Source organism: Tiliqua scincoides, chromosome 1, assembly GCF_035046505.1.
Source record: "Tiliqua scincoides isolate rTilSci1 chromosome 1, rTilSci1.hap2, whole genome shotgun sequence".
NCBI lineage: Eukaryota > Metazoa > Chordata > Lepidosauria > Squamata > Scincidae > Tiliqua > Tiliqua scincoides.
In genome coordinates, this window is record NC_089821.1 from 87,746,095 (window position 1) to 87,818,183 (window position 72,089).

At 43.5% G+C, this 72,089-nt stretch overlaps 1 protein-coding gene across 1 annotated transcript; it reads left to right on the forward strand.

Moving 5' to 3' along the window:
- Positions 1–14,873: 14,873 nt before the first annotated feature.
- Positions 14,874–42,239, forward strand: LOC136658178 (histamine N-methyltransferase-like). The gene is made up of 7 exons (XM_066634720.1): positions 14,874–14,923; positions 17,630–17,775; positions 20,166–20,218; positions 26,797–26,904; positions 32,214–32,344; positions 34,116–34,209; positions 41,823–42,239. Exons 1-7 carry the CDS (start codon positions 14,885–14,887, stop codon positions 42,167–42,169), a joined length of 918 nt encoding a protein of 305 aa, XP_066490817.1. The 5' UTR covers positions 14,874–14,884; the 3' UTR covers positions 42,170–42,239.
- Positions 42,240–72,089: the final 29,850 nt, after the last annotated feature.

Sequence of the window (72,089 nt, forward strand, 5' to 3'; positions counted from 1 at the left end):
GCAAAGGCCACATCAGACACATGAGGGAAGCATTTCAATTTTGCAGAAGAAGACTATGCAAGTGTGTGGCAGTGGGTGCCTTGTGGCTCTCTGCTGTGCCAAGGTCAGGAAAAAGCACTGCCAATCAGCTGGGAGGCAGTGCGCTGGGCTATGACATCACCAGCAATCACTCGCTCCCAGTTGCAGCTAGGGATAGCTGACGATGGTCAGCTGGAAGAAGGGAGGCATAAGGGCAAGCCTCTGACAGAGCTGGGGAGAGAGAGTGAAAGGACAGAGAAGAGAGGAAAGAGAGGTGAATGAGGAGGGAAAGGAGGAAGAATCAAGTGGTAAAAGAAAGGTGGGAAAAGGAGAGAAAGAGGAGGAAGAAATAAGAGGAAAGGATAGAGTGGGAAGAAAGAGAAAGAGGAAGTCAGAGAGCAGCTGGGCACATCTGATAGTAGGCCAGAAGGAGTGGAAGAAGCAAGGGGAAAAAAAGAAGGGGAACAGTGTGTTAAATGGCCAGAAAAATGTTGATGACAAGACTAGCGCAAGGAGGAGATGCACTGAGGAAGAGGTGAGACTTGACCAGTGGTCTTACCCTAGAAGCCCCTCAACTCCCTGCTGAACTGGCTCCAGAAGGGTTGTGGGAAACTGCCGAGTTGCTCCCCAATCATGGATAGGCCAGGTTGAAACACCCCTGGAGCAGTCCTGAAAGTGTTTTCAGCTCTGCCCAGCCATTGATCTCAAAGAGACAATAAGACCGCAATCCTAACTGCTTATGTCAGTACTTTCCAGCACTGACATAAGAGCAATGCAGCTCTGAGGTAAGGGAACAAACATTCCCTTCCTTTGAGAAGGCCTCCGTGAGTGACACCCAACTGCAGGATGTAGCACATGTCCCAATGGCACCACTATGCCAGTGCTGGAAAGCACTGACATAAGGGGTTAGAATTGCATCCTAAGTCAACAAGCATCCTTGGTGTTGTGATAGCCTATATGGCCTATCCCAGGAAGGAATCCTGGCAGAACGCATCCACCTGATTCAAGCCCACCAAAATGTCAACAAGAGAGTGAAGTAACTCAGCAGAGAGGCCCCTACTTTTCTTTGTTAACCCATTTTAAGAATAAAATTCTTAAACTCAAGAAGAAACCTACCTTTCTTCTCCTGCATGTGACACCCCATAACCTTCCAGAACCCCTTGGATGTGTCCCCTTGAGAGGAGGATGGAGAGATGACAGTGAATGAGCTTGTATGATCTCCTCTGGGCACTGAATGAGTCCTATGCTCAGATGGACTTGAAATTACAGACAGGTTACTGGTGAGTCATAAGAACATAAGAACATAAGAACAGCCCCACTGGATCAGGCCATAGGCCCATCTAGTCCAGCTACCTGTATCTCACAGCGGCCCACCAAATGCCCCAGGGAGCACACCAGATAACAAGAGACCTCATCCTGGTGCCCTCCCCTACATCTGGCATTCTGACTTAACCCATTCCTAAAATCAGGAGGTTGCGCATACACATCATGGCTTATACCCCATAATGGATTTTTCCTCCAGAAACTCGTCCAATCCCCTTTTAAAGGCGTCTAGGCTAGACGCCAGCACCACATCCTGTGGCAAGGAGTTCCACAGACCGACCACGCGCTGAGTAAAGAAATATTTTATTTTGTCTGTCCTAACCCGCCCAACACTCAATTTTAATGGATGTCCCCTGGTTCTGGTATTATGTGAGAGTGTAAAGAGCATCTCCCTATCCACTCTGTCCATTCCCTGCATAATTTTGTATGTCTCAATCATGTCCCCCCTCAAGCGTCTCTTTTCTAGGCTGAAGAGGCCCAAACGCCGTAGCCTTTCCTCATAAGGAAGGTGCCCCAGCTACGTAATCATCTTAGTCGCTCTCTTTTGCACCTTTTCCATTTCCACTATGTCTTTTTTGAGATGCGGCGACCAGAACTGGACACAATACTCCAGGTGTGGCCTTACCATAGATTTGTACAACGGCATTATAATACTAACCGTTTTGTTCTCAATACCCTTCCTAATGATCCCAAGCATAGAATTGGCCTTCTTCACTGCCGCCGCACATTGGGTCGACACTTTCATCGACCTGTCCACCACCACCCCAAGATCTCTCTCCTGATCTGTCACAGACAGCTCAGAACCCATCAGCCTATATGTGAAGTTTTGATTTTTTGCCCCAATGGGCATGACTTTACACTTACTGACATTGAAGCGCATCTGCCATTTTGCTGCCCATTCTGCCAGTCTGGAGAGATCCTTCTGGAGCTCCTCACAATCACTTCTGGTCTTTACCACTCGGAAAAGTTTGGTGTCGTCTGCAAACTTAGCCACTTCACTGCTCAACCCTGTCTCCAGGTCATTTATGAAGAGGTTGAAAAGCACCGGTCCCAGGACAGATCCTTGGGGCACACCGCTTTTCACCTCTCTCCATTGTGAAAATTGCCCATTGACACCCACTCTCTGCTTCCTGGCCTCCAACCAGTTCTCAATCCACAAGAGGACCTGTCCTCTAATTCCCTGACTGTGGAGTTTTTTCAGTAGCCTTTGGTGAGGGACCGTGTCAAACGCCTTCTGAAAGTCCAGATATATAATGTCCACGGGTTCTCCCGCATCCACATGCCTGTTGACCTTTTCAAAGAATTCTATAAGGTTCGTGAGGCAAGACTTACCCTTACAGAAGCCATGCTGACTCTCCCTCAGCAAGGCCTGTTCGTCTATGTGTTTTGAGATCCTATCTTTGATGAGGCATTCCACCATCTTACCCGGTATGGATGTTAGGCTGACCGGCCTATAGTTTCCCGGGTCCCCCCTCTTTCCCTTTTTAAAAATAGGCGTGACATTTGCTATCCTCCAATCTTCTGGTACCGTGGCCGTTTTGAGGGACAAGTTGCATACCTTAGTCAAGAGATCTGCAACTTCATTCTTCAATTCCTTAATAACCCTTGGGTGGCCCGGTGACTTATCAGGGCCCATCAGGGCCCGGTGACTTATTGATCTTTAATTTATCAATGAGGTCTGAAACATCTTCTCTTTTAACCTCTATCTGACTTAACTCCTCGGTTAGGAGGGGCCGTTCGGGCAGCGGTATCTGCCCGAGGTCTTCTGCCGTGAAGACAGATGCAAAGAACTCATTTAATTTAATTTCTCTGCCATCTCTAAGTCTCCTTTTATCTCCCCTTTCCCTCCCTCACCATCCAGAGGGCCAACCGCTTCTCTGGCGGGTTTCCTGCTTCTAACATATTTGAAGAAGCTTTTATTATTCCCCTTAATGTTGCTGGCCATGCCTTCCTCATAGTCTCGCTTGGCCTCCCCTATCACCTTCTTACATTTCTTTTGCCACAGTTTATGTTCCTTTTTATTCTCTTCATTAGGGCAAGACTTCCATTTACGGAAGGAAGCTTCCTTGCCCTTCACAGCCTCTCTAACTTGGCTGGTTAGCCATGCGGGCACCCTCCTGGATTTAGTGGAACCCTTCTTTCTTTGCGGTATACACCTCTGCTGGGCCTCTATTACTGTTGTTTTAAGCAGCCTCCATGCACTCTGGAGAGACAGGACTCTTTTTACCTTCCCTTTCAACCTCCTTCTAACCAGCCTCCTCATTTGAGGGAAGTCCGCCCGTCGGAAGTCAAGGGTTTTTGTTAGAGATTTGCCTGGTATTCTTCCCCCAGCGTGCACGTCAAAACGGATCGCAGCATGATCACTGTTCCCCAATGGCTCAGTAACGTTTACATCTCTAACCAGGTCCTGCATACCGCACAAAATTAAATCCAGAGTCACCTGTCCTCTGGTGGGCTCCGTGACTAGCTGATCTAAGCCACAGTCATTTAGCACGTCAAGAAATCCGGTTTCCTTATCGTGACCAGAACACAAATTGACCCAGTCAATATGAGGATAATTGAAGTCCCCCATGATTACAACCCTGTCCCTCCTTGTCACCTCCCTGATCTGTTTCCTCATTTCAAGGTCCCCATCAGATTTCTGGTCTGGAGGATGATAGCACGCCCCCAGTATTACATCGCTGCACAAGCCTGGTAATTTAACCCACAGAGATTCTACGGTGGAGTCGGACCCACCTTCAATCTCTACTTTGCTGGATTCTATCCCTTCCTTAACATAAAGGGCCACCCCACCTCCAACACGCCCCTGCCTGTCCCTCCTGTAGAGTTTATAGCCCGGGATTGCGGTATCCCACTGATTCTCCGCATTCCACCAGGTTTCCGTTATGCCCACTATGTCAATATTTTCCCTTGTCACCAGACATTCCAGTTCTCCCACCTTTGCTCGTAGACTTCGGGCATTCGCATAAAAGCATTTATACACGGAATGCCCCAGGATGGGCTGCTTATTCGCTCCTTTGTCCCCGCATCCTCTCATTGTGCCAAACCGTCTATCACATCCCATCACCCTACCTTTCCCAATTTCTTCTCCTACCCTGCCTTTGTCTTGTTGTTCTCTAACCTCCCCATCCTCATCCCATAGGGATGAGGAGTCCTGAACCGGATGCCCCTCGGCTCCTGTCGGCCTTCCCCCAGGGATCAGTTTAAAAGCTGCTCTGCCACCTTTTTAATGTTATGCGCCAGCAGTCTGGTTCCATTCTGGTTCAAATGGAGCCCGTCCCTCTTGTACAGGCCCTGCTTGTCCCAAAACGTTCCCCAGTGCCTAATGAATCTAAACCCCTCCTCCCTACACCACCGTCTCATCCACGCATTGAGACCCCTGATCTCCGCCTGCCTAGCTGGCCCTGCGCGTGGAACAGGTAGCACTTCAGAGAACGCTACCTTTGAGGTCCTGGCTTTCAGCTTCCTGCCTAAAAGCCTAAATTTGGCCTCCAGGACCTCCCAGCTACACTTGCCCACGTCGTTGGTGCCGACATGCACCACAGCCGCTACCTCTCCCCCAGCACTGTCTACTAGCCTGTCTAGACTAGACTGTCTAGAGTCTTTTTGGTAATGTAAGTTTTACGCATTGGATTTTCCCAGAGAGTTGCTGGCAACATGTAGTTGAGTTAGAAGAAGTCTGTTGATAGCAGAGATCTCACATATCTTATACCAGGAGTGTCCAAACTTTTTGGCAGGAGGGCCACATCCTCTCTCTAACACTGTGTTGGGGGCCAGGAAAAAAGGAGTTAATTTACATTTCAAATTTGCATAAATTTACATAAATGAATGCATTAGAGATGGAACTTATAGGAATGAATGAAGGTCTTGCAATAGCTCATGGCCTATAAAAGTCCTTGTAGAAAGCAAGGTCGGCCTTTTCTTTGCTGCCACTGCTGCTTCACAGACATGAAACAGCAAGCAGTGGAGGCAGCCCTGGTCCCACAGCTCACACGAGAGATCAAACAGTTGGCCGTCATGCTGAGAGCAGTTGCATTGGGCCAGTGTGAGCTCCAGCAAATCTCTGGAGGGCCAGAGCTCATTAGAGACTGGGGGCTCCCAGCAGGCTGGATTGGGAGTCCTCGAGGGCTGCAAGTGGCCCCAGGGCCAGGGTTTGGGCACCCCTGTCTTATACTCTTCTTCAAATGGAATGGCTTACTCTATGCTCAGGAGTAGACCTACTTAGCGATTCCTATAAATCTTTGTTTCTTTGGCCTTGCTGTTTCCAAGCTAAATTTAAACATTATAATCTGGCCTGTAAGCAAATATGCATTTTTTTCTACTCCTGGCTGAGGAATCAAACACATATCTTAGTGCAACCAGTACCTCCTTGTTCAGATAGGATTTTTCCAAGGAATTGAAATGGACTGCTGAACTCCCAGAATGACACATTAAAATGGTGATGTCTGTTCATCAAGGAACACTGGTGAAAGATTTTCATATAAAAGAATATGCCATCACCTATGAAGCACAACATTTGTTTGCAAGCCACAAGCAAGTATGGCAACAATAAGCTTCATGCTTATATTATCCACCTGCTAACCATGGCCAAAAATAAGCTTACACAAATGGTGCACACTGCTCCAAATTTGTGCAGAATGCACTAGAAAAGGATGAAGGCTAAGTCTGCAATCCTATACACAAGCATCTGGGAGTAAGGCTCATTGAGCTCAGTGGGGCTTACTTCTGTGTAGAGATTCATAGGATTGCATTGTAAATCCATTTATGGGTACCAGTCATTATGGAACCTCCATCTCCAGAGGCAGTCTATCTTTGACTGCCTGACACTGCAGTGATGAAAAGGGGGTGACGATCTGGAGTTTCCCAGTGCATCTGGTTAGGCTCTGCGGGAGACAGAGTGCTGGCTGAATGTTGCAAAGCATTTCTGAAGTTCATAATTTGCAATGCTGTTAAACAGATGAAGATGAGGAACCAAGCTCTCAGTGATTATTTTCTTTCCAAGTCATTTTAGAATTCCCTCCAAATTCATGACTGCAGGTGTTTAGCACACCTTTAAAACAGGCACGAGTGCAACAGATGGAGACATTTGTTTCCAGCAAAGAATAAAATATCATTGACAACAGGTAATACATTATAGAGTGAATTAGAGAGCAGAGGAACCTAATGAGACATCTGAATCCTTCTACTTTGGATCAAATCAAGGAATGAATGCAATCAAAATTCTAAAGACATTTAAAAAGCATTCCCTAAAATTCTGTATTTTTATGGAATTCTTTCCTATTCTTACTCACCTGAAACTGAATAAGAAAACATAGTGTTTGCCATCTCTGGAATTGAATCATAGAGCAGTGTTTTCTATGATCCCTGATCCTTTCCTTTCTCCATAGATAATGATACATGTTTTCAATAAGTATTTAAATAAGTGATAATTTCTGCTTGTTTTAAAAAAGACTAGGAAAACTTCTAACACAATACTTTCTTTGTGGCCTTCAAGTAACTACCCTGTTAAAGACAAGCACAAAAATATTTCAGTTGTAATATAAACGGGTAGTTGCCAAGGGCCCATCTAGCTTAGAGAGGGTAAAGGCTTCAGCATGTGACTGCCTATGAGCATATCTCACAATGCCTTCAGCTGAGCAGTTTCTTTCTTTCTTTCTTTCTTTCTTTCTTTCTTTCTTTCTTTCTTTCTTTCTTTCTTTCTTTCTTTCTTTCTTTCTTTCTTTCTTTCTCTGCTCCTCGTACAGTATGAACTTAGCAGGCAGTTCACTGCTGCAAGTTGGTCACCACTGCAAACAGTTCACTGGTGCTGTCAACCAGCTAGGGTACTAGTCAAGGGCCATGCCTATCAGGGGGCCAACCCTTGACCTCTCAGTACCAGTGGCAGAAAGAGTGCCCAATGCACCATCGAGGGCAAGTGGAAGTCCACTGCAGGGCTCTGCCTGGGTTCCCTCAGCATCCTGGGGCCAGCAATGACTGCTTCTTTTTAGCTTTAGGGCCAAATCCTATCCAACTTTCCAGTGCTAGTGTAACCAGCACAATGGGGCATGTGCTGCATCCTATGGTAGGGGGGCAATCACAGAGGCCTCCTTCAGGTCAGGGGATGTTCCCTTTCCTTGGGACTGCATTGCTGCAGCACTGGCACTGGAAAGTTGGATAGGATTGGGTCCTCAGTCCATTGTTCTTACTTTGTCTCTTTGCCTTTAGTTTGGGAAGTTTTTCATATAGTGAACATTTTCTGTTCTTTTTCTCAGTCTTTCAATGACTGGTTGTTTAAAATGCAACTATTTGACTGTGATAGGCTAGAGGAGCAGCCATTTTTAACTCCTTTTTTATTTCAAAGAAATTCTTGCTTCACAGAAGACGGAGGGGAAAAAAACCTGTTGGAAAACCCTGGGCAGTTTGGTATCTGCTTGATCCCATCAGCCTTGAATAGTCCAGTAACAGGGTTTTGAAAGAGGTAGTTCATTTCCATAATGTGCCACTGTCAAACAAACTTTACCAAAATGTGAGTAATACATTTGTAGAGGGGTGAAGAAATGAATGGCAACCTTTAATCTGATGGAAAGCAGAAGCACAAGAAATTGAAGAATGAGACTGTGCCAATGGAACTCACAGCACAAGCCTACACTGTCTACTCAAAAGTTAATCTTATAGAGTTCAATGGTACTTACTTCTTCTAGATAAGCATGTAGAGGACTATGACCATAGTCAGGATACCAAATTAAGAGTGCAGGCTTGAAGCCTCAGACCCTCTCTTATGGGAATGAGGGTTGGCTGATTTTGAATATTGTATCCAGTGCCAAAGGCACTCAGTGGCTGCTTGGGAAGCACCTGCAACTGCGCACTGCTTCTAGTACGGTTTGGTCTCCGACCAGGCCTGGTCCGTTGTTTATTTAGAAAGGAAGGAATAGCTGGGATTTAAAAAAGAAAAAAAGTGAAAAAACCACTTTGATTCCAAGCCTGCCCAAAGGAGTGCTTGAAGAGGATGAGATACTTCAGGCAGTTTCCTAGGGAAAGATATGGTGCTTGAAAGAAGTAATGGTGCATGAAGACTGCCTGCTGTGGAACACAGGAAGACTGAACAGAGAACCAGACGGGGTGTGAGAAAATCCCTATGATGACCCCTTGTAGACTTCGACAGCAGAATAGCAAGGTAGAGTGTGAGACCTTCGTAGAGGTAAGAGATTCCCCAGAAAGGGACAGTGTACAAACATTGAAGAGTGCTGATTAGACACATTTTTGCAAAAATAAGGGCTCAGCTTGACATGATGAGATTTCCATGGTGGACCGTCCTACCCATTTGTTTGTTTCTCAAAAAGCAGCTGCAGTGGTGCTGGGAAGGTCATTTGGTTTGTGGTCCTGGCCTAGGGCAGGGAATTCTAACTCTCTCCTTGTCATGTGCAGCACTGATCCAAATTGGGTTTTATTAGTGTCAGAAGGAGAAACTTAACAGACAGGGCGCAATCCTAACCCCTTATGTCAGTGCTTTCCAGCACTGACATAGGGCAATGCAGCTCTGAGGTCAGGGAACAAACATTCCCTTACTTGGAGGAGGCCTTCCTGAGTGACACCCAACTGCAGGATGCAGCACATGTCCCATTGGCACCGCTATGCCAGTGCTGGAAAGCAGTGACATAAGGGGTTAGGACTGCACCCACAAAAATGAGCCTGTTAAGTGTTCTCCTCCATGACTAGCAGGAGTTTTGTAGGACAAATTTAAGCTAGGCGACTTGCTCAGGGCAAAAAGTTAAACCCTCTCACCCCATACATCAGCCCCAATCCAACTTTGGGGTCTCCTGAGGCTACCTCATGAGAGAGAGAGAGAGAGAGAGAGAGCCCTATACGCATGTTACTTTAAGCACACATACAGCTTGTGAACAATATACACATGATTGTTGATCTGTATTTACCTTCAGTTACCATGTAGTCCGCTGCCCAGGTGGTGCCGGCATCCCTGCTTTTCCCTTCCTGGACAGTAGCCAGCAGGGACTGGTCAGTCCACTGGCTCTCCTTGGAACCCCTCAAGACAGGCAGCACCAGTTTTGCTGGTTGTAATTTGCATTCCTTTTCCTTTGCCTGGCAAGCTGCCTGTAAATTGCATTCCAGCTCTGACTGACTCAGACTGGACCATTGAGTTTTAAACTGGCTCCCACCTGGAAATAGACAAAATATACTCAGAAGTACAGATAAAATATAGACATTTTATGACGCATGATCTTTGCCACCCCTCTCTTCTGCTTTTTGTTCTCTCGGAGCTCCTTCCAATTTCACAAAGGAACTGTAAAAGAAGCATGTGACTTGGATATCTGGTTTTTTCCCCCCGTTTCTACAGTAACATCTGAAGTGGAACTCACAGAGCTCACTTCAGTTTTCCAAGGAAGGAAAGCAAGCTTTCCTGTTTCATTGGAACTGCTTTGAGGACATACATACAGTACCTTCAGTGTGTGGCTGAAAACAGAAGCAACATGTTTGTTTAACTCTTTTCCACAACACCTAGTAGGATTTATCAATTTCCATGAAAATGCAGGAAGCCAGGACATCACAAGATGAGGTAAGTTCTGCTTGATGCGATAGAGGCCAAGGGAAGGTGAACATGTGGTTACTGTGTTTAGCTACTGCCACATATTTTAGTTTCAACACAGATGTGATTGTTAACTCATTTCCCTGCTTACTCGGCAGACAAATTCCTAGGCACTCTGTTCCCTAGGAAAGCCTCACTGTTCACCTCAGGTGTGTTTTGGGTACTCTTCAGAACTAAAACCTGATACTCATGAGGTCTTGTTATCACTGAGGTGGTGAACTCACCATTGAGGTGTCTTGGCTGTACTGCTTCCCACTACCACTGGAGGATCATGTTCAATATTCCTCTATATCCCAGCAATTTTAAAACTTTTTCTTCTCCTGGCATACTGACAAGGCACTGAAATTGTCAAGGTGCACACCTGCAGTTTTTTAAGGATATATTTTGTCATTTAAAAAATGATTATTAAGATACAGAAATGACAAACAAAATGCATTAGCATGAGGTTACATAGAAAAATACAGCCAATCAAAAAGCTGATTAAAGAATGTCACTGGTTCTGCCCTCCCTGAAAACTCCTCAGATGGCCCTACTAATAAATGATCTTTCCCATAACTCCTGTGGCACACCTATGGACTATTCACGGTACAACAATGCACAGTGGTTGAAAATTGCTGCTCTAGACAAACAAAACTCACCATACAGAAAGCTTGGTGACAGGAAGAATGGTTCTAGACTAGTCTTCTTGCTAATATACTATTTTTCTACCTGCGGAGTGCGGGGGGCTGAATGGATAGGTGAGGTTCCACCTGCAGTGGCATGGACAGAGGTTTACTAGACAGAGGTTTACTACCTAGACAGAGATTTACTACTTTAGTGAAAATTGCATCCTGGTGGCATAGTAATCATGGAGACATCAAACAACATGAAGCAAAATTGCAGAAGAAGCAACTCATCTGAAGCAGTTTCCAAATGGGTCAGGGTGATTTTAACCATGCTAGAGAACAGCTCCCCACCCCAATGACTGATGAATTTACTCAAGTCATGTGAAGTCACAGTTGTGAGGTGTCAGTAGCCTGCCATTCTGTTAACGGCAGTGATGAGGAGAAAACATTGTGAATGGTCTAAGAAACCTTCTTGGATGTGCTCATTACTTGCGGGCTGAGCTCTGTTGCTTAATACAACTTCTGCAACAGACCATCTTGGTTAAAATAAAACCTTAAAATGGAACAGCTCATTCAGGCTCCTCACAGGTGTTGGAAATTTAAACGGTTTATTCCACAGGGTTATATACTGCTCCCTGGCAAGTCTCTTAATGAGTTAATGGGGCCTGCAGTGGGGATTCTCTTGATTCAAAGGAGGGCTGGGCTGAAGTGAAGGGAACAGTGTCCGGTTTCTCTCATATTATGCCTTAATACAACACAAGTGGCTTAGCACTTTTGAGAACATTTGCATTTCAGCTGCAAATAAATGTGATCGATGGAGAAACACATTCATATAAAACATACCAACAGATTTTGCAAATAAAGTGGGGGTTTTAAAATCCTCATTTTGAGCTTTCTTTTTTGCAGTACGCAGAAGAAAATAGGTGTGAGCAAGTTATCCACATGTAAACTCTAAGGGAGGCCACAGCATGTGACCATCCACTGAGCTTTGGGAATGGGTTCCAAAGCAGCTGGGAGACAAAGAAAATGAAGGACATGGTCCCATAATGCTGACCAGTCTGAACACGAACATATGCTACCTATGCAAAACAGTCAAACAAAATATACCCATATAGGTACACTAGCATTTTGGAGAAGGATTGAAATGAAACATTAGATAAGTATGCATTAATATTAATGCGTTCATACAAAAGAACATCTCTGGCTGTGCTCAACACTTATATATTGTTGTGCCTGTGTACTGTATTTGTATACTGTATTGTTCTGGCAGCCTTATATGTTCTTTTTTTTTAAAAAAAATATAAATATAGACCCTCTTTTAGATGTACTTTCAAAGCTGAGGGGTTTGTGTGTGTGTGATATGTGCATGCATAAGAACATAAGAACAGCCCCACTGGATCAAGCCATAGGCCCATCTAGTCCAGCTTCCTGTATCTCACAGCGGCCCACCAAATGCCCCAGGGAGCACACCAGATAACAAGAGACCTGCATCCTGGTGCCCTCCCTTGCATCTGACATAGCCCATTTCTAAAATCAGGAGGTTGCACATACACATCATGGCTTGTAACCCGTAATGGATTTTTCCTCCAGAAACTTGTCCAATCCCCTTTTAAAGGCATCCAGGCCAGATGCCGTCACCACACCTTATGGCAAGGAGTTCCACAGACCAACCATACACATGTATTTGCTAATATAGTAGCAAAAGAATATTTACATACTGTTTTAACAAAAAAAACTCACCAAGTGATTTGTGTTGCAACTTAAAAATATATATGTTGCCTGGGGGAAAATGCTACCTGCTTTCAGACACTGTTGTTTCAGCTGCCTTGCAAAATATGATTCTATTGAACAAATACAAACAACTCAGTAAAAAAAAAATAATCTTAAATTTTCCTACTATTGGTATTTGATCATCAATATCCCATTCTCAAAAACATCCACCAAAACTGGCTAATTCAGCCATTTAGGGAAAAGGCAAAATTATCTTAACTTTTAATTATAATTAAACTGTTATTACAGGTGGGCCCTCGGCATTTGATGGGGATCCACGATCATTGCCCCCTTAAGCCCACCAGGGGCTCCCCAGGGACTCAGAATGCCTTAAAAGGCATCAAAACGTCACTTCTGTTTTTGTAATTATTTGGAAATTGTAAGTAGCATTTTTTTGGTTCTAAAAGTCATTCTCAAGCCCGCAGAGGCACTGGGTGGACACACACTGCCTCTCCGGGCTTCAGAAAGTCCTCTGGACGGGACTGGAGCATAGCTCAGATGGAGCCGATTCTGGATGAACTCAGGTCCAGTGGACCTGCGTTGAGGCAGATTCATGAATGTAAAATCCATTGATAAACAGGCTCTCTCTCTCTCTCTCTCTCTCTCTCTCTCTCTCTCTCTCTCTCTCTCTCTCTCTCTGTGTGTGTGTATCTGTGTATATATTTATTTATATTCCTAAAGATGTAATTGTTGTGTAGATTTTATTTGGATTCTTTAAATCATTAGACCAGCGTTTCTCAAAGTGTGGGTTAGGACACACTAGGTGGGTTGTGAGCCAATTTCAGGTGGGTCTCATAGTACCTAGTTCGGCTACCATTGAAAGTACAGAGTTGAAAATACAGGGTACAGAGCTGCTGGGCAGGGTGGGCTCCTGGTGGGAGAAGGGCATGGTGCTTTGCCCTGAACAGGTGGGAAGATGGGACGCTGGAAAGGGGGGGGGGGCTGTGTGGTTGGAGAAGTCTGAATTCTGCTTTGACCAATGAACTGGAATGTTTTAATTCCAAGCTATGCAAAAGAACAGCTTGAGCTCACTGTGTGGTGAGAAATTTGGCTGACTGCATCTTAGGTTTGAAGCCTAAATTGATGATGTCACTTCTGGCCATGACATCACCTCCAGGTTAATGACATCACTCCCAGTGGGTTCCAACAGATTGTCATTCTAAAAAGTGGGTCACGGTGAAAAAATTTTTTGAGAGCTACTGTGTTAGACCATTACATTTCTGCAGTTTTGTGTTTTTAAACACTGCATCTGTAATGTAGAAAGAGAGGTGTCTGCACATAAGTAGCCTTTCACATATCTTCTCAGTGCAGGTGTAGAACTGGATTCATATCCCCATTCACAGTTTGGTGCTCATCTGAGCCCTTTTGATGTGAATGGGAAGGCACGCTTGCATCTGGGGTCATTGTTTGTTTATACTGTATGGGACTAGTTGCTGTGAAGACAGCTGAATTGGTGCTTACTGTAACTGCATTATGTTTGCTAAAGAAAAGCAGAACAGTACTTTAATTTACAGTAAAGTACAGTACAGTAATTTTAGAGGATTCAATAATAAAAAGAGTCCTTGCTTAAGAAGGAAGAAACCTGGCAGCCTGTTTCCAAGTGTTATGTTGGAAATAACCCCTAGTGCAAACTCAAATAATTCAGCTTCTGGGGTAACTACTGGCAAGGAACTTTGCTAAATATAAATAAAGGTTTTTATAGCACGATCCTTAGAGATTTCACTTCTATAGCTGTTTAAAAATTCCAATGTACTCAAAAATTTCTGCCTGTACAGTGGAATTTTACAAGGAGAACAAAATATCATATTCTATAATGAAAGTAAGCACATATTGTCTTAACATTAAATGCCTGCAGCTGAATTCTGTCTCTGTAGTAGTAGAAAACGGGAGTGTCAGATTGACAGCAGTGAAAATGAAGGCAAAATATTGCTCTGAGTTTTCAATCCCATTCAAGCTTCTGTCTGTAGGGACTGCTTCTTCCTTCTTCAAGCAGGAATGCACTGTTTGCAAAGATCTTGGTTTTGGGGGTGGAGATAAAGTCAGCCTATTAAATGTACTTGATGTGGCAACAGAGTCCATTTTCTGCAAACTGTTTCAACACTCACAGTTCCTTAAGGCGGAGATTTTTACATGTAAGTATTGGCAGCTTAAATCTGTCCTTTAAAGGGAAAACTGAAAGCATCTGTGTTTTGCTATATCAAGACAACAGGAAATGACAAACTGTGTAAAGTTGCTTAATCAGAGTTTGTTTTTACAACTGGGTTTTATCCACATGATAAAATTTTTTTTGCCATATGATCAACTGAAGATCTAGTTCAGTTATGGAGAAACTGAAGCAGTTCCATTTTATTTTGGGTAATGCAGAACCAGCTTAAGTAAACAACTGTTACTACAGTGGTCAGTGTGCTTACCGACTGTTACTGCAGTGGTCAGTGTGCACACTGACTATGTACTACATAGTCAGTGTGCTTAGGATTGGGCCCTCAGAGTGCATACTGATTATTTCACTGTTTGAAATCAGGCAAGATGTAACAACCCAGTACTATCCTGGGTCAGCACACAGTGTTCATGGTACAGCCTCTGCTGCATGCTGTGGCCCAACTGGGGACCAGGCAGTGAAAGAGAGGTAAGTGAAAAACATACCTACTCCACCAGGGCCTTGTTGCCAGTGAATCTACTCAGATCTGCACCAGCTCTTTGGATGGCATAAATTCAAGTGAATTCAAGGGGGCATGTTGAGTCCAGGCCAGGGGCATAGGACGTCAGCACTGCTGCTGTTGGTATCTTCCCCTGGCTGGTCCCAATCCATGCCCCAATCATATTCCCCTCTGTTGACTTACCTGCTCTGGTGGGAGCTCCGGAGTTCATTGCCGTGTGGCCACAGCCACCAGTCAATTGCACTGGCAGCCCCAGCTCCTGCCATTGCAGCAGTTGCCACACCACCAGCCCAGGCCTTGAATTAATGGAATGCAAATTCCAGCAGCGGAAGGCCCAAATAGGGTTGGATCATAAGTCTGCAATCTTATATACCACTGGTTCCCAAACTTACCTGCGCCGTGACACCCTTCCTCCAACTGTGCTAGTTGTGGAATTCAGAAGTAAGTGCTGATAATGTGCAACATGATGATGTCATTCGTACTTTTATCCAGGTTGCATCTGGGAGAAAAGGCTTGAAAATTGTTGTAGAAAAGGTAAGGGAGGGTGGGCACAAAAACGTCACTTAGCTTTCAGCTAATAGAGCAAAGCCTCTGCTCTTTGACCTGTCATGCTCAAACTGCCAAGTGGCCCAGTGTGTGACCCACAACACCCCTGGAGACTCATCATGATAAACTTTTTGACAACATCTGCTATACACTTTTAACTGAAAGTATATCAACTGAATTCAATGAGACTTATGTTTGAGTAGACACGCCTATAGGGTTGTGCTGTAAAACTCTTGTATGTGGAAAAAAGACTACAGAATGGAAAGCATTTCAAATGTGAATTGATCTGAATCTCCCCTGTTTTCTCTTAATGACAGAAGAGACTACTTAGCAAAAGAATGTGTGACCCTGGGCAGTACCATTCTCAATGCAGGGTGGTATGACCCATTCACGTTCAGAAGTTTTACTGTGTTTTGTGCTTTGTTCATAGTATGATGGTAAAACATACTATTCTCTTGGGTTCTATTGGGTTGGGTTCTATTTTCTTTTTTATTATCTCTGCTTGTATCTTAGCTTTCCTGTGCGGTTAATCTAGCAGACAAACATCGAACTTCAGGGAGTTATCCATACCACTTCACCATACTTTCTGCTGCTAATCTGTGCTCCGTGTATCATTCTGGAGGAAGGCATATGCATGCTGAAGGACAGTTCTGCACAACTTATGATCAGCAAGCTAAATGCAGCCCAGCAGTCACAACCAACTGCTTTAAACCAGCTAGTTTCTGCCGCCAGCTTTGGACTGCAAAAATAAGGGGATTGTCAATTGCCTAATGGGCCAAGATATGTGACAATAGGATTGTGTTTGGGTTGATAAGTTATGACTTGTGTGAGTCTTCCCTAAGACATTCAGGGAATGTCCCATGTCATTCCCATTCAGGGAAAAAGTCCCATGTTATTCATCAGCAGTATAAGGATCAATGTTGCAGCAATTCCTGTCATTACAACAATCTTTTTTTCCTAGTTCCTGGATTATGGGAATTACTGTTGAGAAGAAGCTAGGGTCTGAGAAGCTGTATAGAAGGAGGATCAAGGAAGAAGGGAACAATCTCACACAGGTTTTAGTAGGGGGTATGAAAACCAGTTAGAAGAAAGTATTTCTGGGTGGGCTGAAAAAACCAAGTGAAAAAAGGACTACATGTCAACGCAGCCAAAGGAAGCAAGTCACAGTACGCTGTGAATTGAAAAGCTTAGATGTGAGAAAATGATAGCCAGAAGATGCAGAGAACAGAGGGCCCTAGGAGGCATAGACATGATGAAAAGAAAGCCTGATCAAAGTAGACCTGGAGAAAATCTCAGAGATAAAATTGCTGCATACCGTTGGTAAGGAGTAGAAAGACAAGGGAGCACTGGAGGACTCCAGAAACGCAAACAGAGCAGTGACTGGGCAAATTGAATTTTGCATAACAAGTTAAACTGGCTAGTCTAGTACATGACTACATGTCCCTGATTATTCTTGGACAACATACCAGATAGATACACAAATTTTATGGGTGCATGGGCATAATTAGAATGCAGAGTAAATGCTTCACTAGAAAATCTTTAACAGATCCCAACATATTTAAAGAGAAGATGGGGGGGGTTTTCTTCTAATTTGAACCATATCTGCCCAATGTTACATATAAGCAACAGGGACCAAATGTGTACACCTGTGGGCCAGGCAAAAATGGGTTAAAGGTTGTGTGCTTGTACGTGCATGCGAGTGTGTGTGAGAACAGAAGCAGAATTCTAACTAAGCAAAAAACACATCCTTGACCTTGCAGATTCTGCAAAACTAGCCCCAGAAATTATTTCTGAAATCACTCACTTATTGCTCAGAGTTGAAGTTCAAACTTACACAGAAGGCTAACTCCACAATTGTGTTCTGCTTGAAAAGCAGCTGTTTGCTGCGGTCAAAGTCTCGTACAAAGTCTGCTAAAATTGCTGATACTTGGCTTTAGCAAATGTTTGCTTAGCAGAGCAACTTGCATAGCTCAGCAACTATCTGACACGCCTTTAAATGTCAAAACAGTTGTCTGTGACATGGGAGAACTACTCCTGACTCTGTGCCATGTTTTAACGTTTTGCTTTCTCTGCCCTACCACCTCAAACTGCAACCAAAATAACCGACTTTTCAACCGTTTTTCTTGAAGCGGTGGGAAACAGCTGTGACCATGAGAAGTTTGTTCTCTGATCAGAGCCGCTACATGGAATCTTTTCGTCTGTTCCTTGAGAATTCAACAGAGCATCAGTGCATGCTGGAATTCATTGAGAGGAAGCTGTCTGGGGTGCTATCAAGGTAAAGTGTCCAAGGTGTTACCAGAAGGACAAACCTTTGGTACGGGGGCGGGGGAGAGAGAGAGAGAGAGAGAGAGAGTTTGCATGCAATACAGCCAGTTTTGGAAGAGCTGCTGGAGAGTTACAGAGAGCCCTGCTTCTTGACTTTGTTTTTCTTTTCCCCTCTAGATACACAGTAATGTTTACTTCAGACGTTCTAGTGGAAAACTTCTCTTTGTGAGAGAATCTGTGAGCTATGAGCAGAGATCTTATGGTTTTTTCAAAAGGAAATATAGAGGAAACTGAACAAATACTAGGATGACTAAGAGCCCAATCCTATCCAATTTTCCAGGACCCGTGTAGCCATGCCAATGGGGCATGCACTGCATCCTGTAGTGGGGAGGCAGTCACAGAGGTCTCCTCAAGGTATGGGAGCATTTGTTCCCTTACCTCAGAACTGCATTTTGGTTGCACAGGTGCTGGAAAGTTGAATAGGATTGGGCCCTTGATGAGCCATAGTCTCCCTGGCAGGGTCCTCCATACTCGGGTCGTGTGCTGTGATTGGCTCCACAGTGTAGCCTGTATCTTATGCTCCATTGTGGGAAATTGAGCAGGGTCAGGGGTGGTGGGAGGTGTGATTTTCTAGTGTTTTCCCTTGTCCATTGTTCTGTCATTGGTGTAGCATTTTCCCAGTGTCGGAGCATGTTCATTGTGTGGTTAGGATATGGTAAGCGTTGACTCCTCATCCTTCCCACATCATGCCCCAGCCTCCTTCCTGTTCTGGTCTCCCCACTGGCAGAGTTCTGCTTGCATCTGAGCAACATCAGTGCAGCATTTTTCTGACATTGCACCAATGTCTGTAGTGCATGCATCAGTGGGCATGCATCAGTGGGCAGACTTCTGCCGGGGGGGGAGGGGGCTGGTGAACCACTGATGTCTGTGGATGTATGCTGGCATATCTCATGGAAAGGATTGGGCTGTTAGTGATCCTTTTGGGTTCTATTGATGATCAGTTGAATCAGTAAAAAGGGAATTAGTTTGGAATTTTCTTCTGGCTGCCAAGATGCATGTAGCTTAAAAGTAGAAGGATCATTTAGCTGAATCCTTGAAGAAACGGCAGTTTAAGATACGGAAGGTGGCCAAAATAAACAAACAGGCTAAAAGTATTTGGGTGAAAGATGGGGGAAAACAAAACTGCCTCATTCCTTCAGCACTGGGTACCCTTTGTAGAGTTTATGAAACAAAAATATAATCTAGAGTTAATAGAGTCCTTTACGGGCAGTAGAAGAGCCTTTCAAAAGCAGAGCAGTGATTGTTTCTGTTTTCGATAGTACCGAATGAGGCTTGACCAGAACGCTTATGATTTTATGCTTATTGATGTAGCTCATTATACCTTTTATGGCTGAGCCTGTACTTTTAAATTTCATGTCTGTTTTCTTTCCTTATTGTCCATAGTTACATGTAAGAGGCATATAAGTTACATATATACATATAAGTGACAATGTTAATATTAGTCAAGTTGGTAATGATTTGTCTTTCCGTACCATTTTGCTCACTATGCATGTTAATAGCAATAAAAAATGATTGGAATAAAGAAACCAAACACTGCTTTTTGTATACCCCATACCCAACTGCAGTTTTTCATGGTTCCCTATAGGAGTGAAAGGCACCCATTCACTTATATGGGGGAATAAAGGGGTGCACTCAAGGACAGTGCGGTCAGGAGGACAGGAGGTGTAGTCTGGGGGCTGAGCTGTTGCCTTGCCTGAAAAAGCTAAGCAGGATTGGTTGCTTGGATGGGAGACCAAGAAGCCGCTGGTGTCATCTCTGCGGAGGAGCAAAGAGAGGAGGATTCAGCTGGCAAAAAAATGGATAACAGCTTTTGAGAAACCAGTCCGAAGCTTGGTTGCAGCTGCATGTGAGAGCTTGGAAAGTGCAAGAGTCGGCAGCCAGGATGCCGATTGCAGTATGAAGGGAAACACCTGCAGAAATGGAGGTTCCATGAGTTTGTCTCATGGAATAGTACTTCTAAATATCTCATTGAAAAATAGATTTATGTTCAGCACATAAATAGCAGTACATAAATATTGTAAATGAATAAATAATAGTGTGATAGAAGGTGGTGCTAAATCAGAACCTGCCCCTCTAGTGACCACAGCCTTTGAGAATCATACTGCCTCTTCATCAGCATAGGAGTGTGTTTTATTGGCCATGCTAGTGTGACACAGAATGTTGGGAAGTGCAGAAAGAGAGAGTGAGAGTGAGAAAGTGTCATGGGGGTCATTTTTAATTGATTCATTCTTAGCAGAAAGGATATGTGATAGTTTCTAGAAATGAATGTCATTGCATTTTCTGAAAACCTATTGACCTCCTGACAGTTCTAACAGATGTAATTTCCCCTCTCCCTCTTAGTATAGGTAATGAAAAATCTACAATAAATGTTCTGAGCGTTGGTGGTGGTTCAGGTGAGTAAGAGCATGAAGTCATGCATTGAAATAGTGAACATATATTCTAATGTAGTATATCAGGGGTGTCCAAACATTTTGGCAGGGGGGCCACATCATCTCTCTGACACTAAGTTGGGGGCCGGGGGAAAAAAGAATTAATTTACATTTCAAATTTGAATAAATTTACATAAATGAATATATTAGAGATGGAACTTATATGAATGAATGAAGGTCTTGCAATAACTCAAGGCCTATAAAAGACCTTGCACAAAGCAAGGCCAGCCTTTTCTTTGCTGCCGCTGCTGCATCACAAATGTGAAACAGCAAGCAGTGGAGGGAGCCCTTATCCCACAGCTCATGTAAGAGGTCGAACAGTTGGCCATCATGCTGAGAGCAATTGTGTCAAGCCAGCGCGGGCTCCATTAAGTCTCCAGAGGGCCAGGGGCTCATTGGAGACTGGGGCTTCCTGAGGGCCTGATTGGGAGTCCTCGAGGGCTGCAAATGGCCCCAGGGCCGGGGTTTGGGCACCCCTGTTGTATGTTATTGATTATAATTAATATAATTTTCCTTCTAATTTCTGAGTTAGAGATTAAGAAGTACTAATAAGCTTATTGGGCAGTCTACAACATGAGTGACTGAGCATAAAAAATGGATTTTAGAGAGAACAATGTGCAACTCAATTCTGTGTAGAATCCACTCCTGATACCATGAAAATCAATGCTTGATGAACCTAACTAACTGTAATATGGCAGGAGTATCACTGCTGCAAACATGGAGGTTGTATGTTGGCCTGTCACGGTGGATAGACTGGCAGCTAGATCTCCACAAATTTAGCACCTCCTTTTACAAAGGTGTGCTACTAAAACCCAGTCCTCATTCCTGAGAGGCAATTATTGACTGCATATGGGAAGCTTATGAAAACAGAGTGCTGCTATGAGCAATATTGGGGTGTAGACTGACTGTAAGCTGCAATAACTAATTGTGAGGAAGTGTTATGCCAGGCTATCTGGAAAGTATGCCTTGTTTACACCCCGTGTCTTATTAATGATGCCGTATCCCCATCTCCAATCATAAAAGGCAGTTGCTGAGCTATAAAATAGCAAATGTGCTATAAACAATCCATTTCCTTGAAAAGTTTAATTGGAAACTTAATGGTGAACGTAGTGATAGCCTTTTTAAGGTAATTGTATTGGCGAGCTTAAATAATTCCTACAGCTTAAATTTCGAGTTGTGACAATGCAGGCTGCCACGTATCCAGCTCTAAAATGCCCCAAAGCACTTGTTTGCATATAAACAACTAACTGAACTCAATTAAGATAGTAAATTACACTGCAAATCAAAGGCGTTTGGGGGGGAAGGGTGGTCTAAAAATACAGTTAGGTGGATTAGTTACTTGTGAAGGGGAAAAAATTGCATTGACTTAATGTACATAAACGCGAAATAATTTTTTCCTTCCTTCTTTTTAATCCATAGGAGCAGAGAGGGTTTTATGTGAGCTTGGGTTGCTTCTTACTGCTTTTTTTTCTTCTTCAAAAAAAGATACTATTTATACAGAAGACATGCACAAAATGCTAAAACTTATTCACTGGTTAACTATCACTTTCACATTGCAGATTTGACAGTAGCTTCATTTGAACAAATTAGAACAACTTGTTTTTTATACTTCCGCATGGAAAACTTAGAGCAAGATTAAAGCTATTTTATTACAACAGAAATTCAGTTGGTATTCTGGAAAGCAAATACTGTTGGGCTGCTTGAACCCAATTGAATGTAATTGGCTTAACTTTTCCTAGACGTACTGTTATTCAGTTCTCTGTATGCTATATACATATTTTCTAATAGACATTTTACAGTACAATTCTATGCATATTAATCAGAAGCCCCACTATGTCCATTGGCAATTACCCCCAGGAGAGTGTGTGTCAAATTGCTGTCTTAGGGCCCCATCCTATGGCTCTTCAGCACTGGTGAAGAGCTGTACATCACCCTGTACACCCTGAGGAGGGAGTGCTGGCCCAGTGCTGGATGGATGCAGCCTGGAGCAAGGTAAGAGCTCCAGGCAGATGTTAAGGGCCTTCGGGGCAGGGGGAGGGCAAGTAGGGGGGGAGGGGAGTGACTAGCCCAGGACATGGGTGGGACTGGTAGAGCCCTGCTCCACTGGATCATATCCTTTGTGTCAGGCTGAAAAACCCAACACAGAAGTTCTCTCGTCTACACCAACAAAATAGCTGGCACAGACTTGAGAAACCTCATTCCCAGGGCTTTCCTCAGGGGAAGGGGATGCTGGAGGTCACCCCAAAAAAACCTCCTGGTGGGCCCAGTAGATACAGCAGTCACCATTTTGGTGCTGCTTCACCTGGTGATGGCACTGGGTATAACTTGGGTTGCTCGTCACTGAAAATGCTCTTCTCTATATGTTATTCATATCCCTAGTTCATGTTCTGATCACTTCTTATATTGACGACTTGAACTTTCCTCCTTTCTTTCTTCTTCTGTCTCCTGCTGCCTTTATCTTCTTTTTTCTGTAGGGTGAGAATGCCTCTGTTAAATTCACTTTTCTCTTCTGTTGCCACAATCATTTTTTACCCATCTGTCCTTGAGGATCCCTGTCATGCTTTGCATCAACATCGAGGTTCTTGTCCTTACTTTAAAAGTGTTCAATTCCTCTGTCTCTGGTATGAAATTTTTCATATGGATATTTATCAGTTTAAAAGATTTATGTATTCCGCCTTTTGATGTAAATTATCCCCAAAGCAGTGTACAACAATACAAAGTTGAGTGAGGCAGCTTTGAGAGTTGCTGAGGAAATGTGGTGGTAAGCCTTTCCCTAACCCTCAGGCATTCCTACTATTGCTTCTGTCCTTAGGGGCCTGAACTGAGTCCGCAGGAAATAGAACCTCTCCTGAAAGCATGAATGTAACAGTTGCTCAGAGGCGGGGCTTCTCCTCACACAGGCCAGAAGGAATGAGGCTTCTGGCCTGGACCAGCCCACAATCTCCTGGCACCTGAAGCAGCATGTCAGATGCTGCCCTTTTTACCTGGTGAAGTGCCAGCCTCTGCCCCATTCATTCCCTGAAGTGGTAAAGGAAGGACAGGATGCAGAAGAAGTGTGGAAGATAGGCAATCGATGGGCTAGAATGTCTCCATCTGACACTCTAGCCTACCGCTCACCTCTCCTTAACACTTCCTCTTCCAGTCCAGTCCTCTCTTCCTTTTCCAATCTAGGGAGGAGGAACAGTGAAGATGAGTGGGTTCACAGAAGTGGATGCCCGCTGCCAATCTGCTGCCTGAGTGATTGCTTAAGTCAGGGGTGCCCAAACCCCGGCCCTGGGGCCACTTGCGGCCCTCGAAGCCTCTCAATGCGGCCCTCAGGGAGCCCCCAGTCTCCAATGAGCCTCTGGCCCTCCAGAGATTTGTTGGAGCCCACACTGGCCCAATGCAACTGCTCTCAGTGTGAGGGTGACTGTTTGACCTCTAGGATGAACTGTGGGATGAGGACTTCCTCCGCTGCTTGCTGTTTCACGTCTGTGACACAGTAGCGGCAGCAAAGGAAAGGCCAGCCTTGCTTTGTGCAAGGCCTTTTGTAGTTCTTGAGCTATTGCAAGACCTTCATTCATTCATATAAGTTCATCTTTAATATATTCATTTATGTAAACTTCTGTAAATTTATTCAAATTTTAAATGTAAATTAATTCTTTTTTCCCCTGGCCCCCAACACAGTGTCATAGAGATGATGTGGCCCTCCTGCCAAAAACTTTGGACACCCCTGGCTTAAGTTGATCTCATGAATGGAACAGCCCTGCTCCTGACTTACTTTTTGGTGGTGGGGTAGTTAGTAAGCATACAAAATCAGTACAAAGTGTATGTTGCATCAAGTAACATAACCTTTGTATATAGATTGCAAGGTTTCCTGTCGAAATATTTGCAGGCAGGACCTCAATTTTTTGCCCAATCCTAGGTATGTCTACTCAGAAGGAAGTCCCATTAGAGTCAGTGAGGTTTACTCCTGTGTAAGTGTAGATAGAATTACAGCCTCAGTCATTCAAGCATCTGTCTTCATTTCCTTTTAAATTTCTTTTTTCCCCATGTATTTATTTTATTAAACAAAAATTCAAACAAAATAAATAAAGATATTACAGGTTGTGTGGCAAATGCGGAAATCTCAAACTACATTTCTTTCTAATACACATTTCATTCTACTATAAAATCATACAAAAAATTAGTTATCAATTCTTACTTATTCAGTTCTTACTTATACAATTCAATACTTACTTATACAATTCTTAAAATATACACTTATTGAAAAATACATTTTCAATACAAAAAAGAAAAGAAAACCTTTACTCATCAAATCCATAGATTATTTGGCCCATTATATCGACCTACATCATTTCCTTTTAAATTTCTCAATACTATATCTGGTTCCTTAACAGAATTATCTGTTTCTCAAGCATCCTAGCATCACTTTGCACTGTCTCCTGACTCTGTCTTCCACCTCAGTCCCTTCTTACTAGTCTTTTGTCTTCACTTACTTTTTAATAAAAACCAAATGATCCACTTAAAAGTCCTTATGCTTTCATATTCTAGACCAGTGGTTCCCAAACTTCTGCTCAGACATTAGGAATCACCTAAGTCTTTGCGGGATGGGGGTGGGGATGGCAGTGATATGCTGAATAAAAATTGTGATCGGAACCCATATCCGGTTTTCAGTTGTGAAACTGGAAGTTCATTCTGATTGCAATTTTTACTCTTCTGAGGCTTGGAAAGCCCTGCAGGGGCATGGGCTGGATTCAGTGGGGATTGCATCGCTGCTGCCACCCTGCCCTGCCCTGCCCCTTAAGTGGCCGGGGACAAGTGATTCTCTGGCTGGGACAAGTGATTCTCTGGCTGGTGGGTCAGGATCCACTAGTTTGGGAACCACTGCTCTAGACTACAACTGACACACTATGATGCTAAGTAGACTGGAGGCTGATTAGTGGTTTGGATGATACCGTCTCAGTCTGCCCCCACTTCCATTTGAGTAGGGATGTGCAAAAGCATGTCTCGATATGCTGTCCTGGCATGCTCTTCCCATTTTCCTAATTGTGTGGTAGTAGAGATTTGTCCATAACCTATATACTGCTTTAAAATAGTATGTATATGATGTGTGGAGGATAGTTAGATAGTCTCAGGTGATTAGAAGGGGAATGGTGTGCCAAGAAGGAAAGTGGGGCATGATGGCGCACATTATTATGGTCATGGTGGGGAGGAACCTCAGATGGTATTGTTTTGATCAGCCATGTAGCTGGCACACTTTTAGGGCCCAATTCTATCCAATTTTCCAGCGCCAGTGCAGCCATGCCAATGCTTCCTGTGATGGGAGGCAGTCACAGAAGCCTCCTCAAGGTATTGGAACATCGGTTCCCTTACCTTGAGGCTACACTGAGGTTGCATTGGTGATGGAAAGTTGGATAGGATTGGGCCCTTAGTGCTGAATTCCTCAGCCAGCTGTTTAAGTGATGTTTAAGCTGTTTAAGGGGCACTGTTTAAGTGATGGTTTTCTTATATATAGTGGGGAAAAGCAATTGCCCCATTCAGCCCAGCATAGCTTCCCTTCCAGTGACTGCTGTTTAATGCACCATGTGTCTTTTTTTAGATGGTGATTCCTTTGGAGCACAGAACCATTTTTGCATTTCTTTTGCTGTGTAAACCATTTTGTGAACCTTTCTTTTGTTGAATAGTGGTATATAAATATACATTCTCGTATTACGGAATAATACCTGTATGTGGGTAAAGCAGTAGTACACGTGCTGTCTGACATAGGGCCAGGTCTTTGTTCAGGCTTTCATATGTTCCCTGTCATGGCAATTGTAAATCACCCTATGGCTCCCAATAGGGCCAGATGACTATTCTGATGTTCTTTGAAGTTGGTCATATCCTGGTGCTTTGCTGCTACCTATGTTTGATTTCTAGAACTGTTTTCAGTTGTCATGCCAGTGGGCTCATGCTACATGGGCTAAAAACAATCCAAAGTCTTGTAGCCCCTTAAAATCTAACAGTGTTATGCCAGGATGTGTGTTTTGTAGACAACAGTCCACTTCATCAGATGCCCATGAAGACGTGGTTGTAAGAAGTTTTTCTACTCCAGACAGGGAGAAGGAGCCTGAATCCACAGAAATACATGGCGGCTGACACTGGCATTCCAGAGACAAAGACTGCTGCAGGTTGCTGAAGTCCCGGCCACTTTTAGACTGCTGAATGTGCACGGGAGCTTCTGGGGAGATAAAGTGCCCAAAAAGAAGGACAAATAGGCAAAACATAGGAAAAAAACACAGGACATTCATCACATTCTCTTTCACCTTCACTCACTGGTGGTGCTTGTATGATTTGGGAAATCATCTTAAATTCATGATTGAACCATGAATTTGGATTTATGTATTTTTTCACATTTTTATATTGTCCTTCCACCAAGGAGCTCAGGGTGGTATACATGGGTCCTTCCCACCTTCTATCCTCACAACAGCCCTGTGAGGTAGGTGAGGCTAAGACAGAGTGATTCATGCACACTCTTTAGAAAAATATCACCATCTCTTTCCTTCCTCTTATTTGTCTCCTAGGAGAAATCGACCTTCAGATTCTTGGAAAACTAAAGGCTAACCATCCTGGAGTTGCCATTTGCAATGATGTGATAGAACCAAATGCTGAACAAGTCCTTAGCTACAAAGGTAGGGTTTACAGTGCAGTTTGTGCTTTGTTGCAGTTTGTGTTTGTCTACTAGCACAATGCTAGTTATGCCAGTGGAGAAAAGGGCTAGGATTGGGGCATTAATTAGCAGAAGTTAAAAACTTGAATAATTATCCTATTGATAATACACATTGATCAGCCAACAAACAACATGAACTAAAAGTTTTGTAAAGTCAACTCTGCTGTTGCTGAACTAAAAAGCATTAGTTGCTGGCAGTTCTGAATTTTGCTCTATATTGGGACTCTTCTGTGATCAGGCAAGGCAGGTGATGGAAAGAAAACCTGATAGTTCAGGAAATACAAATAAATCAACTGTGTCTCAGCTTACAGCCTGCCCACGCTAGCATAAGCTCTGAATTAGAAAGTAGGGTGGATATGAAGTTGTCCCTGTGTTTGGTCTGCATTCCAAAGCAAGCTGTACATTGTGCAGTCTCAAGAATTAGCCTGCCATTCCTTTGTCAGTAGCATCGCTGGGATGGTGCAAGTGATGTGACCCGCACCAGGTGACGCGCCAGGAGGGGGTGATGTGCTGCCAGCCTGCTGCGCGCTTGTGTGTGGAGGGAGCGTGACTGGTTGCAAGGTGATGGGCTTTGGAGTCCCTTGGGCCAGCTGAACTCTCCTTCTCCCGGGCTTGCTGCTCTTTCCCGTGGGTTTGCGTGTGCCCCTGAAACCCCTTCCTCCCTCTTCCCCCATCACTCCCCCTCCTCACTTGTCTGGAAAGAGGAAAGAGGGGCAATTCTTCCACCTCGAGGGAAGGAAGGACCAGCACAGCAGTGGCAGTGAGGCAGGAGCCCCCCATCCCAGCCCTCAGCGGACGTTCCACCCCAGCTGGAACCAGGCATTGGCCTACCCTGCCACATTCCTCAGCGGGAGCATTCCTCAGCCAGCTCCCTGGCAGGCTTGGCTTTGGGGGCTGGAGGAGGAGGATGCAAAGGAGGTCTGCCCGCGCTGCTCTGGGCAACACACAGCCCAAGCCTATGCATGTCTACTCTGAAGTAAGTTTCATTATAGGGAATAGGGCTTACTCCCAGGTAAGTGTGGATAGGATTGCAGCCACAGGCCTGACTGCCGGGCACGCTGTTCACACTCCCCACGCTGCAAAGCAGGGAGAAGGGTGTGCGTGGGTCCCTCCCAAAGCCTTCTAGAGGGTCCCCTCCAGAGACTGGGGGTCACTTCAGTGAAGGGCTGAGGAATGTGGCTGTGCAGTGCCTTTCAAGCCTCCTCAGAAGTCAGCCCTATTTAGCTGAATGAGACTCATTCCCACCAGCTGAGTGTGTAGCATAGAATGGCAGCCTCTGTGACTGAGGTTGCCATCTTAGACACACTTACTTACCTGGGAGTAAGGCTCAGTTAACTTTGTGGGACTTACTTCTGAGTAGACATGCTCAGGATGCTACTGTCCTTTCCCTTCCCAGGAACAATAGAGTGGGAATAATATAATACTAATGTGTAATTTCATGCAGAATGCAATGAAACAAACCACACTAAAATGTCTCTCTTCTATCAAAAGTTATTGCCAAAAAAAACCCCAAAAACAGGAGAGGTGAGGTAAGGCGATGGTGCATCACCACGCCTACTGCCCAGGGTTTTGCCGCACCTGCTGCATGGGAGGAGGTGCATCTGGGCGTGACATGCTGTCCTCCCGCACCAGATGACACAAACCTTAGTGTAAGTGTAGTTTACATACTTGGCAAAATTCCTCCTATTCACTCCCATAGTAACTGGGCAGTACCAAATTTTCATGGGGTCTGTTGTGAAAAGTCATTTTCTCTGCCAATAATGAACAGCCCAATTGCACAGTGAACCTTTACTTTGCCAAAAGAAGGAGGGGGAGTCATGCTGTGCATCCCACTGCAGTCTGCCTCATTTTAGAGTGGCAATTGTCATGTGAAAGAAGGCAGTCCTCAGCAGATCCTGGGTGCCTTTGCTCTTCATGAATGACAAGGGAGGCCATTCACAATTCATTCACATTCTTCCTGCCAGTGGTGGACTTCCTTAGCCCCATGCTCTGGGGGAAAGGTCCGCGATGGCGTCACCCGCAGGCTGTCACAGCCCCCCGCGGTCAAATCTGCCCCCCCACTCACCTGAGGCTCACGGAGCCTCACACGACCCAAGGCTGCATCGGAGAAGCCTCTCTGAGATTCCCCAACGCTATAAACTGTCTTCGGGGGAACCGGAAGCACAGTTTCCAACTGCGTCAGGGGCCTCAGAGAGGCTCCTACAGCCTTGCGCCCAGGGCACTTGCCCCATAGAATATAATGGGAGGTCCACAGTTGCTTCTGGCTCGTGTCGCTAAGTGGGGGGGGGTGCATTGCACTTACTTGTAGGTAGGTAGGGCTGCTGGAGGCTGCAGGAGGTGCAGGGACCCCTGCACAGCCTTCAGTAGCACTCCCCGAGGCTTGGAATGCTCAGTAAAAGCGGGTGCAAAGCACTTCTTGCAAAGCGGAAGTGCTTTGCACCCACTTTTACTGAAGATTCCAAGCTTTGGGGAGCACTGCGGAGGGTTGCACAGGGCTCCCCACACCTCCTGCAGCCTCTAGCAGCCCTACCTACTTACAAGTAAGTGCAAAGCACCCCCCCGCGACTCCCCCCTTAGTGACATGATCCTGGGGATCACGTCACTGCCTTTCCCTTTCCCCCATCTCTTAAAGGGATAGGGGAAGCATTACACAAACTGGTGGGTCGCGACCCTCCAGTTCGAGAACCACTACTTTATATCAATTTTATAGACCAGGGTGTTGTGTAAAAAGAAAGCACTTCCTATCACCAATACATAGGTAGGTGGCGTAACCTTACTAAGAGCATATTTGCCATAATGTTATTGCTACAGAAAACGGGATAGCTACGATATGATTCCTATTATGGAGGGGAACCAGAGAAAAACAAGAGTAGTCTAATCCCAGTGAACCGGTGGTGAAAACAGCAGAGACGTGAAGTTGGCAGGATTGACTCCAGCAGTCTGAGAAGATACCTTTAAACACACCTTGAAATTGGAACTGTTTTGCAAATGATGCTTTTTCCTGCGTAGAGCTTTTTCTCATTCCTGTCCTTTTAAAAGCACACACACACATGCATTATATGCAGAGTACTGATTGCAGTGAAAGCACAGGTGTCTATTTTGCACTTGTGGAAAGTCAGGACAGGCTGACCATCGGTTGGAGGAGGAAAATCTCTCTGTCAGCAGTGATGCACCACTCGGGTCTGGGCAACAGCCTCTTGTGGGTTTTCAAAACTCCTTTGGTACCCACACCAGGGAGCCCAATTCTGATTCTTGACGCAGAGAAGCTGAACTGACAGGCATTAGCGTCCCTTTCCTGCTCTTCCTTTCCCTGACGTCTCCTCACAGATTAAATAGAAGCAGACTGAGCCAGCTTATTTTCAATGGTGATATGGATTACTGCTAAGTGATGTCTGAGTTTAAAATAGCAAATTAGGTTTGAACTGTGGTCATAGAGGCTGGGAACTGATAAATGGAAGGGAACTGAGTAACAGTCCTGCATTCAGAAGTGGTCTTCCATGTCCAATAGGAAACGGAAAGGAAGAGAGATAAGGTTCTCATCTACTTCAGAGGAGTGTATCATAATTGGAGCGCTGAGAAAAGTAACTTTGATTTGCTGTGTGTGTCGCAGCTTTTAACAAGCCACAGTATTCCGAATGTTTAGTGCATATAAAAGACCTATGGGAGACTTGATGCTAACACAGGGATGCCCCAAACAGTGACTTCTAGTTTAGAAAAAGACTACAATGAGCTAGTGCTCTAGCTCCTCCCACCCCCAAATACCAACTTCTAGGCAACAAAGCAGAACAACATCACTTACCTCAGTTTTCAGCTAGAGCAGGGGTGTTGAAACTTTTTGGCAGGAGGGCCACATCATCTATCTTGACACTGTGTTGGGAGCTGGGGAAAAAATACATTTAAAATTTGAATACATTTACATAAGTTTACATAAATTAATATACTAGAGGTGGAACTTATATAAATGAATGAAGGTCTTGCAATAGCTCATGGCCTATAAAAGGCCTTGAACAAAGCAAGACTGGCTTTTCCTTTGCTGCCGCTGCTGCATCACAGACGTGCAACAGCAAGCAGTGGAGGGAGCCCTCGTCCCACAGCTCACATGAGAGGTCGAACAGTTGGCTGTCACAATGAGAGCAGTTACATCAGGCCAGTGGGAGGTCCAGCAAGTCTCTGGAGGGCCAGAGCTCATTGGAGACTGTGGGCTGTCAGAGGGCCAGATTGGGAGTCCTCGAGGGCCGCAAGTGGCCCCAGGGCCAGGGTTTGGGCACCCCTGAGCTAGAGGCTTTATAGTTGGTTCAGGTGTTCACTTTACCTGGGAATCAGGAAAGCATTGTACAAAGTGACTACTGTCTCACTGGCCCTCTGTGTCTGATGCTTATAGTGCAAAGCCACCATGGTGTAGTGGTTGGAGTAAGGCCACAAAACCCCAGATGCAAACCCCTATTCAGCAGTGGAGCAAACTGGGTGACCTTGGGTCCTTTGCTGTCTCTCAGCCTAACCTACCTCTCAGTGTTGTGAAGATAACATGGGGAGACTGAAGAACTGTATTGCCACTCTGAATAAGGGTGGGATTTTTTTAAAAAGAAATTAGAATAGGAAATAAAATTGCCCTGAAATGAAGGCTGATATGTAATAGACATGGAGTAAAAGTGGGGCAAGATGGGATTAGTTTATAGGCAGGGATATGTCAATGTATTCTAGGCGTAATTAAGCCAATGTTTAGCACGCATTCCTACATTGCTCTCACTGAACCCACTGGTGCTTTCAAGTGCTAACTTTGGCTATATTGTGCCTCTTACATATAGTAATTAGTATATATATATTTAACCTCTACAATTACATATTTCTTCTAACTATTGGAATGCTGCTTTTCCTCTATTCATTTTTAAATTTTACAATATGTACCCAGGTTCAAGTTCTGGATAGATAACAAGAAGTGAATATGTGGAAATACTTTTTTTCTCCTTCTGGGATAATAGCTAAATCTTACTCTCAGTAACCAAGCTCCTCAAGAGAGGACAGAAATAAGAGACAGATTCTGAAACTCTCCAATATCTTGGGCAGCAAAAAATGCTTTGTTCACATCTTGGTTTGTTTAGTTAATGTTATTGAATTCACCTAGAATGGATGCAAAGAACAGATAACCCAGAACTGGTCCCACCAATGTCATATTTTAAAAATATATAGCTTTCAACCATTCTAAAACTTGAAATGGAAATTTATTCCATATTTGCAACTGAGATAAACCGTGAAGCTCTTCTCATATTTTAGAACGTGTAGCAAAGACATCAAACCTTGAAAACATAAAGTTCACTTGGCACACGGAGACGTCGTCAGAATTTGAAAGTCGAATGAACACAAGAAATGAGATAAAGAAATGGGACTTCATCCACATGGTGCAGGTAAAGTTGCTATAGTATGTGGCTACAGAGAACTTGTTGGTACATTATGTTCAACTATACACTACTTTAATATCACATATCTGTGCCAAGCAGTTACATTGCATGGCCTTTTGGCCCTACTACTTGCCACAATAAAAAATTATCTGTGTGTACCTATTTACCTAGCTATAATGTCTGTCTGTCTGTCTGTCTGTCTGTCTGTCTGTCTGTCTGTCTGTCTGCAAATAGCACGGCATCATATAATGGAAAGCAAAAGGTTGCTGATCACAAGAGGTATCTGTCAAATTATTATTACACTTCATGCAAGGGATGGGTCTTAGCTCAGTGATAGAGCTTATGGTTTTCATGCAGAAGGGTCTAGATGCAGTCCTTCAAACCTTGGCACCTCCAGTTTAGTTCTGGGAAAGATCCCTGTCTGAAACACTTGAGAGCTACTGCCCGGTGGTCGCATCAAAGGGTGGGCCTACTCAGATACGTGCTGGGGCGCCACACCCTCCCACAGCCCCACAAAAATGCCATGGCTGTTATGGGATCTCTGACAGCCTAAAAGACTACGTTGAAAATCTAGAGTCACTGTGCATATTTTCAGAATGGGCTTAGGTATCATGTGTCCCACTATTGGCTGCTGAAATGGGAAAGGAGGAACAATTGCCCTGAACACATCTGACTTTCTCCCGTCTCCTTGGCCAATCTGCCCAGTAGCACTCAGTTATCAGGGCTGCCACCTGAGAACACTGTCAGATGGGAAGGGTGGAAGGCGGAGGAACTACCCCTGCTTACCCGCTGAGGAAGAAAAGCTGCCCAGCATTCCCTTGTAAGTTGGGAAGAGAGAAGAAGTGTGTAGTCAAAGGAGTTAGAAGCAAACAGGATGAGGTGGAGGGGGATGGAGCATGCATGTGCTTTGTGTTGGTAAGGGAACCCAAACCTGGGCCATGTCTCAGAGCTCAGGGGACCCTGTTGCTGCCAATCAGCGTTAGACAGTATTGACCTAGGTCAGCAGTTTTCAAACTCTCTGGGAGAGTTTGAACCGCTCTAAATCCTTGCGGGCAGGGGGAGGCAGCAGGGGCAGAGGGAAGGCAGTGATGCGATCCCCAGGATCACATCGCTCAGGGGGGCTGCAGGGGCTTGGCTGTACTTATCAGAGCCTCCTGCAGCCTCCTGGGGGTGCAGGGAGTCCTGCACGACCGTCTGCAGGGCTCCCCGAAATTTAGAAAGCGAGAAGCTTTTGCACCCCGCCTCCGCAAAACCAGAAGTGGAGCATGATCGCTCCACTTTCACTTCTTAAGCTTCAGGGAGTCCAGCAGACTGTTGCGCAAGGCTCCCCACACCCCTGGGAGGCTGCAGGAGGGTCTGGTCAGTCCAGCCAAGCCCCTGCAGCCCCCTGAGTGATGCGATCCTGGGGACTGTGTCCCTGCCTCCTCACTGCCCCCACTCCTTAAGGGGGCAGAGGCCAGGCTAGGGCATCGCGATGCCCCAGTTTGAAAACCCCTGACCTCAGCAGACTAATGGCCTGACTCAGTTTAGGCAGCTTCATACGTTCATGCTACCCAGAAGGAGCATAGATTCCTTCCTTTTGGAACATGCTTGCTAAGCCTTTGCATTCTGGGCAAACAGCATGACCCGTTGCTTGATGGTTTGTAAGAAAACTTATGGACACAGACCCATGTATGTTTGAAGTGTTCCTTGTTTCACCCAAAATGAGAGCATTCCTATATACAGTATGCTAGAAAAGCCATAACCTTGACATTAAAATGATTGTTATTGTTTCTAGGTGCTGTATTATGTAAGTGATGTCCCTGCTACCATAAGATTCTTCAACAGCCTCTTGGAACCTGGGGCCAAACTCCTCATTATTCTTGTTTCAGGTAGTTGCTGTAGAGTAAATTTTTTATAAGTATATTCCTTGTTAAATATATGAGCTTGTGATGGTTTATGAATGTGTCTGCTTTCAACACAGGGCAGCATTCATATCATCTAATGAACTCATTTTTCCTCAGTCTTCAACGTAATTGGCCAGGGCAGGTGATACTTTCCGATCTAGTCCATCACATGAAGAGCAAAACTGTTGTGTCTGCCCTGCGTGTCCAAATAGCATTCTCTCTGTACCTCTGCTGTCCATAGTGGGTGTGCTTTTCAGACTTGTAATAACATGTATACAAGGGAGAACTCTACTTTGTGTTCTTGGCCTCTATGCCAGTGGCACAGCCCAGTGGTTCAGAGGAAAAGGAAGAGAGAGGCAAGGGTGAATGTTCAACAAACAAACATTTAGTGTGGAGATATATTTATAAATGCAGGAAAGGGAAATCAAAATAAAAGCTTTACAATATTTCCAACAGTCCAATCCCTACTGAGATTGGGCTGTCATGCGAAGTCATTTATGACAGAGGAACGGAAATGGCACCTAGCACCACATACGTGTGTATATACATGTGTCACACTTCACACATTCATGTATAAGAAATAAAAAAGATCGTCAGGAGGCAACACAGGGGTAGACTGTGTACGTGTTGCCTGAAATCAGAACCGTGGCACTAGGTATAGTGTTGTCCCTGTACATGCCAAGCATGAGGCTATGGGCGCTGTGATCTCGGAACTTAGTTGCTAGTTTTCTGTGTCGAAACCTAACTGTGGAAAAGGCAGCTATTGTGAGGGAATGGATGAAGGTCCCTCATTCTCTGGATATAATAGAATGTCTCTTGAGTGGTATATGTTAAGCTCTAGCAGGTATAAATTGTGCTATATAAACATCAGGAGAATTCACAAAGTGATGAAGTTCATAACATACAACCCTATATGTTCCATTAGTTCTGTAGCGTCCCTGTGTTTTTTTTACATGCCCAAATGCCACAACAAATGCTACAAATAGAATATGCGCTTACTCCGAAACCTTAACTCATACAAGGAAACCAATTGGCTTTAATGAACCTATTAATCTGTTGCAGAGTTTCAGAATCTCACAAATCGTAACACCTGACTGCGCGTGGCATTAAGCAAATAGCTACAATGGTGCTCTGTTGTGCTATTTGGCTGGCTCATTTTCCTGTTTATTGCCCATTTTGTTTAATATTGTCATACTGTGTAAAATCCCATCTGAGGTTGGTTATTTGACACCTGAATAAGTAAGTTGTGATCAAGTCAATTGCAAAAAAATGGGATCGTAGAGGAAGTGGCGTTTATGCATTCATTTGGAATGGATGCATACTGAGAAAGTAGGGAAATCAAACATCTTATTCACAGCAGGATTAGTGCTTAATGTAAAATCTTATGGGTGCAATCCAGCCAAAATTAAGCACTGTCAAGTCCCATTGATTCCAATGGCAGAAGTAAGCACGTACTGAAGTCCATTCAGGTTAAATGAGGCTTACAGGTTCTTTACTTTGACTGGTTTGTGCCTGAAATTTTCCATACAGTTACAATAGTATTCCTTTTTCCCTATAAGTAATGCATACTATATGCTTGTGACTGCTGCAAATGCTTGCCTTTTTTCTTTTTTTTTTAACTTAGATTAATGTTTGGTATAGGACTTGATATTAAACATTAGAAATCCGTCCTAGAAATTTTGATTTTTTTTTTCCTTAATGTTTTGCATCTTCTCCAGTCAGATGTATGTTGTGATTAGAATGCTCATTGTTAGTGGAAAAATAGAGGCAGGTATCGAGAGGCGACAGGTTACACAGGCCAACACACATTTTGCTTCCTTAAATGTTACACCAATTCCTGGGTATATTTGGGGTGCTGATTCAAGCAGCTTCCTCATGAGGAAGCCTACACCATGGCTTCCTCATGAGGAAGCTGCTTGAACCATTCACTAATGAGGCTATACTATATCTCTAAAACTAGATGTGATATGGCAAAACGGATGCCATTTTTGGAATCGGCACCCTAAATTCATATCAAACCACCATAAAGTTTGGGAAAAACTATTCTGACCCTCAGTTTTGTAGGCCTGTGTTATCCGTTCTGGAACATGAAGACAGCACCATGAAAACAGACCCATTGCGGTCATTGCAGTGCCAAAGACTCTGCCCATATAGCTCTTGACAAGTGCTTAATTCTGCCATGGCCATAGGTTGCTCTTTAGGCTTGTGCTTCAGAGTAGGGTTTGCTTTCCCATGATATTTTATTCAGTCATAAAGCTACTGTCATTAACAAAATAGTAACCTGGATACTATATATACAAATGGATACTTGGGAATCAGAAAAAGCTCTGCCAAGAATTCAGGAACAGCTCAGTGAACCTTTCTCAGACCTCGGTAAGCTCCAATATTCTGGGTTCTGGGAACTAGGAAGCTGGCTGTCCATCTAAAGCAGCAATCCTATACACAATTACCTGGAAGTAAGCCCCACTGAAACTCTGTGGATGTACTTCAGAGTAATCACACATAGGATTGCACTATAAGGCTACAATCCTATACACATTTATCTGGAAGTAAGACCCAATAAATTCAATGGGGCTTACTTCTGAGTAGACATGCATAGAACTAGCCTGTCAGTGTGCAGGAAATTTTTACACACACATAGATTTCCCCCCCACACACACACACAGTATATAATATATACCTGTTATTATTATTATTATTATTATTATTATTATTATTATTATTATTATTATTATTATATGATATTAAAGTATATAATTTTTTGTCATTAAAGTATGGGAGCTGTTCTTGGCTTGTACTCTGCATTTCACATGTAAGCACGGCCCAGCCTACATTAGTATATGGTCCCATACTGTTGGAATTCCCAAACAATGAGAGTGGACATGGTCAAAGGCAGGCAGAGGTCAAGATTCAATGCAGCAAGAAGGTTAAGAGGGACAGAAGCAAGGCAGATGCCTTGGACTATAGACAAATTGCTCAGGAAGAAGGACTGGCTTTGAACTCAGGATGTCAAAGGCCTGTGTGCTGGACTGGCTTTTGGGGCCAGCTGACTCAATGCCCAGGCAGGCTGGACTGGAGCTTAAGATAGTGCCCTTGAAGCTGTTTGTTCAGTCTACCAGGCTTGCAAAAGAGATGGAGCAGTGGTAGCAAGGAACCTTAGCCTGATTCCTGGTACATCTGGTTCAAGATGCACATACACATGCATATACTAGAACCTTACAAAATAGTAAGGAACTGTGTGTAGAAGACACAGTGTGTCCATAGGCTCTTCAAGGAGTAACACTGTTCTTGCACTGCTCAGTGCAGTAGAATATTGTTTGAGAGCCATCTTCCTTACTTAGAAAGCTAGCATGTCTGGAACAAGGCCAATCTACAAACCCAGCTCCCCCTTCAAGTTTTGAATGTGCTGCATTCTGCATATGCATGTTCTTCATGTCTGAAAATAATTGAGTATATGTAGAAAAGTGAAAATCGGCCCTAAGCCAAACTTGATCTTTAGATGACATTCTTCTGGAATGTCATGAAACTCCTGAAGCAAAAGGGTCAGTTAATGTCATGGGCAAAAAATTGGGATTGACCAATTGAAGCATATTGTTTAGAAACAAAATGTGGACACCACCTCCTTTCTCCAATTTGTCTTACCGAGACAAGGAGCAAGAGAGAGGGCTCATAAGAATCGTAGGCCTTACGGTTGTGGCTTGGAGAGTGCTATGAGCATGCTTACAGTATCCATAGGAACCCAGAAGCATGGCAGTGTCTAGTCCCCAACCCTGGTGATGAGCCCTACCCCCCACCTCCCCTCAACTGGGTAAGTTTGGGAGACAAGTGAAAGGGGTTGTAGGGAAGGCTTGTGGCCCAAAGGCTAGCGTGAATGAAGAAGGGAGATGCGAATAGAGAGCCATAAGATAGGAGAGATGTGGTGGTGGGGAGAGGCTAAGCTAAAGAAAGCATGGGATTAAATGGACGAGAGAGCTGAGAAAATAAAACTACTAGACCAGGTGAAAAAGGAAAGAAACAGAAGAAGCAATTTATGAAACAATCCTCCCCCCTTTAGTAATAAATAACAGCAACATCCACAATCCACCCAAACGTCACCTGTGAACGCTTCTGCTGCCCTTCTGCAACTCCTTTTCAGTGACGCTTGTCCCAGTAGGTTGCTCTCAAGGTGATTTTTCCTATAGAACTAATGTAAAATGATAATGAGAAACTGGGAGTAGAGGCTCGAAGAAGCAAACCAGATCAGGAATGCAGACACAGGATGGCGGTTTCGGATCCTCCCACCTTCTCCTTGTCAACAAGACCGGGGCAGCAATGAAGAATTATGCAGTGCTCTTTTTAGGATAATAACCTCCCCACAAATGCAGTTCACAACAAAGTCTTGAAAAACAAAAGTAGTGCCATATGTTGCATCTACAGGGAGTGATTATAATAATGTGGCAGTCAGGTAGTGTATAATTGCTCCGTTCAGAAATGGCATTGAGTCACAGAACACTGACACCAGCACATTGTCTGCAATTAGCGCTCTGCATTCATTTCCCACCAGGTGGAGAAAGGGAAAAAAAATGCACAAATTTATTGTGCGGCATTGATTCTCAACTGCCAGAGTGTTTATGTTACAGACAGAAACTGTTTAAAGATCTACTGCTTTCCAAAAAGGCAGGCAAATGGCTTTATTAGCAATGGGGATTTGTAGTCATACCTCTCAGCAAGCCCTCATTAGTCTTGAATTTATTGCTTTCCTACCCAATGGGCCTTGTGGCTTTGGCCTTTTGTAAGTGATTCACATCAGAAATGCTGAGTCATGCCACCAAGGGTACCAAATAAATGGATTAGCCTGGTTTCACTTCCCAGTCTGCTTCTGCTAATATATTTTCCCCCTCTCTGTGGGGTCTTATCTATGCACCTTATGCTAGTCTTCAGTAGATTTCTACAAGGATAACTCCCTTCTCACTGTGGGATGTAATCTGACTGGCCCAAGGTTGCCAAATGTTTCTTATACTTTGAGACAGCCCTTGTTCCAGAACTTCACAGATACACAGAATGTAACTATGTCCCCTATCTAAGGCTTCTGTCACTTCATAAAACAGCAAAATGGACAGCCAGAGCTCTGCGATATCTTGGGTTGCTTCAGCCTGTCAGGATCTGGTTGTTTGTTGTAAGTTCCAGCTCAGCCTCTGTGGTAGGCAATGGACATTTTAACATCTTCATACATTGGCTACAATCTAGCAAAAGTTCTTCACCTCTCAACTAAATCCTAATGCAATTAGTTGCCGTCTGATATTGTAATCCTATATACACTTACTTGGAGTACATCTTGTTGAATAAGTGGGACTTACTTCCTCATAAACAAGGATTGGCTGCATGTCCATTCTATTTCACAATGAGTATTTATTTTTTAAGTGAGTTCATTAAGTATTGTGGTTTTAATTGATCTCTTTGGAACTGGAGTTGTTGAGTTCTACAAATATATCATCATCTTCATTCTTGCCTATAATGCCGAAGAGGTTCTTGATTGTCCCTCTCCCTTGACATTATGTGAATTACTTTTAGCAGAGCTCCAGAATTTATATTTTAATGATTTATGAATCTACTTAGCAGTAGTCTGTCTAAAAAGTATCATTAATGTGAGGAGGTTGTGAGGATTTATTTTGCAATATGTAACAGTGGTTCATTTGTCTTTCTTCTGGGGATTCAGCAGTTAACCTTCATTTAAATTAACTTGAGATTAAATGATTGGTGCTTTATCACAAATCTCTACTCCCTATTTTTTGTTTTTGGTAGTGTCAACATTTGTATTCCACCTTATCTCTGACTGATTTTTAATATTTTAAACTTTTCAAATTTAAAATAAAATTGTGAATGCAAAAATGTGATCATGTTCTTAAAAATATTTCAGACCAATAATGTGCCAAAATAAAGTGCTGTCAACTAGTTGAGATGTTGCAGAAATTTCAGAATCTCAAAAGGATTTCAAAAGTTCAGGACCAATCTCCTGCTCCCCCTATTGACTTTGCAGTGCACATGCTCTCACTGTTCAGATCAGACACAGTTTTGGCATTAGCAAGATCTCTCCCCAAACACATAACTGTAGGTATTTTGATGAGGTATCAGAGGAAGAGGCAGAATTTAAGAGTTTGTTTACATAATCACTTATCCTGGAAAAACATCTCCTTCAGCCTCTGATTTGATTGCAGATTCAAAGGATAAATCAGACACTGAAGAGGGTTAAAATAAAGTCAATAACCTCTGGCAAAATCCAAGGCTCTTAACTTGAACTGAGATGAAAAAGAAGCACTTTTTGCAAACTCCACTGTAAAAAGTGATGTGCCTTTCATGATTTGGGTGAAGGAGTTACAAACAGGTTGAAAGTTTTTGCCCAGTGTGCAGGAGTGGGAGTCTGTGGGGGAAGTGGGTACTTGCCCACACTGCAGAGACAACTAGGTTTCCTGCCTATGTTGTATGCTCTCTGATCCCTTTATATTTCCTGTCTGTCTCTTTGCTGTACTATGATAGTTTTGTGGTCTGCCTTTATAGTAGTGCTTCCCAACCTGTGGTCTGGAGACCACAGATGGTCCGTAAGACCCTGAGAAGTGGTCTGCAAGGTCTCCGGGGGAAAAAAAAAAAGATGATCACCTTTTATCACTTCCAGTGTCTTGCCAAGTGAGCATGGCACCATGGACCACTGATGTGTGTCAGCTATGGCTGTAGGTAGTCCATTCTCCTCCCTCTCTGGTAGTCCAGTGCTTGTTGACATGCCAGCTGCAGGAGGGTCAATTCTCCACCCTTTCTGGTAGTCTGTAGAGGAGTATTCGCTCAATGAGATGCTTCCCCATGGACCAGCAGAGAGGGCAGAGAATGTACCCCTTGCAGCTAGCATTTCCAGTGTCTCACTGAGAGCTTCCCCATGGGCTATAGTATTTTTTGTGTGGAATTGTATTGTTTTGTGTGGTGGGGATGGAGGGAGTTGCATGTGGTCCACAACAATTCCAATGTTGCATCATTGGTCGGCGGGCTCCTAAAGGTCGGAAACCACTGCTTTACAGTACAGTGTGGCAAAACAGGAAATAATCCCTATCTTGCAAGTGCTGTACAAAATGGACTAGTTTGTCCACTATTGCAACGCCCTTCTTCTTTCTTCATGATTGGGCAAAACGATCAAGAGTGTGGTGGTGTCACAGTAGGGCTGCTGTGGCTGGCCAGAGGTTATCAGACTTGAACCTAGCCCACAATCTTTTCTAAGGGCATCCTGGTCCTGAATGGGTATATGGGACATGTACACTGGCTTCCTGTAGCAAGGAAAGAACAGCATGCTGGAGTGTCCTTTTGTGCCCTTCACTGTGGGCTGGAAAACAGAAGGAATAGAAAGCTCCAGTGAGTTATATTATGATCCCTCTCCCACCTTGGGACATAGCTTTGGGTACAAGGGGGTCACTGTATAGCCTTCTGAAGCAAGAAGGTCCATTTGATTTACAACTTGTGAAATGCTAGGAAAATGCGGTTTGTGAGTTGGGGCTTCTGTTTTTAAGAGACTTATATCTGAAAATGTCAAAAGGTACAAACTGTTCTTCTAAGCATTTGCAATATGATTTATTTGGCAGGTACCAGTGACTGGGACAGGCTGTGGAAGAAATATGGTGCTCGTTTACCATGTGAGCTCTGCTCCTACTTTTCATCTGCCAACATTGAAGAGATACTTGATGGGTCTGGACTGAAGTATCACTCCTATGAACTGCCATCCGAGATCGAAATAACGGATTGCTTTACTGAGGGAAACAAAAAGGGGGAGTTGCTGCTTGACTTTTTGACAGAAACCTGTAATTTTAATGAAACTGCCCCTCTTGACCTCAAAAATGAAATTGTGGAAGACCTTAAACTTTACAGTGATAAGAGGGATGGACGGTATTTTTTTAATAACAACCTGGGTGCAATAGTGATTGAATCCTAGATGCATTGGATTGCAGGTAAATGTAATAGATTAGCAAATAATCATTTGCAGCAGCAAGTACAGCCGCTTAACAGCCTTGTTACACATTCAAAGTAATATGTATTAATATTTTGCTAATAGATTAAAAGACAGAATGTTGAAAAATCACAGAGACCTTTCTTCTGATGGGTAGAAAAGTGTTGCGAAGGCATTGAAAAGATGACTCCTTTATAAAGAAAGGGGAAATATATTTTTTTTAAAAATAAAACTTCATATCTTTCTTAGCAGTCTAAATAGTTCTAACCTCCAAAATCCAACTCTGCTCCCTTAAGTTTTGCTTCTTCAGTTTTTGTGAGCAGCAGGACCAAGGGACAACTTGTGGGGAAAGAGATGAGAAGATTTTACCATTCCTGAAAGATGAAAAGGAAGCTTGGGAAAGACTGGTCTCAAGAGGATTGTAGACAGTCTTTCCTACATCATTAGCAAGAAGCCCTTTCTGAACAGAACTTCTTGGTTTACTAGATAGGAAAAAAAATGAGTAGGTACGGAATACAATAGCGTAGCTGGGGGGAAGTGGTAAGTACTGCAGGTGTTGCAATGCACCACGTAAGCCCCTCCCACTCACTGTTGCACAATTATGGGCAGCAACAGCAATGTTCAGGCACTTGCCAAACCAAACAGTGTCTTTTGTGCATTGCAGTTGCTGCCTGGAATGGCTCTGACAGTGAGTGGGCAGGGCTGTTTACATGGCGTATTGTGGCACCTGCAGTAGTTACCATGTTGGCCCCTCTAGCTATGCCACTAACAAAATACTCTCACCACTAAATAACAATGGTTTGGCTCTGTGCCCCAGATAGGTGTAAATCCTGGCATCTCCCGTTCTACAAATCAAGCACCAAACATTCCTTTGCAGAGGACTAACGGAACTTAGGTTAATGTAGTCCCTTTTTGTTGCTGCAGCCTAACCCTATATCAGTGCTTCCCAAACTTTTTAGCACCAGGACCCAGTTTTTAAAACAACAATCTATGGTGGTCCACTAGACAAAAAGAGTTCCAGAAAGAAATATTTTTATTTATTATTAATAATAAATACATTGTTAATTAATAATTATCAGGGTCCTGTGCTCCCAAGGTGGCTAGAAACATAAGAACATAAGAACAGCCCCACTGGATCAGGCCATAGGCCCATCTAGTCCAGCTTCCTGTAGCTCACAGCGGCCCACCAAATGCCCCAGGGAGCACACCAGATAACAAGAGACCTCATCCTGGTGCCCTCCCCTACATCTGGCATTCTGACTTAACCCATTCCTAAAATCAGGAGGTTGCGCATACACATCATGGCTTGCACCCCATAATGGATTTTTCCTCCAGAAACTTGTCCAATCCCCTTTTAAAGGCGTCTAGGCTAGACGCCAGCACCACATCCTGTGGCAAGGAGTTCCACAGACCGACCACACGCTGAGTAAAGAAATATTTTCTTTTGTCTGTCCTAACCCGCCCAACACTCAATTTTAGTGGATGTCCCCTGGTTCTGGTATTATGTGAGAGTGTAAAGAGCATCTACCTATCCACTCTGTCCATCCCCTACATAATTTTGTATGTCTCAATCATGTCCCCCTTCCAGCGTCTCTTTTCTAGGCTGAAGAGGCCCAAACGCCGTAGCCTTTCCTCATAAGGAAGGTGCCCCAGCCCCATAATCATCTTAGTCGCTCTCTTTTGCACCTTTTCCATTTCCACTATGTCTTTTTTGAGATGCGGCGACCAGAACTGGACACAATACTCCAGGTGTGGCCTTACCATCGATTTGTACAATGGCATTATAATACTAGCCTTTTTGTTCTCAATACCCTTCCTAATGATCCCAAGCATAGAATTGGCCTTCTTCACTGCCGCCGCACATTGGGTCGACACTTTCATCGACCTGTCCACCACCACCCCAAGATCTCTCTCCTGATCTGTCACAGACAGCTCAGAACCCATCAGCCTATATCTAAAGTTTTGATTTTTTGCCCCAATGGGCATGACTTTACACTTACTGACATTGAAGCGCATCTGCCATTTTGCTGCCCATTCTGCCAGTCTGGAGAGATCCTTCTGGAGCTCCTCACAATCACTTCTGGTCTTCACCACTCGGAAAAGTTTGGTGTCGTCTGCAAACTTAGCCACTTCACTGCTCAACCCTGTCTCCAGGTCATTTATGAAGAGGTTGAAAAGCACCGGTCCCAGGACAGATCCTTGGGGCACACCGCTTTTCACCTCTCTCCATTGTGAAAATTGCCCATTGACACCCACTCTCTGCTTCCTGGCCTCCAACCAGTTCTCAATCCACGAGAGGACCTGTCCTCTAATTCCCTGACTGTGGAGTTTTTTCAGTAGCCTTTGGTGAGGGACCGTGTCAAACGCCTTCTGAAAGTCCAGATATATAATGTCCACGGGTTCTCCCGCATCCACATGCCTGTTGACCTTTTCAAAGAATTCTATAAGGTTGGTGAGGCAAGACTTACCCTTACAGAAGCCATGCTGACTCTCCCTCAGCAAGGCCTGTTCGTCTATGTGTTTTGAGATCCTATCTTTGATGAGGCATTCCACCATCTTACCCGGTATGGATGTTAGGCTGAAGAGGCCTATAGTTTCCCGGGTCCCCCCTCTTTCCCTTTTTAAAAATAGGCGTGACATTTGCTATCCTCCAATCTACTGGCACCGTGGCCGTTTTGAGGGACAAGTTGCATACCTTAGTCAAGAGATCTGCAACTTCATTCTTCAATTCCTTAATAACCCTTGGGTGGATGCCATCAGGGCCCGGTGACTTATTGATCTTTAATTTATCAATGAGGTCTGAAACATCTTCTCATCTACAAACCTTTTGTATAGTATGTGTATATAGACATTTGCTAGACCCTTCCTTGAAATGTAGTTCAAGGACTGTTCCCCCAAACCTTTATCGTCATTCCAGGTACTCAGAAGGCTGAAGTGGAGAGCAAGATGGCAAGTTAGGGATTTCCAGGCCAGACAAAGGCTGAACCTGCTTCACATGTGGTCCACAGCACACCACTCAAGGGTTAAGGGGTCTGACAGAAGGAAGAAGCAGAAGCTTCCTGTTTCATTGTTTCACAGTCTCAACTTGTACATGATCAAGATTTGCATGTTTTATTCTGCCTGCGGCCTAAAATGCTTCCAAAGGGGATTTTTATACAGGATGAGAGCTTTTCTATAGTCACCTGATTGACTAATGTAGGTAGTTAACGCAATGTGTCATCTACTCCATTCCTCAAAATGAGACCTACGTTGCTCAAATCAGCATGAAGCAAAAGGATGTGATTTAAGATGATCCCTTGGCAGTGACATTCACAGTTTTTGCACAGGCAAGATGGCATTAGCACTTTTTGTCAGATTCCCAAATGTCGGAAGAAGCAGATTAATGTATGAGCTAACATATATGTGTTTCTGAATGATGTTTGCCTTTAAAGAAGTACTCTGTGTCTTTACCTGAAATGTGATGTGTTTTGTCTTAATGCAAGTAACACTTTATTTTAGTGGTAAAATAAAAATAAATTATTTTTTGGTAGGCTTTACTGCGCTTTCTGTTGTATTAAACAATGATGGATATGACTGACTCTAACCTTTCAGCACACATTTATCAGTAAGGATTTTTTTTTAAAAAAAACAGCTAGCTGAAGGTTACACAGTGAAACATAAAAATGGTTTATGTTGAATTTTTAATGAGTCTTAAGCAATTCAGAGGCTGTGATTCCAATGGTAATCTTAGTTTCTTTGTATCAAAATTTTTAGTTATCTTACATTTTGTGTTTGTATCTATCCTATTGCCCAACTTACTGTGATTGTAATACATGCTGTCTAATACAACAGCATAATGCAGCAGTTCCCAAAGTCCTACTCAGACTTTGGGACTGGAGGTGAGTGTTTGCGGGGCACAGCCTGGGGCAGGGGGGGTTCCTGATGGCACCGCAGCTATCACGGCACCATAGGATCCTAGGGGCTTTCCCCCTTACTGGGGGGGGGGGTCCTGCTGGCCTTGGGGAAGGTCTGGGAGGCATGCAGTCTGCGGGCCTCCCCAATGCTGAAAATCGCACTGTTTGGGGATTGGTGTGTGCTTAGTTTTCACGTGAAAAGGAGGGAAAGGGGGAAAGCTCCTGGGTTCCCACAGTACCACATTTGCTGCAGTGTTGTTGGGGCACCCATTATGGGGCCACTCCCTTTAATGGGTGCTCCTTGCTAACTGGTTAAGAGGCACTTTTTCAAGTGGGTGCTCCTCTTTTATTTAGCAGGGGGAGAGTAACAGGCCCTCCTCACCCCAGCACTGTCTTTTCTAGTGGCTGTCTGCTGGTGTTGCATCTTTTTAGACTGTGAGCCCTTTGGGGACAGGAAGCCATTAGTTGTTTGATTTTTCTTTGTAAACCGCTTTGTGAACTTTGTTGAAAAGCGGTATATAAATACTGTTATTATACTGTTATTTAAGAAGGAATAGCCCAGTCTTGGTTTCCAATAGTGGTTTGCGACCCACCACTTTGGAAAGCACTGGCATACTGTAAATTGTGGCTCAACTATTGATGCTATGCCAAAAATAGCAGCATTTTTGAAATCCTTGCACCAAAATTAATAAACATCCAAATATTCAGATAAACACAGAATTGTTCAAATTTTGTTACAGTGTTATGAACCATTTTTGCTTCTAGAAACCTGTTTAGATTTGGGGGATGGGTCTTAGTGCTTCTGACTCATCCCTAAAGTCTTTGTCAAGGGTACTGGCATGGCATCAGTAGTTGACCCATGTACATTTTGTATAGTATTTTGCTGTACACTTTTTGCAGCTACAAACAGAACTGCATGAAACTGAAAGCAATGATGTGAGTGTGCAACTCAACATGCACAGTGATGCTTTCCTGGACCTCAGTGAACTTGATGTATGTATCTCATGCAGAAGAGGCCAGTAGGTATGCACAACAAAGTGGGAATAAAGTATGGTCAGTAAGTAACCATTTGGACAGTTACTTTTCTTAAAACAACACATATTTAATATAAAGTGAGATTTAAGTTAACAAAAAATTAAGAACTAATAAATTATTGTATTCATCATAAATTATTTGTGGTTAAAAAAATAAAAAAGACCTCCTGTTACTTCAAACCTGACCCATCCTTGATTGCAGAAAGGAAGAGGAGCCATCTTGAAGGAGGCCTTCCCCTCAGCACTGCTAAAGCTCCAAGAGAGAGATGTTCACTTCTGAATTTGCGACTCTCTATATCCCCAATCTGCCTTCCAGCAATGGATCCTGCCTTACGGCAGTAGTAGAAACCACTCAGAGTGAAGCTGCACACTGCCAAAATGCCAGCAGAGAGGCTGGAGCGGTCCTGAGCAGTGCAGCGGGTCAAGCAAGGTCCGCCGAATCACATATGTTGGCAGTAGAAGCAGAACACAGTGGGGGAGGGAAGGGGGTGTAACATAGGCTGGGAAGCTTGACATCCAGCACAGGTGACTTGTGCCTGATTCTATCCCCTCCTATAGCAGCTGCAAGCCCCCTTTGTCTCTGTGGACTTGCATCAGCTAAAAAGTTGGTGCAGGTCTGAGGAAACCTATAGGAGACCATGGTACATTGGAGAAGGGTAAGCAGAACTTTACTTCCATCTCATCATGACAACCTTGGCATAGTTGCATTGGCAGGGGGGAGGGGAAGTTAGGCTGTAAGACAGCTATAAAAATGTTCTCTCTAGAAGCCATCATCTGATGATTGAGCTTTCTTGGGTTCTCCTTGGCTTTTCAGTTACTGACAAGTCTTTAATGAAATCACTTGGTGTCATCAGTTCTCAATCATGCCTGAGTCCTGGTTGCTTTTGCTATATATACCTCACATTTCTCTTTTTTTTACAGTATTTAAAGCAAAGGCAACAACCTGAGTTTGGAAGAAAATCTGCAGTTTGCATCCAGACTTGCCTCAGGAAGTGAAAGACTAGATTGCCTTGGAGAATCACAAGAGGACATGTGATATTTCTCTTTTAAATTACTTCATTTTCAAAAGCAGTTAATGTCTAGACAAAGGACAATAGTTAGCACAAACTATGCTATTGCTGCCCTTTAGCTAAGGCAGTGGTTCTGAAACTTTTTAGCACTGGGACCCACTTTTTTAAATGACACTCTGTCAGGATCCACCGAAGTTTATGAGACTTTAAAAAGAGATCTAGAAAGATTTATTTATTTATAAGTAATAATAACCAGAAAAAGATGCTCAAACATCTCACTATACATACACATGCTTGCAAACTGCAGGAGCTCAGCTTTCTGCAGGGCAGTTAGCAGCTATCCAATTTTTGAATAAGGCCTGAGGCAACCACCGTAGATACTCGCCTATAAGGCGAAAAATTTCTTCCCAGAAACGCAGCCTGAATCATTGCCCCGCCTTATCTCCAGGGCAGGCAAGCAGTGAGGGTGGGTGGAGGTGAGTGAGCCAACCAGCCAATCTCTATTGTGGGAGGGAGGGAGGGAACAAGTGATCATGAGGTGCAGAGAGGAGGTGTTGTGCAGGCTGCTGCTGCTGCTGAGTGCTCCACGTGCTCCTCCAGGCTGTTGCCCAGCTGCAGGAGCTCGATGAGCTGCGCTGGGCAGGGCAGGGGCATCTGCCACCGCAGCCATTAGCTGCCCCCCTCGCTCAGCACCAGTGCCCATGGAGGCATCCTGGAGCAGCACCCAAGACAGCAGGACGTGCAGGAGACAATGAGCTGTTTGTGCATGTGTGGGAGGGGGTGATTCCGAGCGAGGGAGAAGCAGTCATTTGAAATAGCTGAGTCCATCTCCTCTTTCCTTCTTGTTCCCCCTTCCCCACTGTATATAAACTTCAAGCACTCCGTTGGAAAGCCCAGCTTGCTAACCCCCTTCCCATCTCCCCACAGATGAAGCTAGGCAGGATGGGGGAAGGGGAGAGAGTGATCTTTTTACAAAAATAGGAGAGAGAGAGAGAGAGGGAGAGCAGACTGCAGAAGGCTGTACCTTTGTTTCTCAAGCCATTGAAAGGGTTACGTCTATCTCCTCTTTCCTTCTTGTTTCTGCCCCCTCCTCCCTTATTGAATCCAAACTTTAAACTCTCTGTTGCAAAGCTGAGGTTTGCTAGCCCCTCTTCCCATAATCATTCACCACTGATGAAGTGGTGGGGGAAGAGGAAGTGTTAACTTTTATAAAAGGAAAAGTTTGTGTGTGTGTGTGTGTGTGTGTGTGTGTGTGTGTGAGAGAGAGAGAGAGAGAGAGAGAGAGAGAGAGAGAGAGAGAGAGAGAGAGAGAGCACTTAAAACAGTTAAGGCTACAATCCTGTCCTCACTTTTATGGGAGTAAACCCCATGGACTATTAAGGGACTTGCTTCTGAGTAGGCATGCCTAGGATTGGGCTCCCAGTCTATTCCCTCTTCTTGTTTTCTTCTCCACCTCCCCCCTTACTGTATACAGTCACACTGCAATCTCTCCCTTGCAAAGCTTTTTGCAAACCTCCTTGCTAACCTCATTTCTTCACCTATCTTCACCAATGAAGTTGGACTGGAGGAGAAAAGTCCCTGCATTTGTATATGTGGGGGGGGGGGGAGCATCTGTGAAAGAGAGAGAGAGAGAGAGAGGCAATCTCCCTGTGTGTGGAAGAGTCCTGGAGACCTTGCAAAGATGAAAAATACAGGAAAAGCCAAGAGTAGAATTTAAAGTAGAATTATTCTGCAGCAACAGGTATTTTAGCCAGAGATCTTTGCTGTATGCTGGCAGGACCTATGAAGCACTTGCAACTGCTGCTTATGTGGTAAGCTTTTAGGAGAGCATGCTTGCTTCTGCAGTATCCCCAGGCAATCAGGCATTTATACAGCAAAGTCTAGCTGCCTCTGAGATCCCATTGCAATGTTCTGTGCCCATGCAGGAGCCACTGAAACCCTCCTGGGGGAGAAGTAAGGGATTAATTGCCATCCCTGAGGTGCACCCCCCACTTGGGGTTGTGTGTGAATAATCTTATTGGCTTGCTCTATTGTACTTATAAGAACATAAGAACATAAGAACAGCCCCACTGGATCAGGCCATAGGCCCATCTAGTCCAGCTTCCTGTATCTCACAGCAGCCCAACAAATGCCCCAGGGAGCACACCAGATAACAAGAGACCTCATCCTGGTGCCCTCCCTTGCATCTGGCATTCTGACATAACCCATTTCTAAAATCAGGAGGTTGCGCATACTCATCATGGCTTGTACCCCATAATGGATTTTTCCTCCAGAAACTTGTCCAATCCCCTTTTAAAGGCGTCTAGGCTAGACGCCAGCACCACATCCTGTGGCAAGTAGTTCCACAGACCGACCACACGCTGAGTAAAGAAATATTTTCTTTTGTCTGTCCTAACCCGCCCAACACTCAATTTTAGTGGATGTCCCCTGGTTCTGGTATTATGTGAGAGTGTAAAGAGCATCTCCCTATCCACTCTGTCCATCCCCTGCATAATTTTGTATGTCTCAATCATGTCCCCCCTCAAGCGTCTCTTTTCTAGGCTGAAGAGGCCCAAACGCCGTAGCCTTTCCTCATAAGGAAGGTGCCCCAGCCCCGTAATCATCTTAGTCGCTCTCTTTTGCACCCTTTCCATTTCCACTATGACTTTTTTGAGATGCGGCGACCAGAACTGGACACAATACTCCAGGTGTGGCCTTACCATAGATTTGTACAACGGTATTATAATACTAGCCGTTTTGTTCTCAATACCCTTCCTAATGATCCCAAGCATAGAACTGGCCTTCTTCACTGCCGCCGCACATTGGGTCGACACTTTCATCGACCTGTCCACCACCACCCCAAGATCTCTCTCCTGATCTGTCACAGACAGCTCAGAATCCATCAGCCTATATGTAAAGTTTTGATTTTTTGCCCCAATGGGCATGACTTTACACTTACTGACATTGAAGCGCATCTGCCATTTTGCTGCCCATTCTGCCAGTCTGGAGAGATCCTTCTGGAGCTCCTCACAATCACTTCTGGTCTTCACCACTCGGAAAAGTTTGGTGTCGTCTGCAAACTTAGCCACTTCACTGCTCAACCCTGTCTCCAGGTCATTTATGAAGAGGTTGAAAAGCACCGGTCCCAGGACAGATCCTTGGGGCACACCGCTTTTCACCTCTCTCCATTGTGAAAATTGCCCATTGACACCCACTCTCTGCTTCCTGGCCTCCAACCAGTTCTCAATCCACGAGAGGACCTGTCCTCTAATTCCCTGACTGTGGAGTTTTTTCAGTAGCCTTTGGTGAGGGACCGTGTCAAACGCCTTCTGAAAGTCCAGATATATAATGTCCACGGGTTCTCCCACATACACATGCCTGTTGACCTTTTCAAAGAATTCTATAAGGTTCGTGAGGCAAGACTTACCCTTACAGAAGCCATGCTGACTCTCCCTCTTCACACTTTGGCTTCAATACTTCACACTTTGGCTTTTTACTAGTTGTGTTCTTGCAGCCTTGTTAGTTGTCTGTTTATTATAATATGGATATTTTAAATTAAATTATTGTATATGTGTTGCTAGAGGCTTTTGATGTTACATTAACCATGGGGGGGGGGGAATAATCTTATGCTTGAGAAATTATCTCAGAGTATTTTCTTGATCCTTACTAGTAATACATTAAATTTTGAAAGGGTCAGGAGAGAGAATAATTCCCTTAGGTGGAATAGGTGCTTTGATGGCTGCTAATTCTTGCCTTATTTCCAGTGGTCTTCCTTCACCTCACCCTCTTTCAATATTATTATTAACAGTATTTATATACTGCTTTTCAACTAAAAGTTCACAAAGCGGTTTACAGAGAAAAATCAAATAACTAAATGGCTCCCTGTCCCAAAAGGGCTCCCAATCTAAAAAGATGCAAATGAATACCAGCAGACAGCCACTAGAACAGACAGTGCTGGGGTGAGGTGGGCCAGTTTCAATAGTCAAAAGTGGAGATAACTGGACTAAATTGTGAGGTCAGAGCATGCTGAATTTCATAGCAAGAGATTGATAGTGTATTAATGCTTCTTAATAATTATTTGAATTAATTGTAGAATATATTATTTATTTTTTATTTCATTGTATGGAATGTGTCAGAAATTTATGGACCCCGAGTACCAAATGACCTTCGCATGCCACTGAGTCAGACACCCCCCCCTAAGATTAACCCCCTGACTTATCCGAGGGTCATAGAAAATATCATGTTTTGTGGTTCAAAACCTGCCCTCGACTTATCTGTGAGGTTGGCTTATGCTGGAGTATCTGCGGTAGTTATCTAATCTTTCCCTCACTTTGTTTTCATTGGAGGCTCTGCTTGGCTGCTATGGGACCCATAAAAAATTGGATTGCGGCTCACCAGTGGGTCCCAACCCACAGTTTTGGAACCACTGAGCTCAGGGTCTTCAGGAGAACCAAAGCAGATCTCTCACAAGTCCCATTCTTAGATAACTGAATTGGAACTGTAGTTTTTCTTACCTCTATGAGCTGTGGGTGTGATAGGGAATGCAAATATGATGCTACTGCTCTGCTCATGTATCATTAGCTCTGCCTTCCTTCATTGGCTACCAGAAGTGGAAGATGGGAATAGGCACCTTTGTCAGATGAAGGATCTAAATACTCCTTACACATTTTGAATCCTAGCGTCTAGAGCAGCTCGGAACATGCTTTTGTTTGTTTGTTTGTTTGTTTTTTAAATGATAGTTGGCAATCCAGCTCAGCTCATGAACCTACAGGCAGGGAGTGGGATGGCTAAAATCCAGGTAAAACCTAGCATTCCAGGTGATACACAAGTCTGTTCAATCCTGTTTAGCCTCGAAGCCGACATCTTGCACAGCTAAATATTTTATTTACTGTGTTTACAATCATTGGATATTCTAGTGCTTTCAATACATTTGAAGACTGGCTAATTTGTAGGGTTGGATGCGAGTTTAGCCAACTGGAAAGGCACGGAACATAATGCGTTGAGGCCAGAACAACAGGCCCATTTAAAGTTAGAAGGAGCAAATCTATATACCAATATATTCCACAGCTAGCAGTCACTAGCTAGCAGTCACTATATTCCACAGCTAGCAGCCACCACAATCTCCTATGCACCCCAAAATACATGTAAGAGTCGACAGAAACTGCTGTGTCTGAGATCTGTGAGTTGCTCCACACACACTCACAAGTGCTCAAGCAAAATGCACAACTCCTGTGAATTCCCTATTGACCCAACCCCTATTTAACATCCCTCTGAGTGGTCCAACTGCTTCTTTCAATTCTGGCTCCATTTGTTTGCGAATCCTTAAGTCTGTCATATTAAACTTTGTGTGCAATATCTATTCTTTAACTGAATAAGAACAACCAGCAAACTCAACAAATTAACTGATATATCAGAGCCCATCATCCCTTTTTTACAATGAGTATTGGCTTGAGGCTGGCAGGTTGGGTGTTAATTTTTTTCCCTTTTCAAGGGGAAAAAAAGATATATCATTAAGCTGTAGGGCAGAGCCTTCATTTTTAATAAAAGTACAAATGCTCAAATGAAAAGGATTAATATCTAATTTTACATCTCCATTTGCATGATGTGCCAAAATTATCTTAAATATTTGTTATGGATGAAACAGCTTTCCACCAATTTAGGCTTCATCTCTCTCTCTTTTTTTTTTTTCCAGTCTGGAGAATGTTAACATAAATTGTAGCATAAATCTTTGCCTCGTAGAGTAGCAGAAGGTGCATATAAAAACCCATATCTTTACTGCACATATTTCCCATTAACCATAATCTATTAGTAATTGAAGTTCATTACCAATTCTTGTAGGCTTTATTGCTATCATGCTGCATGACATACTGAACCTGGCTTGCATAACAAGAAGTCCTTGCTGGGAAATATCCTATTAACAATGACAGTGCATTTGTCATTGTGATAATAAACCCAAGAGCTGCCTGTAGATTATAAATTATTGTGGTGCCATTTGCAACGCTGTAGTTTAAAGGCTTTTTTTTTTTTTTTTTGGTCAGCCCTTCCATTTTAAGCCCCTGTTTTTCACTGAGTTATAACTCAACCATAAAAATCTGCAGCCTGCTAAAATTTGGCTTACAAGGTCTTGGCCTAAGAGGCATTTAAAAAAAAAAAAATCAGTGAAAGGCTCCCACTTAAATTATAGAAATAGAAGCCCAGTAATTGAATCGGAAGCAGTTTCCTTTGTGTTTGTGTAAACACCTAATTCATTCTGTTTTACAGCAGTATTTATTGGGTAACTGAGATCTGCTACTGTAGCATAGTGGCCATGGGCCAATGCAAATGTGATGCTTTGATTCTTTAACAATGGTTAAGAGAGTGGTAGTGGACCATAACACTGTGAACGCCAACCCCCAGTGGTTCCCCTCTCTCACTGTAATTCTTTTCTACGTTTCCCCAGTGGTCTTAACTATTTTAAAGAGTTATGCCCTTAAGGTCATACACATTGATTTTAATGCTAACCTGGCTTCCTCTGAACAAGGATTTGGAAATCTGTTTCAAAATAAAGAACCCTCTTAGCATTAATTATGGATAAGATGGGTGGGTAAACTTAATCTTGCACCATATGCACACAGAAAATTGCTTTATACAGTAAGACCCTCGATCTATCTAGGTTAGTATTATATACATGGATTGGCAGCAGCTGTCTGGGGCTTCAAACTCTGGAGTTTCCCCCAACCTTATGTGGAGATGCCAGGGATTGAACCTGGAACCATTTCTGCATGCAAAGCAGGTGCTCCATGTTTCCATATAGTCAAGATAGGCTCCTCTCTCAGGAGGAAGGTGTATCTGGGAGGAGGAAGAGGTTGATCCAGCAGCCTGTTTCCAATCACTTAGCTATGGTTAAAAAATTACAGCAATATCTAAGAAGCTGAACTGAAAACAAGAAACTCCCTAGTTCAAATTTTGCCTGTTAAGAACCTGCAGCAAACAGCCATCTCTCAGCGTCAGCATCTGCAACCTGAAGATGATTCTGAACTGTAAAGGGTTGTTGGCGTAGACTAGGCCTTATGTCAAACATAGAGCCTGCGGGCCAGATACAGTCCTCGGAAGCTCTTTATCCAGCCCACGAGATAATTGGGTTCTCCCAGTGCCACCCTTTTAGCAGCACTGCTTCTGTCAAGGCTCTGGATGGGACTGATGGAGGGAGGTCTCTGAAGGCAAGGAATGCTACGGAGGAAGGCCAGGCCAGAAGGCTGCTGATACAAATAGACTTATGAAGAAGGTGGAATCTTTACCCCTGACAAGGGAACAAATGTTTCCTTTCCTGGAGGAGGAGGAAGCAAATGTTTCCATCCACGAGGAGACTCGCAGGGCCTGAAACTCCCCTGCAGGACAAAGCTCGTGCACTGTTGGCGTGGCTGCATCATTGTGCTGGGACTGGGAGTTACATAGGACTGAACTGTAAGGGACGAACAGTGAGTGACACATACAGAGATTCCAGAAGGAACCACCCAGTAAGCATAAAGAATTCAAAGAGGCAGGAGGCAGAAAAGTTACTCCCAATCAGGGACCATGTGCCAACCCTCAATACATTTTGGCCAGCTGAAAGAGAAGAACTGTTCCCCCCAGGTATTTTTCCAGCACAGATATAATGTGTAATTTTCTGGCTAAGTGTGAGTGAGCGTCCGTGTAACAGCTCAGCTATTGTGTCTGGGGTGAGACGGGGTGATCGTTCAGAATGAGTGGGAATGAAATGGCATGTGCCAGGATGCTTAGCCATTTCATAGCATTAGCATGCCTTGTAATACTCCATAAAGGTTATTATTAATTGGTTTTCACTGGCTGGATGTGTGTCTTTCCAAGAGAAGAAAAAATCCTGCTATGGGGTTGGAATTGAGGAAAACTGATCACCTTCCAGATCTCTCCACCCTATGGCCTAGTCTACCCTTTCGAACCCTAACACTATACCATCAACAGAGGTAAGTGGGCCACTAACAATATAAGATCAAGTCAGACAATAATGATGACAATGATAATGGAATGAATGTGACAAAAACTTCTATTATAGACTTTTTTGAATAGAAGATGCAAAGGCTTCTATTACAACCACATAAATATAGAGGTAGGAACATTAAATGGGTTTTAAACAGGCCACAACTTTATAGAAAGAGCATAAGCACAAAGGGGTCATGGCAGATCATACTGTTCTCAGGCTGCACCATCATTATATCCACATAAAATGGAGATATCGCCAACAAAGTCATAAGACAGCCAGAGGCTAAGCTTAACACTTAATTTAGTTGACTGCTCTCCAGGCTGAGTGAAAACATGTGGAATTTTGTCAAATTAAAATGTTTCCAGCTCAGTGTTGTAAAGCAATAAAACAGCACAGGTCAAAGGAGTCTGGAGGTGGGTGTCTGGAGGTGGGTGTCAACCCCTGCTAATTGGGTAAGAGGCACTTTTTCAAGTGGGTGCTCCTTTTTTTAGCAGGGGGAGAGTAACTGGCCCACCTCACCCCAGCACTGTCTGTTTTAGTGGCTGTCTGCTGATATTCTTTTTGCATCTTTTTAGATTGTGAGCCCTTTTGGGACAGGGAGCCATTTAGTTATTTGATTTTTCTCTGTAAACCGCTTTGTGAACATTTAGTTGAAAAGCGGTATATAAATACTGTTATTATTATTTTATTATTATTGTCTAACTTCCTGAGAACCATTTTTGGCTCATCCAGGATACCAAACTGCAACTCAAGTTCCAAGTACATGGATGACAACACTGTTAAATCACACGGTTAAGCCTAACCTCGATTTCAGTCTCTCTCCTCGCTGCACCATGACCCCACTGCAAAACACAGAAAACATATACAGTATATAACATTACAGTGAAGATGCAAACACATCATTCTTAAACACCTCAGTTCGGAAAAAGTTCAGATATGTGTGTGAAAGAATGAATGGGTGATGCCATCAGGGGACAGGTGTAGGGCTTTGCCAAGGGTCCCAAGCAATCTAGTGCTGACACTGTAAGTGAAATATAAAGTAACCTAAAGCCCAGTTAGAAACAGAAAAATGACCCCCTAGCCCGGTATAGAAAAATCAACTCGCAAAAGCCTATCAAGTGACATTAGAGGCTGGGGGAGCCAGGCAGCTGAATCCACACTGTTAAAGATGGTAGGAAAACAGTGTGGGCCTGAAAGTGCACCCTCTCAGAATTCTGAATGGCCAAGTGAGTGGAAGACAGCATAACCTGGACAAACAGAGCAATGGACACCGGTCAAAACTGGCAGTCAAATTAACAGCTGCTTTCATTCCTGCTCAGAACACTTCTTCCAAACAAAACTGTGCCTGACCAAAGTTAGTTTCTTTTTAACCATCGTATTGGTGTTATGGACCATTTGTTTTGATTTTGCCTTTTTTATTTTATTCGTATTTATTTTCCCTTTTTGTAAGAGATCATTAAAAAACTCAAACTGAATATTTCTGCAGTCATTCATTTTTCTCTCATGATAAAATTTTCCAGTATATTAAAAAAAAATTAGCTTTGTAAGAAATTTCCTGACCAGCTGTAGCTAAACTATTCCTTGAGCTTATATCTGTAAAGAGCACTCAGTCTTAAAATAGAGCAGATGTTGCATAATGTATTTTGCAGCATGTAATATAGCAGTCTTGAATATATGCAGCATTTCTCATCTCCAGTTGTCCCCAAACGCCTCACAGTCTTTAAATGTGAAAACGACTTCACCTACCACTGAGGTGCTACAATCTCTGGGGTGAAATCTAACAGCTGTTTAATGGCCCCAGCACCATTACCCAACAATTTATGACAGGAAATGGAATGGAAAACTGTAGCTGAAACTGAGAAAATTTAGTAAAAGGGGCTGTAATTAGTTAGTGAGTTTAGTCTGACCACTCGGATGAAGCTTTGGAACAAAAAAAAATTACAGGAATTTTTGTGCCCTTTATGACAGCACCAAAACAAGTGCCTTCTCACCAAAAGTGCCTATGGTTGGCCAAAATCTTTGTTCTGTGCAGGTAGCCACAAAAGGCAAAAAGGCACAGATTTTCTGTGCTGAATGGAGAAGTTCAATGAGAGTGGATTCTTCTACTATACCTTCTAAGATTCAGCTGGCATTGACATGACATAACCATATAGCTGGTCAAACAAATGTGCTGGGACCATAGTCTGTCACATCTGGTCTGTTCATGAGGCTTTCTCCCATGCTGCTTCTATTGGCCTCTACTCCCTCTGGCTCCTCTTCACACTTCTTTAGCGTTTGTTCCTTGTGCTGGCGGGGTCCACTACTTTGGATTGGAATTGAAATTTCTCAATCGCAGGCTTGGTCCAGGTGTAGATGGGTAATTTTCATGTTGCCATGCAGCGTGTTGAGCCAGCACTGCTTCAGAGCCCAATCCCGGGCTCAGTGTGCCAGCTCACCACTGGTGCGCACTGTCGCAAACGTGCTGTAAAGCACATTTGCAGGCTCTAATGCCGAGTGAGCTCTGGTGGCAGCCCAACACTGGCTGGTGCTGGGCTACCACCAGGTGGGTACCCAACCTCTGCTCCTCAGCAGTCACGAGGAGGAGGCAGTGAGGAGGCATTCTGGGGAGTGGGGAGGCACGTGGAGGGTGGGGAGGAGGCGTTCTGGGGAGGAGGGAGGCAGGGAGAGGGCGGGGGAGGCGTGCCGGGGGGAGGGAGCAGGGAGGGAGGAGGCGGGACCGATGGAGCAACGCTCACTGCCCTACACGGAGACACTTGATTCACCACCAACCTTTTTGTTGGTGGTGAATCGAGTAGCCCATTCTAGGGCTACTCCATTTACCTGGGGAAAGGGGACAAAAGTTCCCTTCTCCTGAGGTGCTGCCCATGGCTGCTCGATGTGTGCAGGATGCGGCGGCAGCCATTTTCGGCACCACTGCAGCCCCGCACCCCAGGCAGTTCAGGATTGGACAGTCAGTCAGCCCTTCAGTCGTTTGTCATTGACCTCCAACTGAAGGCCCATCTGCACCAGCATATTGCTGTTGGCATTCAGAATATGGCTGTACCATTGAAGCCAAGCGTCTCTCAACTAGCTCCTTCTCACACATGGAGCAGAAAAGAGTGGTTTGGAGCTTGAGCATGTCTGATGTTTTAGTCCTCATATTTAGTCCAATATTTAACTTCAAAAAAACTTAGCATGTGACTACCTTGCTGGAGACTGGAGGTTTAAAACTTAATCAGTCACACACAATAAGGTTGATTCCAGGTCACTGTGCTGTAAACGAGTGCAAGGTACCAAGGAACTGGAAAAAACAACTCCTCACATTATAGGCTACATAAAGTGATTCACTTCTATGGGATTTTATGAAACAGGCTTTATTTAGAAAGTCAGGCTTCAAAAATATTTAATTTCTGTTTTCAATGGAGTTTACTCCCCGATACATGTGCATGGATGGCATTCTAATTATATTACGAACGATGAGTTCATATACAAGCAATCTGTAAAGTTATCTTTCTATGAATGGTTGCATGCATACTCACGCAATGGAGATATATTTTTCTGATTTCTTTTCTGTTATTGTGCACCAGTTGTTTTGGACGACAATAGAAAAGTAGCAGCATGACAGAATGCAGCATTACCCCTCCTAAGAGAAAAGAAAAGTAGGGTGGGATAAGCTTCTCCACTGGACACACACACAAGCAATCCCATGAAGGAAAAGAGAAACAACAAGGACCTCCAGAGAAAAATGACTCACATAATTTCAGTGCTGGTGTGATTACAAATGCTGTTTGTGCATATTCAGTCATAATAAAGTGTATACCAATGAGTTCCTACAGAAAATCATCTATATCAGTGTATATTCAAGGTTTCTATTAATATGAATTGAGGTCCAGGCAGTGAAGAGCATATGACTAGATGCCTAAAGTAAGCCACTTGTCACAAACCTTCCTGCTTGATCGTATAATTCCTGGTACAATCACACAATTTTCAGCTTAAATGTTTGTTTGTTTGTTTGTTTGTTTGTTATTATTATTATTATTATTATTATTATTATTATTATTATTATTATTATTCACTTCTGGTTACTGCTCATAATAATACAGTACTTAGCATTTCTATAGAGCTTTTTATTTTATTTTAGCGTGCAAGGCACTTTATATGAATGATCTTGATGTGTCCCTTCTAACAACCCTGCAAAGCAGATGATGTTAAGCTCAAGTTACAGCTGAGGGGCTGAGGGGAGCGGTGGCTTGCCTAGTTCTACCTTGTGAGAATTCATGTTGCAGCAACAAGATTCAAACTAGGGACCTCTTGATTTGCAGCTCAGTCTCTTAACTACACCAGCACTCATAGCCTCACGTTTCCTCTTATTCTATTTGTCCTCTCCACCCAAGTTACTGGTCTCTTTGAAACTGTAATATGCATTGTGGTGGTGAGGGTAGTATGGTGGTTAATGCAAAAGACCATAGATTCTGGAAGAACATGCTAAGGCAAACCAAGTCACAGACATCTTTAATAAGCACCCCAGAAATGAAAACCACCATGTTTTCTGCAACCTCAAGATTGAAGATGCTCCCACAAATACTACCACCCTAAGTCACATTTATCTACATACAGTATCATAGGATTGTTCAGGAGAGAGTGAAACACTGGAGTAGTAAAACAAAGGGACACAGATGCTGTGACTTACTGTTCAAATGGCTTATTGATGTGCGAGGTCATTCATCACAGATCATTTTGATTTCCAGGCCAACTAACATAAAAGCCCACATCAAGCCAACTACAATCTATTGAGATCCCATCTGCACATACCTTCCTGTCCAATGTCTGCTTAATTACTCCACTGTGCATTGTTGAACCCATTGCAGCACTCCTAAAAATCTATAAATACATGGATGTGCTTTAAAGGTAGTATATGTTAACAAACACAGTGCTGGCTATGAAAAGAAAGAATGCCTCAACATATAAACCTCAGAAATCACCATAATCTGACTTAAAAACTACTTTCATTTTTCAGAGCATTTCCCCAAAACAAATCAATGGGTTTCAGGGCTTACAGTATTGTTTGTTTTTCTTTAAAACAAAAATCAGTACTCCTGTACTTATTACAGAGGTTGTGAAATGATATGATCATGTCTCTCTGATGTTCGAGGTTTTCTTAAAACATAAAAACCAATGAAATTCTGCTTTTTCTTAGCCAGATCTAATTGATGCATATAAATACATCATTTGGCTTGCTGGGATCAGAATAAGGAAAAATGTTTTCCACAATTTTTGCTAACATCCCATTGCAACAGTCTTCTCATATTGTACAATTCTGACATTTTTTAAAAACAAGACATACTTACCGATGGGCTTCCTTCTCACCTAAGGTTCTTCTTTTGGTAAACTCACAGGCAGAGATTAGGCTAGAAGTAACTGGGGAAAGGGACTTTTCAGCAGTGGCATCTCCTCAGTGGAATGCCCTCACCAGTGCCAAACACAATGGCTTTTAGGTAACTTTTTCATTTGCCCAGGCCTGTTAAAGAGTTAATTACTGATATTGTTCATCTCTTGGTTTAGCTACTGATGTTGTTGTCTTTTCTGTTCTTCGGCTTTAATTTTGCTTGTACTTTCAATTGGTTTATTTTAAAAGTAGTATTTCAAATCATGTACACTGCCTTGGAATGTTTTTTTAAAAAATTTTAACGGAAAGGGGAGATTAAATGTTTTCAATAAATACATTTAAATGACTAAGAATAAATGAATGATGCCATAACAGATACTGCAATAAAGTGTAGAAATTAATGTCTACTCTGTTTTCAAGATTGCAGTCAGTGAGCATACTCAGCAAAACTACTTTTGGTCTGCCATTTTATCTTTTTAATTAGGAATGGAATAGGCCATACATAACTTCATAAACACCTTCTGGGCCTAGTTTTTGCTAATGGAGGTTTTCTTATGGCCCAGCTGCTATAAGCCATATGGCCAATTTTTAAAATGTTGTGCTACTGTATATGGAAATCCACAGTAAAGTTTAAAAGCCAGTGGCATTGTCTGTTCAAAGGAATGCAAGATGTGAAGGAGTTAACATTATTAGTCAGGCCATTTGCTGTTGGATACAGTCCTCATTTTTGGCCTGGTTGAACTTGTTTCAGCTGCCTTATTTGCTATATGTAGAACAGCCAAAACAAGTCCATACAAGCTAAACAGCTGAGAACAGATGAAAATAGAGCTAATAATACAGTCATTAGGAAGGGTGCCAAGGCAGAAATTGCAGATGTCCAGTATGAAAGCAAAAGTAAAAAAAGAACAGAGCAAAACAATGAAAGATACTGATTGTATACTGGGTGATCAGTCAAATGCAACAAGTTCAGGTTGATCCTATTTTTCTACCATTTGCACCAGTTTCAGTGATCATGAAAAAAGGAATTCCATAAAGCAACAGAAGATGATATTATTATGTCTTCTAGGTGATGGAAATTGTTTTGTAGACCAGAATGGTCAGGAAATGTCTTCTCCATGGGAGGTAATTGCTAGAAGTGGGCAAACTGTGTGCTTCTTAGACTCGCAGAATTGGGAAGGAAAATTTGCATATGACAGTTCAAGGAAAGGAACAGAAATGTGTGTCAGAAAAGCAGTTGATAGCTTTGACATCAGGGAGAGAACCTCTTCATTCTTGGGGAAGTGAGGAACACTCCAGCACTGCAGGAGGAGTCCAGTTCATATGCCACAAACTGGATGGCAAATATTTCAGTGTGATCACCTCTGTGATCTTCTCTGTCCTCAGCTGATTCCTGTCAAAATCTCTGGCATTTTCACAGATTGTCCCAGCTTTTCAATTCATTATTAGAAACGTGAGATTTTTCCTATTTGTGGAGAAGGAGCTGGGCTCTTATAAAAGCTGGCTCCTCTGTGAGATGCTTGCACAAACAAACATCCTTCAAGAGTGGGATGCAAGAGTGAGCTGGCACCACTTTTGTCAGAGTGCTGTCTATGCATAAAGCAGCTGTGGTACTGATATGGAAGGAGCCAACTTCTCTGTGCTTGATGCTACCTTTTATGCTGTGAAACAAGGAAAAGCTGGGCATCTGGCATCCTGCATTGATGCCCCAATCACTGAGCACAGCCACTGCCTTAAATAGCATGCAAACACAGGTCACGATCCCACCAATTATGTATTTTTAAGTTCCACTGACTCCAATGGAACAGTTCACTTCACCACTGTAGGCTCCTGGACTAGTTTCAGCAAGTGAAGTGATCAAGGCAATACTGTGTCCCTGTACCCTAATTGTAACCTTAAAAATAAAACAAACTGCACCACTGTTAAGAGACATACATCACATGCCAGGTGGCAAACATGGCAGTTGGCTGAATGTACAAAGTAGCTTTTGCCCAGCTTCAAGGACCTCATCTTGTAAAAGGGAGGTATCATCCACTGACAGATTGGGGGCAAAAATATCCAAGCAACAACATTCACTTCTTTTATGTCAACTGCACTCATATGTATTAGTTTGTTTTGAAATATTTCCATCCTGCCCCCCCCCGCCCCCGAAAGGGGAGGTGCTCAGAGTGTTAGTAACCTTGAAATCAACCCAGTAAAATACGACAAAGCACAGTAAAAGAGCATCAGGAATAACAGACCCAACAAAACAGAACTCAGCAACAGAATCAGCAACCCAGCAACAGAATCAGTCACACCAAAACAGTATCCATAAAGACAGCTACATTTCAAAGACACTGTGAGGAAAAAAAATTGCACCCCAAAAAAAAATGTCAAGGGTGCTCTAAGAATGAGTTTAATGTAGAAATTCCCAGTACTCTAGTGGTCTTTCATCTTTACTGTGTCTCTACATAATAACACCACACATGGAAAATGAGGCTAAGCTATGCTTTAGATATATTGACTAGAATGCTTTATCTCAACTTCTGTTTCTTTCAGATTTCTCAGGTGAATTCCATAAAGTCCCTAGGGTGCCCAAGGCTTTTTTTGGGGGGGAGGGGGAAATCTAATTTCTTAATCACATGTTCTGAATAATTATTACTTCCCTCAATATTTCTCTTGCCCCTAGGGAAATTCACTCTAAGCTGGTTTCTGGCATCTGCCTTCCTTAATTCCTTCTGTACACCAACCCAGAGAATTTATTAAACATTTTAGATCTGTCCACTTCTTAAATGATTTTTGCTTGCCTTGTTCTGTCTTTGCTGGAAAAAAAGCCTCAAGCATTTTGTTTTTATTTGTTAAAGGGACAGTTTCACCTAAATGCCATTTCTGAGACTACCTTAATACAGTCAGTTCTCATTATCTGTTAGGGTTAGGTTCCTGGAAACCCTAGCAGAGAGCAAATTCACAGATAATGAACCATTAGTCTTATGGGATCAATGGGGTTAGGTACAAGGGGTATGGGAGGTACTATCAGAAGAATTCAGCAGAGACCTTCAGGAAGCCATCAGAGTGCAGCAGGAAGTGCCAAAATATCTCCAAATACTGCAGAGACCTTCCAGAGGCTGCAGGGACCTTCAGAATGTCACCCACAACCAGTATAGACCCCTTTAAAATGACCAGTGAAAGCTTCCACTTAACATTTTAAAGGGGTCCGCACTGGTTACAGGCATCATTCTCAAGGTCCCTGCAGCCTCTGGAAGGTCTCTGTACAGCAGATAATGAGAACATAGTTGCAGATACTGCCCCTGGAAGACAAGCGAATTTGCATATAAAGAGAACTGGCTGTAATGTGTTAGTGATGTTTACATACCAATCCTGACTGAACCAGAAGGCAACTAGTCTGAGAAGTAGTTACTAGGTGATGTTGGGGATTCAAGTCCTGCTTATTAAATGTTCAGGGGAAAAAATCTCGTCTAGCCTGCTGCTATGGCTATAATTGCAGCTTGATCTTCAGAAATCAGAAGATGTAGTTGAGAGTAGAAACAAGTACTCCCACTGCAATGTCTGCAGATTCAGCTGTTGTTAAAAGGATACAGAGGTGTTTTTAAAAAAAAAAACAAAAAAAAAAAAACACTGAATGTTTCACATTTAATTCAAAAATAAATTTTGCACCATAAGGTGAGTCTTTGCAGCCTAGGTACAGGACTGTGACTTTTGCTGGGCTGCCCTACATCAAACCCCAGATCCATTTGCCCACATCGGGAAGTTCATACCATCAACTCCCACAGAGACCAGCATTGGCCTTTCACTAAAACTATATTTTCTTAGGACACAATCCTCAGCAGGTCTACTCAGTAGTAAATCCTATTGTATTCAATGGGACTTACTCCCAGGAAAGTGAGATTAGGACTGCAGCCTTAGTTACTCATCACCCAGAAGGTCATTCAGTTGTATCTCTTCTCACAGAAGCCTATGTTACTTGTTCGTAGACATTATGAGATCATTGGTATGGCTTTCACCACTGAGTGAGTCAACAAACAGCTGGTTCCCCCTCCCCCCACACTGGGATTGGCTGTATCCACAGGTGCACAGTTGCTACAACCATCTCTGGCATTCTACCCACACATGGAGAAATAAGGCAAGCCACCTTTCCATTCATATCTGAATTTACAATTATGCAAAACAAGATGCAAAAGGCCTTCTTGTACAGGATCTTTCCAGTTTTCTGACTGGTTGTAGGCAATACTGTTCAAACTTCCAAGTCTCATTATGTTCAATGAGGCTTACTCCTAGGAAAGTGTGTTTAGGATTACAGCCCTAGTTCTGCACACAAGGAGAGGTAGTGGTGGCACATACCCTTATATGTGGGCTCATACCCTTATATCTGTGGTTCAGCCACAGATTTGAGTATTCACAGAGGCTGAGTCCTGGCTCAGATGGCCTCCCAGACCTGACCAGAAGTGGCTTCCCATCACATCTGGGAGGTGTTCTGAGGCTGGGGAAGGCCCATGGAGTAGGCAGACAGTGCCAGGTTCAGTCCTTGATATATCCAGGATGGCTGGCACAGCTTACTCACACAATACTACTGCATGCTAGGTTTCCAAACTCTGGTGCGTGGAACAGTTTTGTAAGTTGCTTCCAAACCTTTACAATGATACACACATTGAAGGCATTCTGGGGAGGAGTGGGAAATCATTCCTGCTGGCCCCAACTGTGACATACTGCCTTTGACCGAATGACCAAAAGGAGTTCCTATGCACATACAATTGTATGGCCTCCTCTGGGACTTTCAGCATAGACAAGAGAACTTTTGAAAAAAGTTACAGTGTTGCTGTATCTTAAGGACAATGTTTTGCTTATTTGGACCAGGAGAATGAAAGAGAGGTGTGTTCAGCTAGCAGACAGCAGGAAACCTGTGTAACATGTTCTTCTCATATATGCAGCTTTAGTGCTAAATGAAAGTTAGCTGAGTCCTTATGGTGGTTTTGGTATGAAACTTTCGGTATGAAGCCTGTTTTTAAATCTTGCTCAGCTGAAATGCTCATTCAGATTTTACAGCCTTTGTGTGGGCTGCAACTGTGTGTGTGTTTTGGTTATTTTCAGGGGTGGGATAAATTTTGAGAGGACATGTCATTAACTGCTGCCTCATCTGCCTGTGGCCATTATTTCTGTTTCCCCATAATGCCCTGGAAAATCCTACATTACAATGTAACATCCACCTGGGATATTGTATAAAAACTAAAATGGAAGCAGCTACTTGGGAGGCGTCAGGGGACTCTTGATGAGCTTTGGGCCTTCAAAATTAGTTGGGTGGAGGTTTTGTCCCCTGCACAGCCCCCTCATGCACAAACTGGGCCAAAAACTCTTCTGAGAAAACTTTGTACTTCACGTCAACATTTTTTCCTGACCTTTTTCTATGTCTTTGCCAGCGATCGGATGGGCTGCATGCTATTATACAAAGATATCTCCATTACTTTTGCTCAAGAAAAACATTTATGCCAGGAGAAGGATTGCCTACTTAATTCCTGTGTGTCAGGTTTTTTGCTTTAAAAATGGATACCCCTCTTCCCACTTAAAAAGCCTTCAAGGCAGTGAACAATATCTCATTCACACACACTCTGAAAAACAATAAACAGCATTAAAAATTAGCCATTAAAAATGAAGAGCAGGAAAACAGGTTTCTGCTGGGCAAGCTGGAGGAGGGTCAGTGAAGAAAAAAAAATTGGCATCCATGTTTTTGTTTGCTCCTGGCTGTGTTTTCCAGTATGTCCCTTTGGGTGTTCCTGTAGTCTTGTTCCAGGGGTGCTTTTCTTTTCGGAGGGGGGAAGGCAAGGAAGATGGTGACAACAGATGTGTGTTTTTTTTCAGGCTGCCTGTTGTGTCCTCCTTATCAGAATCAAGACACCAAAGCCTTCTGCCGGTTCCTTTCTCGTTTGTGACAAAACGGCAGAGCAGGAAGTTCATACAGCTAAGCTCTCGGCTGACTTCATCCGACATAATGCTTTTTAATCACTCTTTGAACAAAAGATTTAGTTCTAATCCTCCTTTTGCTCAATTTGCTGCTCCTCATTTATATGAGATCTAGTATTTGTTTAATTCCCCCTGCATATTTTTTTCCAAAATGGGTTTGCATAAGAAGCAAATTGCTAATATCTTCAGACAAATGAATTTCAAGGGCTATAGTGTTTTCACATCCACCCTCTCTCTCTCACAAGGTTCCTTCTTGGAGCGTAGCAGCCAAAACACATCAAATTCTTTTTTTTTTCCAGTGTGTAATCTTGCATTCTCTCGCTGTGCTCTTATTGCCTTCGTTGCACTGAAGTGCTGTTATTGTGCATTTTGCTAACAAAAAGCATATGATAATTAAAGCTAGTTTGAATGAGAATGGAGCCTGCCAGCCCTTTCAATTATCCTTTAAATATGCACAATAAATGTGCATTTTGCCATAAACTGAACTCTAAGCTAGTCCAAATCCACAGGCTGTACAGACAGAGCTGGCTGTTTGAGTGGTGTGTACAGATCTCCAAGATTGTAAAGAAGTCACTCTTAAAGAGCACAAAAATAGGTTTGGGGATCAAATACCAGGGACTAGGATAGGCAGGTTGCAGAAATTGTTGTCTGAATACTCCTTAGGCCTTACAGTTTTGTATATGATCCCCTGCTAACTGTGCAAGAGATACTTTTTCAAGTGGTGTTCCTCCTATATTTAACAGGGGGAGAGGAACTGTCCCTCTTCACCCCAGCAGTGCTTTTCTAGTGGTTGTTTGGTGGTGTTCTTCTGCATCTTTTTAGATTGTGATCCCTTTTGGGACAGGGAGCCATTTAGTTATTTGACTTTGGGTGCAGTCCCTACCAACTTTCCAGCACTGGCATAGCTATGCCAGTGGAGCATGTGCTGCATCCTGCAGTTGGGGGGCTCTCATGGAGGCCTCCTCAAGGTAAGGCAATGTTTGTTCCCTTAACTCAGAGCTGCATTGCCCTTATGTCAGCGCTGGAAAGTTGGTTGGGATTGCGGCCTTTGTCTGTAAACCACTTTGTGAGCTTTTTGTTGAAAAGCTGTGTATAAATACTGATGATGATATATTTGTACAGAAATGATATATTCTATATCCATTATCATGGTGAAAAATATTAACTCACTGTCAAGACAAATTCTCCTATGACAAACAAGCAATTGATTACAAAAATATCAAATACTCACCAGAATTCTGATGTTGAAGATACGGGAGTGGATTTGGGGAGCGGGGGGGGGGGGGGCTGTTGCAGAAGAAACATTTTCAATTCACTTGCACCACTGAACATTTGTTCGGACTCCAGTTGTTAAGCATTTGAGAGTAGGCCATGGCAAAGCGTACCCGGAACCCCCCTGTTTGCAACAATGTTAACGGCGGATAAAGAAATACCTCTGGAATCTGAAACTATGATTTAAAGGCAATTTCTGATCCTGGAATGAGAACTCTGCTTTTTGAAGTTAAAAAATTGATGCAATTGATGTTACAGGCATAATGGTGAATCACGATGGAACTTAGCAGGATACACATGTAGAAAGAGCATAGGGAAAGGAATGTACAGTCTTGCTGCCCGTTCCTGATTGCTTAATCATGGCTATGCAGTTGGGAATGATAGTTCTTTGTGGAGCCCCATTTATGTGTTTCTCTCAGGACCTCTTGCCTGGCCTCAGGCCACATGCTCTGCATACATATGTTCACTGGGAAAGACAAAACCGACCTCTCTGGTGTGTTATGAATCCAAAAGCAGGATTGCTGTTTGTGAGCTCAAACCGCAGGCAAAGTTTCACTTATGTTTTGCACATGCACAAGCACTGAAGAGACAACGTGCTCTAATAACCTCTGGAGCAGAGCTGAGTCCATGTATACTTTCCTGGGTCTGACTGCCCCTACCAGATTCCATCTTTTTCTAAGGCAAAGTGAGTTGTAAAGGTGTAGACTTCTGGTGTGGCACTTCAGGTTTCTCCACCTCTGTTAACTCCTGTCAAGCACACAGTCTGTGGTGACAAGCAGACATTAAGGAGGGAGGGAGTCTGGCCTGTCCCCTTCCTGTCCTCAAACATACACCAGCTGGCGTGAGTCTGAGGAGAACTGTAGGTGGTAAAAATATTTTTTACTTCTCCTTGGCCTTCTGCCCATTCCCCCTCCTCCAGAGGATGTGGCCTGACCTCTGTTGGTACAACTGCATAGCATGAGAGGGCATAGGATTGGGCTTCTAAGTTTGGGCCAGCTATCAAAATACCATGTAGGCACATTTATTCTTTCAAGTAAAAAAATGTTGCTCCACTTAAATGCAAATGAAACTTAGTCTAGGGAATTCTATGAAGTATAATCTCTTAATTAAGCAATTTCAAGAAACTGGATGAAATGAAATGACTATTATGGATTCCACTGCTGCATAAAGTCTGATAAATGTTGTCGAATCTGGGGTAATGGACCAAATATACGCAGTCACTTCCCCATTTGAACTGACCATGGCTATGCCCTCGAGCCATGTGAAGGAGGTGAGGTCAGTACAAGTAGATTCAAATTATGTCTAGATTGATTGAGAAAACTGGAACATGGTCTTCTCTAAATAACAGACAGAGAGCCCCAGGCTCTTTAGTTGCTCAAAAATTGAACTTACAACTGGCTTACATGTGGCAGTGATCCTGCGCACTAAATCCATTTGGCTGACCAGATGGCCTGAGACTTGAAGCTTTTTAATCTCACACACAAAGCACTTTGGGCTGAGGAGAGAAAAATAAGTACAGCATTGTGATAAAAAGCTCTCTTTATTGGTTTTGGAGGTATAGGTGCTAGGAAAAAAAAAGTGGGCAAAAATAATGTTGTTTTCCCCTCTTATTTTCCAAGCATGGCATATTCTGCCATTGTCCCCTCTCCAGCTTATTTATCACTGTTGAAAGGCAAGATTACTTATCAGAGAAGCAGCATGCAGGAGAACTGCATTATTTGCAGACCTCTCCCCGTCTGAAAGTTGCAAAAGCTTTAAGATTCTGTATGATGCTTCCTGTTCTTCATTAAATTAGCCAAAGTTTTCCCCTGCTCAAGATTCCTGTCTCTGATGTGCAGCAATCAATGTAGGGCAAGGCAGGTGATTAGGTAGAAAGGGAAATTACTTTTTTCTCCTGTTGAATTACTCATTTTTCCTCATGTGTAAACTAGAGTAGTTAAATCAGGACTTTCCGGGTTTGAATTTTGCTTCTCAATAAGCAGCTTTGGGCAAGCCATTCCCTCTCCATTTCTGCTGTGATACAGAGATAATACCTTATGGATTATGCATAATGCCTTATGGATAATGCCTTAAGGATGAGTCAGGTCATACATGTGAGGCACTTGGCGTGTTCAGAAAGTGCAATACATATGGTGAAATATGTTGCTTGTTGACAATACAGGTTGAGCCTTGTTATTCGCGAGGGTCCTGTTCCCAGAACTCATGTGGATGGCAAAAATCGCACTAAAGCAAATCAATTTAAAAAACAGAATCCCTTTGTTGGTGATTTAAAAATGACTTGCTGACTTTTTTGATGTTAAGACAGAGTCATTAGGCAGACAATCCATCAATCAGTCTCTCTCCAGGGGAGCCAGGAACCCCTTCCTTCACCCAGAACAACGTTATCTTTCTTTCATGCCCTCAGGTGGAAGGGAGGGGTCACTTTGCCTTGGAGTGAAGCTGGAGAGAGAATGATAGATAGTCAGCCACCTGCCCCCCCCCCCATTAATGAGACTAATGAGGCTATTGTTAAATGACTGACTGTGATTTTAAAGGGATGGATTTTTCCCCTTCTCCAGGGATCAGCATATTCCCTTCTCATTTGCAGTGGCCATTCGTGTTGAGTCAAATTTGTGTATAAAAAATCTGTGTATAACAAGGTTGGACCTGTACATATATATGGAACCTTCTGTACTGTGTGGAACAACTATCTGTTGGAGGTGTGGAGCAATTCTTGTTTGTCCTGTTGGGGCTGCTGTAGAAGGGCTCTCTGGGACTCTGACAAACACTTCATCTGAAGCATCCCACAGAGGGGTTGCACACAACTGGTAGATGAGGCAAATCTTTCAGGCTTGTCTGCTGCAACTTTTTCAGGCCTCCACCTCCCTTGCTCTTGTTGCCAGCTCTCCTGCAGAGGAATAGCTGCTGCTTGAGAGCAGAAGGTGGCCTGTCATTCTCTTCTCCCCTCTACTGCTGCCTCTCTGGGACCTCTCAGTCTTTTCCTTCTCTCAGTTCTCCATTCTCCACACAAATGCTTCTTTTCTTCCATTGAATCCAATCCCCCCTCTCTTTCTTCCCCTATTCCCACCTCTCAGAACGTTTTCTTGGTCCTTTTCAGACTCCTGCAATTCCCAAGCTCTTCTGCAGCAGCACCTCTAGAGTACAAGGGGTGAGAGTGGGTGGATTGGACCTGGGAGGTGGGCAGGATCTGTGGCACCAGGGCACGCCTCATCCTATCCCCCTTTCCAGGCCCAATATGCTAACTGGAACAGTACAGACTTCTGCCAGCAATTGAGGTCCAAGTTGCCCCATTGCTGCTGCTGGGGCAAGGGGACAAATGCCCCCTTACCTTGAGGAGACCTCCTACCTGCTACATTCCCCTGCAGGATGAAGCGTAAGTTGTGCTAGTTCTGTGGCATCAGCCCAGGAGAATTTGCACTGGATTG

What these genes read in the sequence shown, in the direction of transcription:
- LOC136658178 (XM_066634720.1), top strand. Translation starts at nt 14,885, where the DNA reads ATGCTGTGGCCCAACTGGGGACCAGGCAGTGAAAGAGAG. An exon ending in ACAAGTCCTTAGCTACAAAG is followed by an intron (nt 26,905 to 32,213) that starts GTAGGGTTTACA and finishes CTCATATTTTAG; the next exon opens with AACGTGTAGCAAAGACATCA. An exon ending in CCTCATTATTCTTGTTTCAG is followed by an intron (nt 34,210 to 41,822) that starts GTAGTTGCTGTA and finishes TTTATTTGGCAG; the next exon opens with GTACCAGTGACTGGGACAGG.